The sequence below is a fragment of the Channa argus genome, chromosome 10 (assembly GCF_033026475.1).
Source record: "Channa argus isolate prfri chromosome 10, Channa argus male v1.0, whole genome shotgun sequence".
Lineage (NCBI taxonomy): Eukaryota > Metazoa > Chordata > Actinopteri > Anabantiformes > Channidae > Channa > Channa argus.
Window position 1 is genome coordinate 26,861,386 of NC_090206.1, and position 64,554 is coordinate 26,925,939.

At 40.4% G+C, this 64,554-nt stretch overlaps 4 protein-coding genes across 7 annotated transcripts; 2 read left to right on the top strand and 2 right to left on the bottom strand.

Moving 5' to 3' along the window:
- Nucleotides 1-14,453: 14,453 nt before the first annotated feature.
- On the bottom strand, nucleotides 14,454-22,412 carry b4galt7 (xylosylprotein beta 1,4-galactosyltransferase, polypeptide 7 (galactosyltransferase I)). Its single transcript, XM_067519165.1, has 6 exons — nucleotides 21,851-22,412; nucleotides 19,649-19,987; nucleotides 18,210-18,435; nucleotides 17,638-17,721; nucleotides 16,905-17,009; nucleotides 14,454-16,299 (listed from the first exon to the last, which is right to left on the bottom strand). Exons 1-6 carry the CDS (start codon nucleotides 21,946-21,948, stop codon nucleotides 16,144-16,146), a joined length of 1,008 nt encoding a protein of 335 aa, XP_067375266.1. The 5' UTR covers nucleotides 21,949-22,412; the 3' UTR covers nucleotides 14,454-16,143.
- Nucleotides 22,413-23,087: 675 nt separating this feature from the next.
- On the bottom strand, nucleotides 23,088-28,406 carry tmed9 (transmembrane p24 trafficking protein 9). Its single transcript, XM_067518941.1, has 5 exons — nucleotides 28,221-28,406; nucleotides 26,603-26,703; nucleotides 26,383-26,508; nucleotides 25,947-26,093; nucleotides 23,088-25,715 (listed from the first exon to the last, which is right to left on the bottom strand). Exons 1-5 carry the CDS (start codon nucleotides 28,366-28,368, stop codon nucleotides 25,566-25,568), a joined length of 672 nt encoding a protein of 223 aa, XP_067375042.1. The 5' UTR covers nucleotides 28,369-28,406; the 3' UTR covers nucleotides 23,088-25,565.
- Nucleotides 28,407-28,942: 536 nt separating this feature from the next.
- tmem216 (transmembrane protein 216) lies at nucleotides 28,943-31,736 on the top strand. 2 transcript variants are annotated; one of them, XM_067518138.1, is made up of 5 exons: nucleotides 28,943-28,964; nucleotides 29,571-30,048; nucleotides 30,329-30,421; nucleotides 31,162-31,363; nucleotides 31,468-31,736. In XM_067518138.1, exons 2-5 carry the CDS (start codon nucleotides 30,033-30,035, stop codon nucleotides 31,481-31,483), a joined length of 327 nt encoding a protein of 108 aa, XP_067374239.1. In that variant the 5' UTR covers nucleotides 28,943-28,964; nucleotides 29,571-30,032; the 3' UTR covers nucleotides 31,484-31,736. The 2 variants fall into 2 exon arrangements, with proteins under 2 accessions (XP_067374239.1, XP_067374240.1); XM_067518139.1 differs by lacking the exon at nucleotides 28,943-28,964 and having other exon boundaries at nucleotides 29,576-29,584; nucleotides 29,955-30,048.
- Nucleotides 31,737-33,263: 1,527 nt separating this feature from the next.
- On the top strand, nucleotides 33,264-60,677 carry LOC137133951 (diacylglycerol kinase theta). 3 transcript variants are annotated; one of them, XM_067518137.1, is made up of 24 exons: nucleotides 33,264-33,893; nucleotides 33,969-34,410; nucleotides 38,204-38,283; nucleotides 39,249-39,348; nucleotides 40,863-40,948; nucleotides 43,110-43,235; nucleotides 43,348-43,501; nucleotides 44,092-44,160; nucleotides 45,349-45,449; nucleotides 45,911-46,125; nucleotides 46,507-46,597; nucleotides 47,022-47,076; nucleotides 47,259-47,320; nucleotides 47,533-47,683; nucleotides 48,350-48,388; nucleotides 49,028-49,143; nucleotides 50,791-50,942; nucleotides 51,092-51,240; nucleotides 51,383-51,561; nucleotides 51,775-51,875; nucleotides 52,249-52,395; nucleotides 52,477-52,588; nucleotides 54,168-54,320; nucleotides 54,827-60,677. In XM_067518137.1, the coding sequence occupies exons 2-24, from the start codon at nucleotides 34,185-34,187 to the stop codon at nucleotides 54,926-54,928; spliced, it is 2,766 nt and encodes a 921-aa protein (XP_067374238.1). In that variant the 5' UTR covers nucleotides 33,264-33,893; nucleotides 33,969-34,184; the 3' UTR covers nucleotides 54,929-60,677. The 3 variants fall into 3 exon arrangements, with proteins under 3 accessions (XP_067374238.1, XP_067374237.1, XP_067374235.1); XM_067518136.1 differs by having other exon boundaries at nucleotides 33,264-33,871; XM_067518134.1 differs by having other exon boundaries at nucleotides 33,264-34,410.
- The last annotated feature ends 3,877 nt before the right edge of the window (nucleotides 60,678-64,554 follow it).

The window sequence follows — 64,554 nt, forward strand, 5'->3', positions numbered from 1 at the left end:
TGAGTAAGACTTTGCACTAGGACAGTTTCGTTGTGTCCATTTGTCCTTTATGCACATTTTTGTTTTTATTTGCTGGCGAAAAATGTAAAAATATAGTTTTTTTCATAGTTTTCTTTTTCAGCCTCGTTTTTGTCATGAAAAATTAGTTGTCAGTGAATATTTGTGCCGTAATTCTGTTAACAAACTTCACGCTGCACCTCATGTGTTGCATCCATTAGACTGGGACAGATGGACAAACATAATGCGAGTTAAAATGCAACTGACTGCATGAAATAGGTTTAAAATATTGTTTCATATCAATTGATTTCGAGCCTCCTATCTATCCATCCATCTCTCCACCCGTATCTTTCTGTCCATAGTATCTAATAACCCATCTGTCATGGCAGCTTTACAGGCCATTTTGTAATTGCTGCGTCATTTACAACATTTATTTCTGACTCAATCATTGGCTCACATGTTCCTCTGACTTCTTCGCATTGTGTCGCATCCAAAAGCCTCACATCCATCACAGCAGTCGTCACTGTCACTCCGGTATGTTGATGGATGGCATCAGTGACTATTTGTGTCAGATGAGATTTAATGGATGTTTTTAAGAGTAATTTATGGCCACTTGTCACGACCGGTTTACACTTCCAAATGCCAAAGCCTTCCTCCCTCAGAAAAAGAAAATGCCTTCTGACTCATCTGGCAGCTTAAATAGCTGTTATTATCCCCAACAGGTATGAAGACCTACAACCCGTTTACCTCCGCTCACTCATGTCAGGTAATTTCCACGCTTCCATTTTTCAAAAGAGAGGAGAAAAAAGCAAACATGCCACCGTGCTGTACTCGTTCGAGGGACACTGCCCGTCTGTCTCAACATTTATACCAGATATCTCATTACTTTCCCATCTTCCTCCTGCAGGGGTCTGAATGACGGTTTAACCAGTGTGTTACATGACAACGCACACGCTGTAACATCAGTCAAATCATACGTGCACATGCTTATGTGTTTAACGCATGTAGTGAAAATGGTCACAAATTAGATTCGCTTCAAATTCTGATCTAGAAATGAATGATTTTTCTTCAGAGAAAGAAAGATGATTAAAAAAATCAAATCAAATGTACATTTGTCTGTATAGTTGTTATCTAGCGCTGACTGTTGGCTGAGCTGCATCCAACACCATGTGAAAACCAAGACACGGAGATTCAGTGATGGAGGGGGGGGGTCTGTGCCAACACCTCATCCTCTGGCATCTCTATTGGACGATCCAGGAGCGTCACCATTTCACGCCACTCAGCACACACAGAACTCTATTGGCGTTAAGTAACTTCAGGTTAAAGTTACGTTAAAGCCAAATTACATAAAAACAAAACGCTACAAACAATGACAACACAACACTAGTACTTTCTTACTAAAATACCCACGTGAATCATTTTTGTGTTAAGAAAATCTCACACTAGGGTCGAACCCTGGTCTCCTGTGGAAAAGTCTTGTGCCTTTTTGTATTGTCCACCGCTATGAGACTTTATGTTCCATGTCACTGCTTTAGGTGTCAATAATTGAAGCACTGAGCTTTTCATTGTGCTGCAGTAAAAGCTCTGAACATTGATCACTAGTGCAAACAGGTGTCTTAAGTGTCCAGGGTGAATCCAGGGGGACGGTGTCCTGTAATGTGACGTAACAAACTTTTGGCAAAAAGGAAAAAAAAAAGAACAGACTTTTTTCACCTGTGTATTTATTTAGTAAATATATCTCCAACACTTTTCACTTTTAAATGTGTTTTGGAGACGCTCCTCCTGCTGACCAATCAGAGAAGAGAAAAGATTTATACTTATTAGTAAGGGGGGGTGGGGGGGTAGTAGGAAACAGGGGGAGGGTCTGTTCTTATCTGATCCAGACCACTTTAGGAAGACACCTGGGGGATCCAGGTTCATATATTACCACCTAAGTAGCCCCTCCACCTCAGGTGTAGTGTTTGAGGTGGGCAGAACTGTGACACAGCTGCAGGCAGGAAGTAAAGAGGACAGACAGGAACTCCTTTATTTATGGGGTGGTGAAACGAGGAGGAGCAGCAGACAGTGAAGGCGGCTTCACGCTGAGGAAACAAAAACTCTGCTTCATTACGTTTACTGCAGCTACTTCTTCCTGCGTATTCCCATCACTCAACTCAAGAAGTATTTTACTAGTATTTCACACAGTTATCCATCAATAAGTCTGACTTGTTCACTTTAACAAGACGCGGATTATTACAAGATGAGGATTATGTTTCAGTGTAGCTGCAGCCATGTTGTTCTGTTCTCTGAAAACCAGATAGTGTAAAAATATGTGTAACTGTGTCCAGTATCAGCCAGCGATGCATGAACTGAGTATCTAGGTCACTTGTTGTCTGCTGCTCCTGCAGAGTGGACACTGCTACACTTCTTTGGCTTGAGTAGGTAATAAAAGGTCAGCAGACACATGGATGTCGAAAGGATGAACTGGCCTTGAAGTGCATGTTCATAAAGGCCCTCGAGGTATATTGGTGATTTGTTAGACTGGGTTGTGCAAACAGAATCTGATTTGACCCCCACAAATGTAGGTCCCTGATCAGCTCAGGGTCCTGCACTGACATCACACACTGTGACTGGCTGAACATCGGGATGTGTACGATGATGGACTGAATGGTTTCTGTGTGACAGCGTGTGCTTCTGTTAAAAGCTGCAGGTGAGGTGCGTTCAAAGACACTAGGTCATCTCATCAGAAGGTGAATTTTCTCTCCTAGTAATTTCTATTGAATATTCAGGTGCTAAGGCTTGTAAGTGTGGAAACAGAGGCTGGTGAAGCCCTGCTGATAAACAGCTGTGGGACCAGTATAGATCCGGTCAGACATGTTAGTCTATGTCTGAGTTTAAGAGGCCTCAGCAGAAAAGCTGGATCATGGAAACACAATTCCATTCGAGTACACGTCAGGTGCAAACTGTGTTTGTTCTTTGTCAGTAGCTCTACAGACCTAATAAAGTCTCGTAATTAAAATAATGATGTTAGGACGAAGTTTTCATTATTATCACAGCATAGTGACTCGTCCTGTTAGTACATTTAAAAACTGTTTTGTGTAAGCTGCATTGTGTCTTTAGATTTTAACACCTCAAATAAAACTTTGAATGCAACTTTTTGGTCTATACCAGTCAAACCCACACGGCCACTGCTGAGCCAGTGATCACATCCGTAGTTCTGCCAATCGCAACGAGGGACGTCAGTTGTAAGAGCAGGACTCTGAGCCGGTGTGGTACCTGCACCAGGTTTTCGGTCTGTGTTTCAGACGGGTTTAATGTAGAAGTGGTCTTCCGGCTGATCTGAGAGCTGTGGTTCTCTTTGATGTGCTGCTCTACCTGCCAGGCGAGCTCGGGGGCTGTTTATTCCACATTTCCAGTGTTGACAGGTGTGTTAAAGGGAGGGGGGGCTGCTCAGGTGAGTGTGTGTGTTGGTGACAGACACTCCCTTTATCTCCAGGTGTGTGTTTGTGTTGCTGAGGGACACTCCTGCATTTCTTCCTCATTTCTACATCACTGTGTGTGTGTGTAGCTGCTCCCCCCCAAAGATGGCCCAAGAGTATGAGTTGGGGCTCTGAATCCTCCTCTGTGCCCCTGGGCTCTTCCTGTAGCAGCGTATGTTTCCACCCCCCCAGGCCTGGGGACTTTTCAGGCTTTAACTGAGGCCGTCACAGCTCCCCAGAGAAGACAATTAGCTGCTAAACGCCTCCCTGCTCGCTGCTGTTTGTTTACCCCCCGTTTGCTTTTTGTCCTTTTAAGCATTGAAGCAGCCGCAGGTACGTCCGGAGAGCCGAAGGTGGAGACAAAGAAAAACAGGTTTGTTGGTGTGAGGGGACAAAACTGAGGAGACTCTGGCACCACAGACGTCCCCTGACAGCGTTGCCAAACACATCTTTACTATTTAGAAGATAAATCTTTAACATCAGCTTGAGAAGAAATGTGGGCTGCTGATACGAGAATCAGCAGAACTATGTTGAAATAATAAACTAAATATTACAAGAGACGTGTTAAATGTCAAAGTCGGGGGAGAACATTTGAACGTTGAGGTGTCCTCTAACCTGATGATGTCATGTGAAAAGCCTCTGTTTGCAGAACTGATACCTGCTTGTTTAGTGATGACGTATTAGTCCAGTGATTAAACAACTTCTGGCTCCAAACTTCTTGAATTCTCCTCAGTTGAATAAGCTGCACTGTTGTGATCCTGTGGTTTGAGTCTGAAACTAAAACCCCATCAGAGTTAGCTGACAGGTTTCTGCTTTTCATTGGCAGTAGTTTTAAAGCAGGGTCACATTTCACAGATGTGAAGACTTTGACCTAGACTGGACCTCCAGGACGTGCAGTCGGTATTTTCCCAAATACTCAGTCAGATAACGGCACAAGCTTTAGTCCCGTTGCTCAACCTCACAAATACTCATGACACCACATATTTTGGACAACCAAGTATTTCAGAGACATTTACATTTCCGCCTGCTCTGTATATAACTACATTCTGTCTTTGTTAGTTTTAATTTGACTCACATTATAAGTTCCACTCTTTAGAGCCAATGGTCTGCAGTCGATCTAAAGCCGGACTTTGATCAGCAGCAGCTTCTGTTCTTCTTCTTCTGAACAAAACATCACTGACATGTTTGAAATAGACTCGGAGCAGAGGAGGCTCTTTAAGTCTAAATACAACTCAACTCTGAAACACACACACACCTGCTTCTTTGTTAATGAAGAAACATCAGATAAAATCGATGTCCAGCGTTTCAGCCTGAGCCTTCGACAGGGGTCAAATAATGTCAACAAACAGCAAATCCAGATGAAAACACTCCAAGCTCTCGCTCAGAACATCAGATTGAATCAGTGTCTACAAATCCAGCATCAGCCAGGAGAAGTTCAGCCCCAGTAAAGTTTGAATAGTTTTCATTTGCCTTCTAATACATGAAACTAAAACCTATCAAACACCAAGTGAGTGAAAAATGTGGATTCTCTCTGTTGGACAAAAGAGAAGACAGTGAAACGTGCTCTCAGACTATTTCACCGCTTTTCGCTTGGACTTCGCCAAACACGGAGGTTCAGGCGTCCGTGGACATGTCTGACGATGCCAGTGACATATTGAAACGATCATTTTTAGTGCCGAGACGCGGGGGTCATTTACACAGAGATCAGGGTGACGGCCAAGGTTGTGCTGAGACACATCGTCCTTCGGCGTCCCCGTAAACACCCCGCTGAGCCTCCTGCTTGCTTCACATGAATATATGAGGTGTTACTTTGTAATCGAGTCGTGTTTTTGATTTGACAGTCCAGAGGAGGAGATGAAACCTGTCTTCACACGCTGGACATGTGGAGCAGCTGGAGAACTTCCCTGCACCCACACAACAAAAGCCTTTTCCGTTTCCTCCATATCTGTTTAGGAGTCACCAAAAAGCTCCCACTCGGTCTCATCTGGCCAGAGGACCAAAGACTTTCGACTCGTTCAGGTGTTTTGGTGAATTCCAGGTTTTATCAATGTGAAACAACAGAAGAGAAAAAGTGTGTTCTTTCAAGTCCCTTAGTGAGTCTGTTCAGTTCATACTTATAATTAAATCTAATTTCAACACTTAAGGACTAAAGCAGACAGAGAGAAACCTGGATATAAAGCCCTGATGGTTTTTCTGCTCCTTGCCCTGAAGGTCACCTGAAGGTCACGGTGTGGGCTCAGAGGGATTGTGGCTCCTTCCCTTTGAGGTTCATCTGAATGAATGAACTCTCTAACTGCACTAACTCAGCACTGTTCTACCATCTCAGAGCACTTTACAGTTTCTCTTCATCCACACTCTCATTCTTCCCTAAACATCAAATTTTCCTATTAACTGATCCAGTTCTCTGCCCAAATACACAAGCAGCCGTTTGATTCAGATCCAGTGAGGTGCAGCTAAAAGCTGCATTTAGGAGACGTTTGGAGTTTTGTGTTCACCTCGTAAAGTCCAGAGCCTCATTGATGCTGATGCATCAAAAGACAAAGTTTAACTAGAGCTGAAAACATCTAAATGAAACTTCAGACAAATGAAGAACGAAACAAAATGATGAATCATCAGATCAGGTTTTGCCATGTTTCCATTTACACTTAATTATGGAATCCTGAGTGGGCCGACGGGCCACAGGGGCCCGAGACATGAGGGGTCCTCTGGGAAAGAGTCTCTGCATGAAGTGACTCCTCATCTTTGTTGTCTGAAGGTCACACGGACACAAAACGAGCAGGAACTATGTGCTACACTCGCAGTCATTTCGTGTTGCACATAGGATGGTTGGGGGCCTCGTTCCTGTCTCTGCCCAGGGGCCCAGTTTGTCACAATCTATCCGTGACGACAGCAGGCTTTAAAACATCTCCTTCCTCGCATTGAGACATTGAGAGAAACACGAAGACGCTGCACTCAGCTTCTTTTATCTCACAGCATTTTTTGTACAAACCTCACTGTACTTCCTGTGAATTAACCCGTCACTCAGCACAGTCGTCACGTGGGACGAGCCGCTGACGTCTCTGTGACACTAACGTCCAGTTTGTGATTCCTCACTGTAAAGAAACAAAGGAGACAGGAGCCAAGTGATGATGACGCAGAACCATTTGAAGCTTCACGCTGCTGGAAGAGCTAAACGTATTAGTACTACAGTATCATACTACTCTCCTACCTAATTAAAGTATCACAACTATTATCACCAAATGTCCTCAGAGTAAGGACTGGGTTTGCAGTGAATTGTTGGCTGATGATCAGCGTGTAAATGTGGAGCTACAAGTTCTTTATGTACACTGTAAAATCCAGTTGTCCTTATTAACATTATTTAGTTAACTTTACTCCGTTTTTAACAATATGCGCTTTAATTAAGTTGAGTTAACAAACCCAGTTACTGATGGTTTTTGAGTGAAGTTAACTTAAAACTACCAATTTCTGGAGCTTATCTTAGTAATATAGTAAAATAGTATTGTGGTAAAGCATAGTGCTGTTCAGAAATGTGGGGTGATGTGGATAGTTACCGGTTTGCTTGGTTTTAAACAATTAAATCTGTTTGCTCTTCAAGTAAATATAATTTAGACATAATAAGTTGCAGAATATGTCACATTAATTGGCCTAACTTAAACAAATGTGTTTTTGTAACACATTTAAATGGGTTTTTTTGAAATAGCAATTTCAAGTACTTTATACTGATACTGATTGAGTACAACAAAGTACTGTACAGTTTTATTGTTTTATGTGTGTAAACTAAATTGTAAGCATTTGTAAGAACAAATACAAATCATATTCCAGCTTTGCTTGACTTTTCTTATTGTTCTACCCAACAATAACTATATGAATAATCCTCCAATAGTGCTGTGATGTCATTAAGTGAGGTAACGTTAAGGAAGCAGCGATTTTAACTCTCATCTTTGAGAGATTTACCAGAAAGCCATTTCATTTCAGCATTTATTGAAGAAATGGAGTTATGTATCAGGGAGCCAGTGTTCTCTGCCACGACTAAAACTTTGAGGTATTTAGGGAGCATGGAAGGAGTTTAGTGAAAAACAGACCAGTTATTTTTTACCAAATATTGTTCTGTAGAAGGATGAGAATGTAATGAAATAGTTATTTGTTGTTGTAACAAGAAGTTGCATAAATCTGAATAAATACTGAATAAATGACTTATAATATGATTGTATAATATAAATACTGTCATAAGCTGAAAAATATATTACACCAAAACGTAAAGAATTTTGTAAAAGAAATCTTTTCATATCAAAAGCTTTTTCAAGGCGGCAGCAAAGTACTGCAGTGTAGTACGTTTTTTAAAATTATCACAAATGTCACAAACTATTTCACAAAGGAAAATGAAGCCTGTAGTTTTCTTATAAAAAATATTTTGTAAAATTACTAGTTTCTGTATGAAGTGACTTATCTATAAAAACTTTTGTTTTTTCAAATTAGAAATTTCTTATAACATTGCACTTTTATTCCTTAAATTTAACCTTGAGAATTCTGTGACTTCTTGTGAAGCCCCCCACCCCTGTTTTTTCCCCCCAGCTCCCACAGAGTAAAGTTACTACACTGAGTGAAGTATTTGTGTGTTGGCACCTTGTGGTCACATTATAAATTACATGTTTGAAATATTTGTGCATCTTCTCTGCTTTGTTCCTTTTTTAATTGTAGCCTGTTGTGACTCACTGAGGTCTTGGGTTTATCTTGTGCAGGTGAATCGTCACACAGTGAAAACTTTTACACCATTAACCAACTGACAGATTTGTGAGTGACATCTAAAGCCTCTCTTCTGTCTGTAATTGGGGGGAATCTTGTAAATCAAAGGTGAAATTTAAACGAGGACCCCCAGGGGTCTGCAGAGCACTGTTCCCGCCCAAACTGTCAGTCAGCGTTTCAGGACCTCCGGGGCCTCCACTCGTCTCCTAAACGGTAATTTATGTGTTGTCATGGAGGACAAATTGCTGCAGGAGCTGCTTCATTAACTAAACTGCATTTCACAGCGACGTGTTTTCACCTGCAGCACAGCTATGCCAAAAATGTCCTAACTCAGCGCCGGGCCGGCGGCGGCGGCGGCGGCCAGAGACTCAGGTTTTTGTAAAGAAGCACAGACAGACAGCTCACCTGGACTTTGATTTAGGACTTCATCCATCACATGCATCAGAGATTAGTACGTTATACGTCAGATTTATCTGTCGATAAGGTTCTGGTTCTAGTACCAGTGATAATCAACGGTCCTATTGCTGTCGTTGGACAGTGTGTTCGTGTGTATTTCAAAAGTCCATCTGTTACTGTTGATGATTGATTTGGTGAATGATTTTACTAAACTAAAGTTTGAATGGTTTGACATCAGGGTTAGAGTTACGGGGTGGAAGTAGCATTAGTGTAGAAAGACAAGTTACAAGTAAAGGTCCTGCATTCAACAGAGTACTTCAAAGTACAAACACTGTACCATCAAAATAACTGTATAAAGTACCAAAAGTAAAATTACACAACATATGGAATGTTGAATTTCAAAGTAGTAGTATTTGTTATAGTACTGTAACACAAATACTGAAGCATTTATTTGCGCTCACCACTAGAATAAAGCAGCGAGTAATGAAGCTGATTTGTACGACTGTACACACTACTGGGTACAAACTACTTCATCATTTCTTCACCGATTCGATGTTGTGTTACTCTGGATTTGAAAAGGAAATAAGGAAGTAAAATGTACCATAACGTATTCAGTGATTGAGTAAATGTACTTGTTCATTCTTCAAAACCTTTGATGTGAATTTACTGGAAGAACTGCAGGAGCTGTGTTCACGCAGGACATTGACAGTATTTCCCACAACAGACATAAAAACATCTGTTTCCGCAGTTATGATGATTTAGAGCTGCTATAAAAACTCTTTGCATAGTAAAAATCTTTTTACAAATAAAAATACATTCATATGTACTTACACATCATAATGAGAAACAAATCATATCAATGTTTTCCAGGAAATGATTATGAAATGAGAAAACATTACATGAGCATTTTTCCCCCTTGTCATTTTTAATAAAGTACTGATTTTTTTAAATAGAATTTCATATTCTTTACCTTAAAGTCTTTTTTTATCTTTATCTTTTTAAAAGTTTATTTTGAATTTTATGATTAAATAATAATATAAATATACAGTTTCTGATTTATTGTGAACTGCTCAGTATGTTGCTGCTGATGGTTTCATTGGTTTGAAATAATTAAGATTATTGTTCAACCCTAAATTAATTTACCTTTGAGGTAAAATGCATTAACATTTGAGTTTCCTGTGTGTTTGTATTCTGCTAAAATCCTGATGCCTGTTGTTTATATTTTATTTAATGTCATGTTTGTCTTTATTCATATTCCCAACCACATGATGAACATCTTTAAAGCTGTGGCTCCAGAAAAAACAGAGCTCATGTGCTGAACAGCGTGTGAAGCCGAGGCCTCTGGTTGTCAGCCGCTAACAAACTACACAGCGCCCCCCAGTGGTGACACACTCATACAGCAAAGTGGATCAGAAAACGCCGCTTGTGGAAGAACAGTGCATTAAATGTGTGTGTTCACAGTTTAACAGAGAAAAATGCCCTTTAAAGTAAAAGTTCTAGTAATAAGAACTTTTTAGTTCTAAATAAAAGGTCAGGCACAAATTACATATAGTATAATCAGGAACATGTACCATTAATGTAGTAGCTATGAATGATTGGACAAATGTCCTAAGATGTGTGGAAAAATGACCCAATTTAAAAATCACAGTTTTGTCTTTATAAATCATGATTGTTATGTAAAACCTTCTGTGAATTTTACCAGCTAAGCCTGTCAGTTACTGTAAATGTAAAAAGTCCAGTAGTTTCTAAAATGTAGTGGAGCAGTAGTATAATACAGTAACTTTCCACCACAGCCTGTTTATGCTCTGCAGCCTCTGTGTGTTTTTCCCTGTGAAATGTCTGTCAGGTTCGGTTCAGCAGCTTCCAGCAGCAGCGGCGAAGCAGCCAATCAGAGTGTGACAGACGAGTGAGAGTCTGACCATCTGTAGGTGGACGGATGCCGACACACACACGGTCATATGCTGTATATTATAAAAAAGAAACTGATCATATTTGGTCGTTACTGTGCACATTCATGATACTGTAATTAATATTAACACAGGAGATTCTGTTGCAAAAAGTGCAATTTAAGACTTTTTCAGGTTGGTGTTACACTTTGGATTCTATATCTATATCGATCTACAGAATCTATATATTGTAGTTATAATTAGGACTTTATTCATGATGCTGAGCTGTCGCTCAATTTCTAAAAACACCTGTAGAATGAGAAGAGTCAACACTGCAGTTACGTGCTAAGAGTGAGATGCGACTGAACTTCAATAATCCTCAAAGTTATTATTGTTGCTGTGTGGTTTTCACTTTGTAACAGGTTTGAGCTCCTTGAGAAGAACCATGACTTCCTCACATCGTTTAAGCCTTTGCATAACCAACATTATATTATCAGGTCGTCGATACATCAACTTGCTGTGTCAGTCACTGACACAGCAAGTTGATCTGATTGATTCACTGAATAAAATCTTTATTTAGGAGATTCTGAAACTGATATGATCAGCTGATGGTTTTCTTAAAGAAGTTTTTTTGTGATGCACAAGAAGCTTCAGCACAGACCACTTCGATCTCAGATTGCAGACCTTGTGGTTCCCCGAGTTTCCAAAGGTAAACTGAGAGTCAGAGCCTTATGACAGACGGCTTTCACATTCAGCCATCTTACTGTGTGATGCAATGTTTGGACTGAAACTAACAATGAGCTTCTGCTCTCATAGAATTTAAAGACTAATACAATACAGTTGGGTGAAAAAGTTTGTATCTCCTCATTTTGAAATGACAAAAACAATGAATGCACAATTACAATTGTTAATTTATCAGAAATTAATTTATGTTAATTTTTTAAGAAACATTTGCACCATAAACTACAACTTTTTCCCCTTGACCCTTGAGGTTACTTCAGATGACAAAAGAACATTTGTACTAAACGAGAGTGCAGCGGTTACCTTTGCATCCCCTTCCAGTTAAATTGCACCCAACTGCAGTCAGACAGAAAAGTGTAATAAAGACCAAACGAGCAAGAAAACATTTGTTGACAAGGTGCAAACATCTGTCAGATGACGGATTCTACTCAAAACCATAAAATAAATTCTACAAAGCAAGAACCAAACACTGAAGCAGCTGCCTGTGCAGATAGTTAAGATGTGCATCTGTTTCGACAGGAGAAACCAAGAGAGGAGACATTTGCCTGTGTTGTGACTCGGTCTGGTCCCTCAGTGTTTTATTAGTCATGTGGTGAATGTGACTGCATGCTCTCATCTCTCCAGTTTGTCTTTGATTTTTTGCTAATTGCTCCATAATAGAAGCATAATCCTCCACATTCATTAACAAAGGCTGAAAATTAAGTGTTGGCATCACATCTGTTCCCGAGCCCTCAGCGACTATACATACACGTGACCCTGCTCTGTGGCTTATTACTATACAATTTCCATTATTTATATTAGCGGCAAGATAAAAAAAAATTGTCATCACCATGTGGGGAATTAAAAAATTAGCACAAAGCTGCAGTGCAGGCTTACTGCTGCTGTCTATTTGTGGCAGCAGAGAGGTGTTTTTTCCCCATCGAAATCACCTCCAACAAAAAGGTGAAAATTGCACCCGGGGGGGGGGTGGGGGGTGGGGGGGGAACAGCTCTGAGGGGGGGGAAAGGTGTAGATTCAGCCCATCCTCTCTTTGTCTCTGACATTGTCTTTTGGCTCATCCCCCAACACCCAAACCGCACCATCAGAGCTGCTTTGTATCTGCCGGAAACGAGACACCATCAGGATGCAGGGAAACACAAGCTGCTGCTGATCGGAGGCAGAAAACAGCTGGTAAACAGGAAAACAATGTTAGATTAAGGGTGAGAAAGGAGCAAACGTGTGTGAAAATGGCCTCACTCATGTGGAAATGTTTGTCACGCCAGGTCCAACCAGTCATCGCAGAGCAGAGCATCTGAAAACGGGTCAGATAGTGAAGAAAATGCTGCACAACAGCAAGACACGGACCTACTTCTCAGATATACACACACACACACACACACACACACACACACACATATATATAAATATACACACACACACACACACACTCACAATTTGCACACAACTGCTTGAGTTGTTGCTGTTAATTTATGAGGGATGAGGGCTTAGCCTCAGTGTCCACATCACTGTGTGACCCACAGCAAAGGAAGAACCTCTTCACCTCAAGTTGTCAACCATTTTAGAGGAAATCATTCCAAAAAAGTGGAATATGGGCCCACAGACACAATCTGTGAACAACGTGCTGTGGTACAGAGCTGGCTTCTGTCTTCAGTGAAAACATTCTCATATTGCAATGTTCCGATGAGATGCTTCTCTTCTCGTGGACCAATCCATTAAGCTGAACAGCTGATCTCATCCATGCAGATTTAACATGCTGTACCTGACAGGTGCTCAGCTGGTGTTTCCTGCTCCGTCGGCACAACGCGGACCCTCTGTCAGGGCCGACACGGTTGAATCTGAGAAAAATCCCCTGCCAGCGAAAGAGCCTGATGAAAAGCCTCTGATTCACTTTAGTGCTTAAAGGGTAGAGCAGCAGCATTGGATGCAGAAGATGCGGGTTCAAATCCCACTAGTTGTGTCCCTGAGTGAGGCTCTCAGCACTAGCTCCCTGGGCCCCCCAGTGGCTGCCCACTGCTCCCCTCAGAGACATGGGTTAAAGGCAGAGAAAGAATTTCATGGTAATATTTGTGCGCTCAATGACAATTAAGACTGTTCTTCTTCATCGCTGCCAGTATGAAAACTCTCCAATGGAAAGTTTGACCACCATGTTCTGGGAGACAGCTGCATGAAAACATTCACTAAAGCCTTAGTACAGAATATACGTTTATACGTTTACTGTTTACCTCCAAATCCTTTGTAATTGGTATCAGAAAGTGGCCGTTTCAGATTTTATTAGAGATCTTTCATTAGCAGACCCACAGTGGCTCATTAGGAGAAGCAGGGTGACAGGCTGTAAAAACCTGCTGCTTCAAACTGTTTGTGGTTCCACTAACCGCTGATCCATCACTTATCTCCACCCCTTATGTTCAAGCCTCCTTTAATAGCATTTGTTGCATATGGGATATTTTTCTCTCCTGTGAAGGTGTAAAACTATGAAAGTATTCTTGCTTTTATAGTTTAAAGCAGTGAAACACTTGTAGGATTTATAGTCTCTTACCACTAGTTCAAAAAAAAGGGGGGGGGGACCTTAAGAGTTCTCCCTATGCGAACATGAACATACACACATCCCAATGATGACCGATGTAAAAGAAGAAACAAGCCACAAAGACATTTTCATAGACTCAGATTTATATAAATACTGAATATTGTACACACACATCGTACCATGTCTTTGTAAATTGAAAGCAGCTCACAACAGCAAAGACAGTGTCAGCAGGCCTCTGCATACAAAAGAAAAAGGCTGTAACAGAAAACCATTAGCCACAAATTCAATGGACACATTTATACTGACAGTTAAAAAACAAAAAATGGATTTAGCATCTCTTGGTGATTTTCAAGTCAAAATGCTGCAGATCTATAGCAAAAAGTAAAGTAAAACCTCAACAAACAACAAAGATATTTGTGTTTGTTGTTTCATAGAAACCTGACTTTTAATCATTGAAATTAAAAACAAATCTATTTACAAATCTAGGCTCTTAATGTGGGAAAAGGTTGCCCTGAATACTGTCTGCAGGTGTAACAAATGAGCAGCTTTTATGACGAGGTCAATAACAAATTTAAAGCTGAGGGGCACTGAAATATGTTGGATTTTCAAAGTAGAAGCTCACCAATGTTTTTAAATAAGGCGGACTTTCAGAATAAAAGCCTGTTTTATGCCAGTTATGGGACAGTGAATTATGCGGGGTTTTCAACATTAAAGCATATGCATTAAAAAAATAAAAATAAAAATAAAAACGTACCTTAACTATAAATTGTGGCTTAGGTTTTCACCCTAAAGAACTTGGTAAAATGTTGAAAAGAAAAGCCATCATTGTATAAAGAGCTCGTTGTCTGCTCCAGTTTCTAGCTCCCTGCTTCAGGTCCCTCACATCTACTTGCAGTTAACATTTGTGCTCAGCTCTTTGCATTTTACCGAAGTTAGATACTATGGCATTAATATAAGGAATTAATTTTCATGTCAAACAGTGAGGACGCTGCTGCTACAATCACATGTGAGAGTCATGATGTGGTACAGTTCAGTTCAGACCAGTGTGGCTCAGTTTACTCTGAAGAAATTTAAAAAATGAAGTATTCCCCAAAAACAAAACTAGGCGAAGTTTTATGCTTTAGGACGTCATTTCCAATTTACAAATCCACATCTTCCAACAGTTGTTACCAAGCATGAGAAATAGATCTGGTAACTGTTACATTAGGAGATGCAGCCATAAAAACTAAACAAAAAAACAACACAATTCCAAATGAATCTACCATTGTATTTGGTGATGAATTCATTCATTCATCCATCCATAAAGGAAGGATGACCCTAATAAAATGTAACACCTTCCCCATCAAATAAGCGTTTTAAGCCAAGGTTAGACTTCACCCCATTTTTAATAGCACCAGCTGGAAAATAAATCCATAACAAGATGCTTTTGACCTTAGTTGTCATAAAATTGCCTAATTGTGTATTGAGGGATCCTTCAGATTTTTCTCCAACATGGATAAAAAGGTAAAATAAACTCTCTGACATTAGAGCATGATGCATATTTAGCAGATGTACTTGATAGATGATGAAACATGTTTCATTGGCTGCCTCCTCCCTTTCATCTCCGCTCCATTTGCACAAGCCCAGAGTAAAACAAATTAAAAAAAAGATAGAGGCCACGTTTGCATTCACACCATGTCAGCGAGTACCAGAAAACAAAGAATCGACTGAGAACAGCTCAGGTTTGGCCACACGTATCTGTTTCAGTTTGGTTTGGTTCAGGGGAAAAGCCATGTAATAGGTCGTCCTGATCCACTGCAATGAGGTTTGAAGTCTGACAGTTTTCAGGCGAGTTCAGTCAAAGAGGAAAACACCAGTCACCATGTAAGTGAGAAAATGAAAGTTCTGTTTCTGACATTATCAGGTTTAAATCCACTGTAAAATTATAAACTTTACGTTGGATTTTTGAGATGTACCTGGGAGAAGAAGGAAATGTAGTTTTTCCCTACACAACGTAAACTCCAGCTTAAATGGCCACTTTAACAGCACTTCTATCCAAAGCGCTTTACAATGTTGCTTCTCATTCACACTACTGATGGCAGACACTGCCATGCAAGCAACAAGGAATCGAATCCTTGACCCTGTGGTCCGTGGAAGGCTGTCTTCCCAACTGAGCTACACTGCCCCGGTTCGTTGCGTTGTGTTCAATAAATGCGTTTGCTCTAGCGAGTGCAGCCACATTTAGTTTCAGATCCATCGGTGCCATCAATCAAACACCAGCTTTCAGAAAAATTAAGTCCCTGGGCAAAAACTAGAACCACGACCAGCACTTTTCCCTGGAATCTGTGTGGGTAAATGTTACTGAAGCCTCTTGGAGGACAAACAGGACCCCCATCAGAATTGACCCGGATCCCGTCCTCTATGCCAGAACACACCAGGGCGTCTGGTTCTGGTCGCAATCCAATTTGGTGTTGATGACGGTGCAGGGAGCACCACTGATTTTCATTTCCTGTCTGGACTCCACCTGGTAATGAAGGTTATTGAGACCCCCCTCTGGGTCCACCTTAAACTGTTCCTACAGGGGGGAGGAATCAAGAGGGAGGAGGGGAGGAATTTCTCACTTTAGTACACATATTAATTAAAAGGATACTGGAGATTGCTGACCCACATTTTTACCATTAAGTGTTTCAAAATAAAAATTCACAACATTTTATCAACATCCTAACTTAGGAATCTCTCCTTTCTCTACTGAACTGCAGAGGAGCTCCAGGTTCCCCAAGCGGCTGGGAGCTGTCAGGAGCAGACCGGTATGTGAGGGTAGCTGTGGACAAGCTTGATATGTTCTTTTTTTTTTTTTTTTTAATTTCCTCTATCGTTGCTGGAGTGATTGAGTGAGTCGTTCAGTGCTGCCCCACTGGTCTTAAACAGGGTTTAACAACATCCAAATAAACCTCGGGTACTTCAGCTCGTCATGATGCACACACAGTTTCATAAGGGAGTGTTGAAAAAACACTGATATCACTGATTTTAGTCTGAACCCAGCATAAAAAAACGATTGACTTAAACAGCCAATTCCACTATGACATAAAAAAACCCTAGAACTCCAGTTTGATGAGAGGCCAAACACTTTGGCTACTTTAAACCAAGTGTAAAAACCCTGTAACAGATGAATCCTCGTACCTGTTTCTGAGCAGCCACCCTCTTCTGGTCCCTTTTCCTCCAGGCTGGGTCATGGATGTGGTGAAAGGTTTTATATCCTGTAGTAATTCCACTTGGTCTGAACAGCTGCAAAGAAAACAAAACCCAAATACTGATCTTAATTTCCTTCCATAAGCAGCCAGTAGAAACTGATTGAGGACTTACAGTATGAACCAGTCCCTTCAACATTCTGCAGGGGCTAAAATACACGACTTATCAAAAAATGGGATGCATGTTGCGATGTTTTGCAAAAAACAGTGCAGACTAAACATTTGTTTAAAAGTTGTGCAGAAGTGACAGAAATTTGCAGTTTATGAAGACGGTTACTCGTTTTCTTTAGACTCATCCATTTATTCCATGTCTTCTTAGAAACCTTCAGTTCAGCCATTGTGTGACTGACAAAGCCCCTCATTGCCCAGATTAACCCTCTGACCCCTGACACTATCATCTGAATGTTAGCTTCAGCAGAGGAAACTCAAGAAGATCCGAGCTTTGTACTAAGGAGTCAACATCGTCAATGATACTGAATAGCTTCAGTTTAGTTTCTGACCTAGAAATATTGCTGACTTTTAATATGCTCTCAGAACCTGTTCAAGATAAAAACATGAATGATAATTAAACTATCTGCTAAATTAACATATTTCATAAACTGGTAGAAACAAGTTCATTGATGTCAGTTTTTGTTGGATAATGAATGAATGAATGACAGTTTTACCTGTAACTCAGCTTTTCTCAATCTTCTGTAGAACTCATCATCTTCTCGGCCCCAACCCCAGAATCGGTTTGACATGCCATTACACTAAGAAAGACACACAAAAGAAATAAGACACGACAGATATGAAGCACTTTCTACACCATGTTTAACCAGGTGTACAGCTTCATCTGGTGGACAATTTAAATCATTACATCAGTGTCTCTGGAAGAGACAATGGTCCTCTGCAGGAACCACTGGTACCACCACACAGATTCTTTGGTGACACATACAAGACACATTTGCCAATTTTCCACAAATTTTCTCAAAGTTAGGAACAAACTTTATGACTTGTCCTAAAGCCCGAGTTTTCTTCAGCATCATAATATTCCAGCGATGAGCGTCTGTATATCCATGGGTTCACAGCAAACAGGAAGCTATTTCTTTACAAACTTTGGTATCACTTGAAATCTATTTGCATGAGTTGGCTGTCTGGTCAATAAAAATGCCATAGTGACGTACAATATAATCAATTTGTCAATTATCCAAACCCTCAGACCCCAAACCAGTTAACCCAGTGTTAAGCAGCTTCGTACCATGTGGTAATGTCTCTTGGTGAGCAGCAGGATTCCTCCTACATAGGTCTTGTAGTGGTAGAGGGGGTGCAGCTCAGGTGAGGCCACATGGAAAGGTCCTTCCTCTGGGAAACCATAGTCCAGAGCCTCATTCAGGGGCAGCAGATCCACATCATGCATGGCCAGGTAGTCTGTGTCATTACCACTCTCCACATAACCCACATTGATCAGAGATGCTCGATTAAATCTGATGGAGGAAATGGAGGAAAAGCTGACTATTGTAGTCTAAATTTACTACAACAGATTCACCAGAGGCCAGAAACTACCAGTTAATTTGTATCTGTATGTCAGAATGCACCGAGAAGCAGCCAACCGTCTGGACTTGTGAACCGGGTCTTTGGCAGTCAGTCACACATACAGTTAGCATATGTCTGCTTTTTCTGCAAAGAAACTGTTTTTTTTAGGCACAAATGCAACAAATGCTGAGATCTTAGACACCAAGAAGTCCCCAGCTTCTAAATCTCTACAAGTACATATCACTACAAGGAGACTAGCTGTGTTCCCTTTTCGCGGTCTGGCAGCTCAGCGAGTAGAGCATCAAGCCGGGATGCAGAAGTCTATTGGATCAAATCCCAGCCTACTTGTATGTATGAAACTTGTATGTGAAATAATTGTCTCCTCAGTGACTACAAAAAAGATTCTAAATGAGGCAGGACAGACACGCTGTTCATCCAACACTTCCTAGGTTTCCCTGCAAAATAAAAATTTAATTGAAAAAAATCCACCAATCCCCCAGTTGCTGATCTGTTCCCCACCTCCTCCGGTCACATGTCGAAGTGTCCTTGAGCAAGACACTGAACCCAACTTAGTTGCTCCCAGTGAGTGTTGGCCAGCTGCATAGCAGCTCCCCCATCAGTGTGTGAGTGTGTGTGAGTGTGAGTGTGAATCAGTGAATCAATGAAGCAGTGTAAAACACTTTGAGTGCCAATAGGTAGAAAAGTGCTATATAACTGCAGACCATTCACCGTTTGAAGACTTGCAAGTCCAGACATTTGGGTCCAAATAATGTGACTAAAATGTTTAAGCCTTCCTGTAAACAGACAACAGGATATGACAGGACATGTAATATAAACATTTTGGAACATTTAATTTCTCCTGGAATGAAAAACTGTTGCAACATCTGGAAATAAACTCCACAATGCAGATAACAAGGTTAATAGGTTATTTAAAAATGTACCACTTTGAATGAGTTTTAACAGATGAACAAATAATTAACTTATCTCTGTGAAGTGAAATGTAATTCAACTACTCTTTTTTAAATAGTAATTCATTTTATTTTGAAAATATGGCTCCTCTGCAGATTCATTTGATTTGCATCATTAAGGATCTCAGGGCATGTTTTTATTAAACAGAAAGCCGAGGTTACATAAATCTCTCCTTCTGTGGCTGAAAGTATTCACCTGTAGTGATCCACCTGGTTGATGATGAGAATCTTGTGGCGGATCTTCTTCTTGTTGAGAAATGTGTGCATGAAAGGAACAAACACCAGCAGCTCCTCAAAGCGCTCTCTAAAGGGGACAACGAGAGCCAGTTTGTGAGGACCCCAGGACGGGTCGTCCACTGCTGACGCCTGACTGTCGGGGCAGGGCGGCTGCTGCTGCTTGTTGACACGTCTGTCATCATGCACAGCAGAGGACATTTCAACTGAACAGCTGAGTTGCAGCCAGAGCAGAGAGACCAGCACCAGCACCATGCAGAGGCCGAACAGCTTGTAGATCGTACATTTACCAGACAGAAACCTGCAAACACATGCAACAGGAAGAGAGGACAGGGTTTGTCTTTAGCCGAAACAATTCTACTAAACAACTCGACAAAGCTAGTTTCCTAGTTTTATTTCTCTGGTTTAGTTTATTAGGTAACAAATTCACAAAACAAAACACCAACATGCAGCATTGTAGCAGGAAAATCATTTTGACCTATGAGAGCGTGTCCATTTTATCATCACATCTAAAATGAGATATGCACTGTCTCACACTGTGCTTAAAAAAGTTAGTTCTGTAAAACATGTCTGAACTCAATAAGTAACAATTACAAATCCACAACTTTTAATGGTAACAAAGGGCCTTAAACTCTTTACATCCTCTTTGTCTACTTTGTTATAAAACAGCCGTGTTATTGGATTATGGTTTTGAAGCGGTTTAATGCATCAAAAATGCAATAAGAACATGTCAATCTTCGAAATGCCTCCTATGAAAAAGGGTGTTGTGTATCCTCATCCTCCAAGACAAACAGAGCAACAACTGAGGAACAATCAAATAGGATGAATCCACTGTTAATGCTGCTCCTTAAGCCTGATGAAGCCTACGCCCAAAAGGCGTCAGACATCATCTCCTAATCAAACACGCCACTGTCACTTATTTTTTAACAGGTTGCAAAACAAGTTTCAAGCTTCATCACATGACCCTCTTCGTCTTTAACTAACATTTTTCCAGCTTCTGTGGAACAGGTGTGAAATATCACGTTTGGCCGATGGTCATTTGAATAAAGGCGTTGACGGTCAAACACTCTACGCTAACATAAAGACAAATCCAGCAGAATCATGCAGACTGCCATGCATCAAAACAAAAGTGCTTTGTGTTACTCTGCACTCCAGTCCTTCATGGAACACAGCTGGTCATTAGGTCATTAAACAAAGCCACCAACAGTCTACACCAGAGGTTCCCAAACTTCCGTTCTTTCGCTAGCAAGTGACTTGTATCTGTAGAACCAAGCAATCAGATTCTCATTAAAAGTAAGCTTGTGTCTCCTGGCAGCTTGACAAACCTCAACAACGCTGACGTCTCATTATTTTTCACACTATATCAAGCCCTTCTTATTCTTACTCAGTGTTTGTGACACCAAGCTTAATGTTTCACTTTTTATGTTTAACTTCCTTCAGCAGATGAAAATGAACCCAAAGTATGTACAATATAATGCATTTTCTTGTTGCAGCTCTTCAGTGAACCCACATGATTCTTCAAAATCCAAAACCTAAATAAATGTTTCAAGAGGAAATTGGAATCACTGTATACACAGATATGTACACTTTGGGATTTCTGTAAGCATTATAAAACTATACATCATGTAGGGCCCCGCAGGAACAAACTGTTGTGTAATGACCTGCCAATGTCCCTGGACCACAGTTTGGGAACCACTGATCGAAACATGAAGCCACTACTCACTTCTCTTCTGGATGAGGAACTGTAGAAGTCGCATTTCTTTAAGAGGCCAAAAACAAAGTGTTACCTCAAAAACTTCACATTTTTACTGTGTAGCCTGTGTGTTGCCTATGTGACAATTACAGAGAGACACAAATCAACCATAAAGAGACGCAAAATGTCAAAAACGAGCAAAACAGGCAGCAATACTACAAATGACACTAATGGACCTGAGACTGAGACAAAGAGACAAAACGATAATGAGGACAAGTCCCAAAACACTCAAAACAAAAACAACAACAAAAAAAAATGCAGAACATTCACAAAAACCTACAAATATATCACAAAGAAGCACATAACTAACGTTCCCACAAAAAAGCACTAACGCTCAGTGTTCGTTTGTGGGAACTGGAACTGGAATCAGTGCGTTTAAATCCCCGCCAAACCTGCAAATCGGCGTCTTACCTTCTCTCCTCTTTGAAGTAAAGAACAGGCTTTCTCCTGGATGAATACATCATCTTCACAGTCCAGTTATGGAGGTTCAAACACCGACAAACACACATAAAAGCTGCAGCAACAGGAGTTCTGATGTTGTGCAGTTTGTCTCACTGGTCCATCCTTTCGTCCACACTGTCCTCCATGCTAACTCTGTGCTAACACCACACAAACCCCCGATGGGTTCGTTTTACAGCCTGTAACCATTTGCTCAGTGGAGTAAAAAGTTAAAATCCATATTTATAACCGCTTTATTCTGGATTTCTGAGTGTACGCCGTTAGCTTCCTCGAGTTACTCGTTACTGTACACGTAGCATGTAGCGGTTCGAACACTCCGCTGCTCCGGGTTCACACTACAACATTTTAGTGTTTATTCCATTTGTCTACCCCGACACGGTCCAACACAGAGTCTCCATTAAAGCTTCGAATCAGCCGAAAAGTAAAAATAATAGCACGAGTGACTAATTAAATATTTCGCTAAAATTTCACGCCGGAAAATATCAAGCAGACGCTGATTGTAGTGCGGTCCAACCTAAATATAAGTCCGAAAGGGAACAGAGTAAGTCGATATTAAAGGTTCCTAGTGTCTTTTTTTAGGATAGAGATATAGTTCAGTATAAATCTCTTCAAGTTTCTCATCCCCCACTCCTCTTTCGTTTCATCCTTTCTTCCATTCTTGCCTCCTAGTCCTTCTTTCCCTTTTCATTCTTACCTCAATCATATTTTCTTCCATACTGTCCTGTCATCGACTGAGCAAACCAGGGTTTCCTTTATTTTTGGTATTGTAAGGTTAGTTAGATTAAGAAGCATACGTTCTTTTACTATTGCTACTTCCATCCTCTTTTCCTTGCTTCTGTTCATCCCTTCCATTTAATCCTTTAGTTTTCCTCTGTTCTTCCATTTTCACTATCATGCCGACTTTCCACCATAACTTCACTCCCCTTTCCTCCATTTTTTAGTGTCATATTTATAAATCATATGAACAAAAGTACTTTTGAGCACCTAAAACTGTTTACACATAAAATTCCATCTGTTGCTATATTAAAGCTGAGGATGCGCACTTGACACTTTTTCATTTTAGTTTCACTGTAAATTCATACAAAGACAAATGATGGTAAATGTGTCACTGAATCAGAAATTTCAAATTGTGGATTTGGTATTTTACTTTTGAACATAAAGAAGAAACAAACCAAACCAAACACGAGACTCTCCACTCTCCAGATCATTTTTATTACTTTTTTGCAGTCACAGTTCTCTCCAACTTATTTCCCTATTTTCCCTCAAAATAAAAATATTACAGCCCAAATTTAAATGCTTTTTACATGGCAGTGGAGACCAGAATAATAAGCTAAATTAAATGTGACAAATCTCTATTTAGAGTGCAATTTTAGACAGATTTCACAAAATCTCTCTAAAAAATTTAAATAAATTCAAGTCCCTCTTCCAACTTAAAACATCAAATAAATGATTACAATTTAAAGCCAAGAAAGAGAAACTATTTAACACAAACCACCAGAAAATAAAAAAGCAGAACAAGATCACATCAATGCAAGATAGAAGTTAAAACAAAAACAAAAACAAAAAAACGGCATGAATGATGGTCTTTTCACTGCTCAGATTCTGATTTGAAACCAACCATTACTTTTTGTAATTTAATAAACAATGTGGCAGGTAAATACTTAGCATCAGAATACTATTGAGCTTTTCAAGACTTTTTTGTATTTTTGGTGTTCTGCATCAATCAACTGAAAAATCTTTGAGTGAAGCACATTTTCTACTCATCAATTTAGCTTTTAAAACATTGAAATTAATATCACAATTGTCAGCAGAAACTTTTTTCAAGGACTGAGTTTGGAAAATGAAAAGCTTTTAGTTCGAATTTACACAAAAATCAGTGAGGAGGCTGTCTGGCAGTATCAAACTTAACAAAGTAAAAGCTATTAAGATAAGTTTAACAGAAACTCTGTATTACCAAGCCAGAGTCAGATGAACAGAAAAACACATTCGGTTCGGACACTATAAAAACTTACATTCACTCAAATGTGAACAGTAACAAACTGTTTAGTTGGATTTGACTGAGCCAGGCTGAAAAAAATAAAACAAAGGCTCAATTCAAACTGCATCTGACAGCTGAAAACATTTCTTTCGACTAAAATTTCCACAAATACAGAAAATTCTGCACCAAAAAACTCAAACATAAGAAGGCTATGCATTATTTATGATGCATCTGATTTCAAGTTTCGCTTGGAAAAGACTGTATGTTAAATGGTCAATTGTATCCAATCTCTCTGAGTAACAGCACATTTAAAGAGCATTTAATTCTCCTTCTAATAAACCATGAGGTTTGTTTGCTATAGAACCCCCACAGTTACATCCAGGAGGGTGAGACACTGTCTGGAAGCTGCAGAATTCAAGACAGTGGCATATGGTTAACAGACAGACTTGAGGTCTGGCAGAGTAGGATTTGGATGTGCAGAGTGGGCTGTGCCTATTTTCACAGACTTCATGTACTGTGAAAGGCGCCTCTCCAAACAGAGCATCAGTCCACCTTGGTGCTCTTGAAATACCTGCCCCATCCCTTCCCTGCGTGACATCCTGTTGTGTTCATACAGAGTGCACTGAAACACAGCCTCAAACTGACTTTACTGCAGTGAAAACACAAGCATCCTACCTTATTTAGAACACGAATCATCTAATTCCCACACTTTACAACATAGGATGTCATATCCATAGAATATTTTTTTTGTTCTCCAGGAATTTCACATATCTACTTTTTGATATGATGGTTAGGTCTCAGTCTCTGGTGATTGTGGCATTTTACTGATATATTTTAGGGCAAGAATGTAAGGAAATTGTCACAGTGAAAAAATAAAAATATTATATTGTCAATATAAAGTCAGAAATTTTCAGAAATTATGATAAAAATTCAAATATCCTGCCACAAAAGTAGCAATAACATGAATAAAGTTGCTGTTGCAGACTGATTACTGTTATCCTCCATTCACACAAACACTTACCTAATTGTGTAAAGAATGTGCCACTTTTCTGAAAGTATCAATTAATAAAATTGAACTTTGCAAAATAACTGTTGCTGCCAAAATCTCAGTAATTTATTACAGGTGAAATTTAACTGTTTTATTGACTTCAGATGGAAATCAGCAGATCTCATGATGAATGATGCACAAACTTGTTTACACATCAACCCTAGATTATTTTTCACCACATTTCAGATGGAAAGATAAAACTTAACAGCTTCAAATTCATATTTTATGTAAACCTGACATCAAATCTGTTGTGTAAGACTGAACAACATCTATTCTAGCCAGTTATGAAAAAAGGGGGGAACTGATTAAAAACAACTGTAATAAACAACTAACTGCCTGCTGGATGCAGACTGGCTTAGTTGATGTATTATGATGTTGCAGATCTGAATGCAAGAGTTTTCACATGTTCTGTGACAATCTGCTGCAATGTGAGGGCCTCATTAGAAACAGGGCTAGTGAGGAAAAACAATAAGAAGATTAATAATAAAGATGTTGTTTTCAAGCTGAATCTGCATCCTGTCTCAAGACCGCAGCAACGTCTGCCAACACTCAGTACGGCAACAAACGAACATGTTCACACACTCCAAAAAAAAAAAAAAAAAGAAAAAAAAAAAGAAGAAGAAGAAAGAAATTCTCCAAAGTTACACCAGTTTCTTGGCCTCAAAGAAGCTCTTTAGATGTCTCATCTGCCAGATGCCAATGGCCACCAGTATGAGGGTCTGGACAATAGACCACCAAAGGACTCGCTGGTTGGTGCTCTCGCTGGTCTGACGGAAACGCTCCTCACGGTACTGAGGGAGGAAAGGGTGCACAGTAACTTTTAGTGACAACCTAAACATCCTCTTTACTTGGATACAGCAGTGACAACAGTATAGAGTGTATTCATAGTGATGTGCCGACAGAAAGAAAACAGCTACTGTGCTCATCACAACAATCGCTGCTTTTAACTGTAGTTCCATGAAACGGTTATGTAAATAAAATAATAAAAAACTATAGGACCTAAAACACAGGCACTAACTGACCCTCTGGTAGTTTTGCTCCTTCTGGATCTGGTCCACCTGCTCCACCAGCTGCCTTACTCTCAGCTGCAGCTCTGTCAGTTTGTCTTTTGCAGCAATCTCAGCATAGTTGTTGGCGTGTTCCCCCACCTGGATGTCCAAGTGAACTCTCTGCAACATATCAGAAGCAACTGATGAAGTGCACCAACGTATTTATCAGACATTTAGACATCACTGTTTAAAAAAGTAAACTGGCTTCGGGCAAGCTGAGATCCTGTTACAGAGACAGGAACAAACAAAATAATCAAAGTGCTAACTTTTAAAGCCCAGGTATCTTACCATACCGTGTGAAATGTCTAAAGATGTGAATGATATACAATTGGACGCAGCTGTAATGTCTGTGGATCTAAATATTCAGAAATAAAGCAGTGCAAAGGGCTGCTTGAATGCTCCTCCTCACCAGCATGCCTCCAGCAAAAAGGGCAAACTTGGAGGAGTTGGAGTGCAGACAGATCTGATGTTCTCCAGGCGTGTGCGATGTGAAGGTGAACCTTCCCTCTGAGCCATACTGACGCGACAGAATCACCTGCAGGAAACACACACGGAACACAAAAACTGGTTAAATCTCGTTGGCAATGATAAATTCTTATACCTCTGCTGATGCTCATGTTTGGGTTTACCTTGTCATCAGGGTCTTTGACTTCCACAAACATGCCCAGGCCCTGAGTGGCTGGCAGATACTCTTCTGTCTGTTTGTCGTACAGCTGAGTCCGATAGTTTCCTGCAGAGAGGGATGTACTTAAGTCAATTTTACAAAGCAGTATAAAGATGGCTCACCTTAGGCGGATGGAATCTTATTGTTAAGATTGAAAACTATATCACAGGAGCCAGTAGTTGGATTAAGAGTGAGATTCATCACTTCAAAGCAAGTGTTCCCCTTTTCTGTCCAAGCTCTGTCAAAAATAGACCGGTTAGTATTAATACATTAGTTATCCTATAATCTATGTGCTTTTGATGGAGGTGGAAAGGGAAATGGTTGGGTCAAGTGCAGAGTTTTGTAAATGTGCAGGTTTTTGTTCCCTCTCTGGTATAATGTTTCATTATAATACTAATAATCATATTAGTGACATATTCAGATAATGGACTTAAAGCTCCAACATATTATCTTGTCTAAAAGCTCCTTTTTCCTCTGCCATTTAAAGGTGGGATTATTATCCTAAAATGGCACCAATCTATCTAGTATAAAAAGAACAATACCAGCTATGTGTGGTCATGGATCATGCTCCTTTATGCTGCCGCAAGAGGCAGTGACAAAAGGATGACTTTTCAACTCAGTGACAGCACACAAGGGGAAAGGTAGTTCAGGAGGCTGTGGGTGAACAGGTTTAAAGTTTTGATCAGGCTTCCATCTGAGAAGGGCCACAGGCATTTTTACAGTGTGTTCTGACTATAATCTTGGTCCAAACCTAACTTGTTACCACTGCCTACTATCGAGCTGCATAGTGGAGTAGTCCTTGACATTCTCCTGGTTTCTCCTACTTTTCACATAAACACATTGCTTTCAAGAAACTAAATCTGTGACCATAATAATTCATGGTCGTAAAAACAACTGTGTTTGATTCAAAAATCAGGTTGTAAATGTGCAAATATAGCAAAAGTTTTACAATGCTCTGTTTATCTGCAATATTGTGGGGAAAGAAGTATACAGGGTGTTTCTGACATCTAATATTGGCTTGCTTGGAGTTGAATAAAAAAAGCTGCTGTGTTTACAAAGGACAAACTTACTGGTAAAATAATGTAAAATAATTATTACTCTGTCTAAAATGGCTTAAACAGGATGATCAGATTCCAGAAAAGTGTGAGATTCCAGTCGTTAACAAGACGAGAAACTCAACATGATTTATAAGGAACCCAAAGATCTGAGATCATTTCCAAACACGTATTTAACGTACAAGTGCCACAAAACTACAGTAATTATCATTACAGTAAAATGTTTGAGTAAATGTACGTTGCAAGTTTCCTGCACAGCTGTTTCGTTATACTCCTTAAATAAACGTGAAGGTTTTAAAGCTATGGTATTTAGCATTTTTGATTGAGACTTATAAGACTATAGTAGACAGTGATACTTCTGATAATTAGGCAGAAATAAAATAAAATAAAATGCGTTTATTGGATTCTAACGAGAAAACAAAACTATAACTTTAGCTCATTTAGCAGATTAGCTAACTAGCTAAAGTTAAACTTAAGGAGCTAGCAGTTAGCATTAGCCGGAAGCTTACTTTCACTGCTGACACTCACCAATAATCATTGTTTCGTCCGGGATTTCCTCTATGAAACATTTCTTCTCGGTCTCTCCGATGTGAAAGTACAAAGAGGAGACGAAACTATAGAAAACATTCAGAAATAAAAGTGACCACACACACGACTGCATTTTGACAGACACCATGATCCTACCGGGACAGCACTCGACTGAGCCTGCGCGGCCAAAGCAATGCCACGTAAACTCTCGTTTTTTGGTGTCCAATCAGAGCTCCGCAGGAGCATTCTGGGTAAAGAAGTTCTTAAATCGTAGTACTGACGTCACGTCGTTTTATCACCGCTCAGCCGTCCGCGGTGGATGCTTAGCATAAGTGTGATATTAGTGATGGTTACTGTGAAACTATGTGTGTTAAAACAGTTCGTTTCCAGCTGTTATATACTTTGTTGGGAAATATTGTACATCTTACTCTACTACATTGATTCAAGAAGTGCAGTTAGTAGTGAACTAAGGTTCTTGACAATACTGGCAGATACCCACTACTGTGCGAGCTAAACATATATACATAATAAATTCAGGGACTCAAAGCATTGAGAATATTTTACTTCAAAAGATTACTTGAATAAATTTACTTTTTTGCATCCACCAGTATCAAGAAGAGGTGTATGTATTTTCATATACAACCTGAAGGGGGCAGAAAGTCAGCACCGTTGCTGTTTAATATGAACGAGGAGGAAGAAGTACTTCCTCCAAGCTGTTTCCATGGCAATCAAATATGGCGCCTGGTGAGTAACGTTTGTGCTAAATAATTCTATCGGTTTATATCGTTGGTATTAACATATATTCATGTTTATTTATTTAGGCACGAAACATAAGTACTAAGCAAAGAAGATGACAATTACATCTTGTCAGTATTTTGTTAAGTTTCCTATTAGCTTATAATTGACCTCGCTCTTAGTTGTTTAGGTAGTTAGCTAACGTTAACTAAGTTAAACTGCTAAATGTTGCTGAACATTAATAAAAGTTAATACACCTGGTTATCACAGAAGAAAGCATCTTACAGTGCATTTTTTCAGGTTATTAAAGCTTTTAGAACAATATCTATATTCGATAACAAGGATCCTTATTACTACTATTGTGGCAGCTTCTGCTGCTAGAATCACTGAATGCCGTCGTTGTTAGTGCTACTGTTCCAACTGCCCACAGTTCTGGATGTTATGGAGCACTGGGGCTGTTTTATCGTGGCCTTTTTCACTTCTAGTCAATCAGTGTTTAAGTCATCACTAAATGTATCCCATATAATAACGTATAAGCCTCACATTTAAAACCACATCTACCAATTCTGACTTTAACTCTAACAGCTGTATTTTCTCTTTTGTGTTTCTCTGCAGGGAGTCAACACATTGTATCCTTCACATGAAAACTAGAGTCAGAATCAGCTTAGATTTATTTATTGCCAAAGTGGTTTACTGCATATAAGGAATCTTAACCGGGTTTGCTGTTGCTCTCATTGTACTCACACATTGTACCAATAAGTACTATGCGTTCATGAAAACAGAAGTTTAGAGCCAGTTCAGCAAAAACAGGATTAAAGTTAAATCAAGACAGTAAACATACAAAAAATGATGTAAAAATGATAACTAAAGGAAATATGCAAGCAGAAATAGATACATATAGAAACAAACAATAGCTAGTGTGCAGGGTAGGCTGGAATAAATGTTGAATTGTGATGAAATATATTTGTCAGGCTGTTTCCTCAACCATGTTGTCCTCAGCTTTCTTCCACTCCTCTGCAGGTCCTCTTCTACTTGAACATCTGGTACTTTGCAGCTTTCTACCTGGCAGAGGTTCTCATGTTCATCTATAAAGGTATGTAACTAGACGTATTACCACCGAATTGCATGATTATTAGTCATTTGAAGCTGTGTTAGGCACTAAACTACAGCGGCAAAAAAATTATTTGATCAGTTATTACAAGATCTTATTGTATTATTATTATTATGAGAAACTTCTGACTACTGGCGCATCACTAAATAATGTGACTGTTTTTGGGTCAACAAACAGAATATCACTGCTGTCACTGTAAACAAGTTTCACCTCATATTATTTTAAAATAATTTGTGGTTCAATGTTTCTTACATTTGTGCAGGAATTGCACTCCCTTACCCATCTGATAATCTGGTTTTGGATTTGGTGCTGCTGATCATCTTCCTTGGTCTGGAGATCCTTAGGATCTTTTATGGTAAGTGAGACACCAAATGTACATTTAGACAGGTAATAAACAGAATCACGCACCTGTCACCTCACCAGTCTCCTGTTCAGTTAGTAACTGAACACTGCTGAATGGAGATGAAGGTTAGAAGTCCGCCACCCTGTGTAAATAATATTAGCTGCTGTTTTTTAAATATTTTTAAAATGTATTTTAATGTCCACGACAACAACCTCTGTTTTTTTACTTACCAATGACAGTTTTTGAACTTTTTATCATTTATATTAACAATATTCCTGCCAATGATGTTTCCCAGTTAATTGTTTAAGTCTCATATATGTAAGATTTCAAAAGAAATGCAAAAATTCACGCAAAGATTTCATGTAAAAATGTAAAATTAAGATACTCACTTTCCCATCATATGATAAAAAAAGCTTCACAGTTAAGCAACTGAAATCATTTGGTTGTTGATTAGCTTGATGTTGATCAGCCACAGGTGGCAGATGTAAAGAAATGCAGTACTTAAGTTAAAGTGTAGGACTTTGCTTAAAAATATTCCACTAAAAGTAAAAGTATCAACTCAGAGGCTGTTGATATCAATGTACAAGTCTATTGCAGATTTGTTCCATGTGTGTCTCACACAAGTTTAGTCAGTTAGGACTCATTTCCTACTTTGAGACCTTTGATAAGTTTTAGCCCTGAGAAACAAGGCAGGAACACCATCACCTGAAAGAGAACAGAAACTTATCTGTGTGCTGTGTATGTGGATTCAGGTTGGAAGGGGAACCTGTGTGAGCGCTCTCTGGCCTTGTGTGTGTCGCTCTTCATCCTGTTTCCCTGTGCAGCACTGGCTGTTTACTACCTACTGCTGCAGACCTTTGTCCTGCGGCTGGAGTTCCTACTCAGTGCCATCCTGCTCTGCTTCTACAGCCTTGAGTTCCTGCTCGGAATCCTCGCGATATCGGCCTTCTCCAGGTGACGCAGTCCTCCGGGTTTAGTCTGCATCATCTGTTTTAATCTTTAATTTTTCTTCTGTTTGGAAATTCAGATGTTTTTTACCTTTTTGTTTTCTTCTTTAGGTCCAAAGTTTACTGAAGAGGAAACACAGGGACAGATCAACAATGAACTGTAAATTGTACAAAGCTTCCTTTGGATACCACACTGTACTGTAAATATACGATGTGTAAACTATTATACTATAACAATTATACAAATTATGCACATTTTTAAACAGTTTTCGTAAAACTGAGCTGAAGACATTTTTGTAAATGAATATACATAATATTGCAATGGGCCAAACTGTGTAAATAAGACCGAAGGCAAAATAAATGTCAAATTTTTATTAGTGGATCAGAGTTGGCTGTATGATACAGTATATGTGCAGTGTAACAGCTTTTCATATGTGATAAATTCCCACAAAATCAGAGCATTCACTTGTTTTAAGATGTTTCCCAATCTGTGTCCATATGAGCATATGATTTTGAAACAACTCAAACATTTTATTTAAAATACCCCAAACTCTAGAACAATTAAATTGATAAATGCTTAATATTAGTCAATATCAAGGGTCTCAGTCTTTAAAAGGGCAGAAATGTTAGTTATTAAACAGGATTTTGTAGGTGATTTTTAGAAAAACCTGGGTAAAACATTCCCATAGCTATATATCCACATCTTTGATCTTAGTTTGTGTTTTATCCATTTATCCATTTACTGCAGCTGCTTAATCTCATTCAGGCCATGTTTAATGAATCACCAGCCATTATTAGAAAAACCCCTGGAAGCAATGACAAAAATAAACTCTTTTCATGTTGCACCTAAAGGTTAGTGTAAAATTAACTAGGTACAGGTCTTTCAGAGGGTTTGACAAAGTTTGGATGTCCCCAAACTGTACCACAAACAAAACCAGCTGGAGGACACGTGAAGAGCAACACTGGACTTAAAGGAATCACTCGAAAGATGAAGCGAACCATTTAGAATATTTGTATTTAACAATGTATGAAATAGTCGTATTAGTTCTGAAACTGCCCCCACAGCAGATTTGATGTGAAATAATCGAGGGGTGCTAAAATCGAAGGGTTTGGTCAAAAATGGTGTGTAAATCATGTAGGAGGAGCATTTTTAGATGCTCAGAAGTATCTGGACAAACAAATGCAGTAATATATTTGGCCCAATCCCATTTGTCATTCTCTGACCTCACTAATGTTCTTTGTGTTGTACATGGAAACTTCAAATGTCACAGTGTGATTTCTGCAGTACTTCTTCAGTGTAGGAAAGGAGTAGAGCTCCTTCAGAAAACATTAAACTAAGGAAATGGTTGAATGGTCGAAACACGTAACAGGCTGCCTAGAGTTGGGACTGGAATCGTTGTCTTTTGCAGGTGGAACCCATTGACCTGTCCTTGTCCTCTGGTGATGCTCTGCCAGGTCTCGAGCTTCGATTTTGCCTTCTGCTCAAACTGAGCTGAATGTTTCAAAACTAATTGGACCATGTTTCACAGAAGAACTGTGATGTAAAAACAGCCTAGAGAACCAGCTACAGCTTCATATAGGCCACTGCTGCTGCCACAGGAAAACTACCACCTCTACCAACGCAGCGAGCAGCACAGCTTCCACTACAGTATAAGTACGTTTACTGTTAGTGAGAATCTGCTTTTTGGCCACATTTCAGTGCATAAGTGTTAAAAACTGCAGAAGAAGGTGAGTGAAGAAAAGAGGAAGGAAATGAAACGAGGAACGAAGGATGACAACAAAACATTTGTTTAATGAGCTCCAGCACATGCTGAGTGCTGAGTGGAAGTGGAGGAAGGTAAGGAGACAAGCAAAGGGGATGAAGGAGATGAAGGAGAGGGAGGAGGAGTAAAAATCTGTGTCGGAGACTCGGACGCGGAAGAAGCCTCGGTCTCGGAGAGGGAAGAAAACCCCCGATATGAAAGCAGCCCTTCAGCCTGGTTTCACACTTGTTGATTAACATTTGCCTACAGGCCCGCGGCGGGGGACGAAGCGTCTTCCCATCCGGTTTTTCGTGTTTTTCTCCCGGCTCTGGATGTGCTGGATCCAGGCTGCATGGCTGACAGACAGGCTGTGATTGTTGAGTGAAAACCAGCCATCCGTTTCATAGACTTCCTTCAGCCGCATCCAGCTCTCCTGGATCGATATTTCATCTTTTATTCATCCAGCTCCCGTTCGGCGGGTTCCGGGAAACCTACCGAGCTCAGCGCAGCGCCGCTGGGTGGCACCGCTGTCTCCGGGCGGAGAGACAGCGCGGCATGCTGGACCCGCTCTCCGCCTTCGAAGAAACCCAAAAACCAAACATTACTGAGTCCCCGGGACACCGGGGACGTGTTCGACGAGGTCGGGTTTTGCATTAATGTTCGGAAGTTGCACGTTTTGATCGCCAGCTGGACGGGAAGCTCGGGTAGACACACCGACCGCGGCGCCCTCTCCGCCGGGCTGCACCGCTGGGTGGCACCGCTGGCTCCAGCGGGTACGATGACTTCTCTCTGGAGGTTTGCGACGTCACATTTAACACAAAACTAATCTCGTTTGGAAGTCGTGACCTCGTAGAGTGCTCTGTGTTTCAGGACCCGGATAATTAGCTTCTGAAGCGGGGACAGCTGTAGGAGACACACCGAGCTCGGCGTCCTTTCGCCGGACTACGCCGCTGTGTCCGACCCGGGGGGATGTCTCAGCACCGGTGGCGGAATATTTCCTAGAAACCCGGGGTTTCCTCCAGCAGGGGTGAAGGCGCTCATACACGGTGCTGTCGCGGTCCTGTGGGTTACTTCGTGCGGGAGGACATGGCGGACTCCGGCCGGGCCAGAGCGGCGGAGCTTGACGGCGCGGACAGCCGAACAGCGAGTCCTCTGACCGTGAAGAGGAGGGCGCAGCAGTCGCCCGGGATCCGGCCCAAGTACCAGAGCTCCGCACCGGGCCACTGCTTCAAGAAAGTCACGCTGACCAAACCGACCTTCTGCCACAGCTGCAGCGACTTCATCTGGGGCATCATCGGCTTCCTGTGTGAAGGTACGATTAAGCCATTATTTAGAGGAGACTCATATACTACGCTGCTCCGAGCGGGAATTGAACTACCAACCTCTGCAATGCTGCTGCCTTTCTCTGCACAGAGCTGAGAATAGGCTTTAAGCAGGTGGCTTTGGGTGTCAGATGGTTCTACCTGCGTAAAACAAACTAGTGTTTACATCCTCTGAAAGATGCATCATCTGCAGTCTGCAAGGACGCTACACCTGGAAGCGTCCTTACTTAGTCTTTAGACTTTGTCCTCTTCCCTTCTTGGCCTTCTAGTTCTGTTCTTCTTTCATTTTCCTGTTCCTTCTTTTGCTCTTTCCCTCTTCCTTCACTTGTTTCTTTCCACTTCTGTCCCTTTTCCAAAATTACTCATGGCTCAGTTCCTTTACTTATGTTTGGTTTCCTCTCCTTTTCCGTTTCTGTCACTCTCCTTTGCTTCCTTTACTTTTCATTCCTTTACCTTTCTACCCCCTTTTTTTCTTTTGCATCTCACTGAGCCATAAACCAATCATGAATTCAGCAGCTGAAGAGCAGCACACGTCACATGTCCAGTAATACACTGGTTGTCTATTATGTCCAGTGTGTGTGTGTGTGTGTGTGTGTGTCTGAGGAGGTGTAAAGTGTCTTTTGCACAAGTCATGTTTTACTTCCTTCTGTTGGCATGGCAACAGGAGCAAGGATGCTCCAGCTAGAAGAATCTGTGGGTGTGTGTTTGTGTGACAGGGAGCAGACGCCTGATCATCATCGTCATCCTCACCAGTACAAATAGCAGCAGAAGCCGAAGCATCTAAAGCTGCAGCAGCAGCGCTGCATCCTGTAAAGGCTCAGCTGGATTACATAATGTTTCTTCTTTAAGCCGTCAGTTGGATTAACACAAACCAAACTGCTGCGAACATCTACCACCACGATAAAGGCAAACACAATCTTTTTATTGTTATGGACGGTTATGGTGCATTGCTAGAAGCTACAGCTGCACATTTTACTGAGCAGAGCAGCTCGTGAAGGATAATTCTGGTTTGTTCCTGCTTGTTTTGTCCATCATCTCTGTCGGCAGTAGTTAACTGCATGAAATTAGTTGAGAAAGTAGAAGTACACAAATGCAGCATCAGGTAAAAGTGCAAGTACATGCGTAAAACTAAAAAAAAACACTTCAAATTCTTTACTCTAGTTGAAGTAAAAAGTACAGGCTGCAAAATGTAGTTTATGTCCAAAAGCAGCAGTACTGCAGTAACAAAGTGATTTCTCTCAATTACTCCTGAAAACACCACTGAACTGGATGCTGTTAAGTCCAGACCACATTTGTTACACGTGTCCCTCAAAAGTTAAGGTTACTGCAAAAATCTTTAGTGAGAGGTTTTAGAAACGGGTCCCCTCCCACTTCAAACCTCCATAGATGTGGAAACACAATAGAAGCTTCCTCTGTTGTAATGTGATTTCCTACTTAATGAGACCAGTACTGATGGTAGTGTGGCACCAAAGCAGGGAAATGGATCGGTGCCGTCTTTGAATGAACGTCACAGGCTTTATTTTATCTCATTGTTGATTTTTTTTTTTTTTTTAGCATTCTATAACAAGCACGTTTTTTTTAAATAGCCAAGTCCTCTTGTTTTTTTCAGTGTCTCTCTGAGGTTAAAATGTGATGTTAATCTGCAGGAAACTGTGACTTCTGATAAGAAATAAAACTCTTTAGGTTCAAAGTGCAGCCAGAGCAGAGGACTGCAGAGGGTCTACAGTTGTTTTTCAATTAATTTATTATGTCAGAAAATAGTGAAGAAATGGTCTAAAAGCCCCAGATAATCAACTTAAACTAATATAAATCCCAACAGAAACAAAGGTTTTTTTCACACTGGAGAATCTGGACCCACTGAGTTGTTGGTGGTTAGTTTTTTGTTGATTATTAAACACATTAATTTAGTTGAAAGAAATCCTTGAACGGGTCATTTTCTAAAGGGAGTTCTGATGTCTTTGAGCGCCTGGACCAGAAAAAAGCCACTCGGTCTTATCTTGCCACGGTAGGTTTCGTGTTGAGGGTCTGAAACAGGCAGTAGTGTTTAAATGCAGAGCTGTTGTTGACGAGCTCAGTGTGTGAAACTGGCCAGAGCGAATGTGAGGTTTACCACAGTGTGACAGAACAGACAAAAAAACACCACAAACTAAATGTCAGTTGAACAACACACAGAGGCAGAGCGGTCGGGGCGAACACACATTCATGCTTGGCTTTTTATTTAGCTGACAACCTCCTCAAAAGCAGCCCCCTGAGGACGCCTTTGTGCCCAAAGTGGCTGCGTTTAAAAAGCCACTTTCATTATTAGGTTTGAGGAGAACAGAGCACTTTATGCTTTATTAAAAATGGTTCAAGAAAGACCCTGAACCCTGCGGTTTCCTGCTTTTGTCCAAATGAGACTAAAGACATTCTTTGAATAACAGCAATAAGAGGAGATCATTTCTTCCTGTCCAGCCCTTTTTGAATTAGTGTTGTTTGATCATTAAATCATCTGACTACACTCATGTAAAAGCAAAATCACTTAGAAATGGCTCAATTAGTTCATTATTCAGTGTTTATGAGGAGAAAATGATTTGGACAAATTAATTTAACAAGGTGACGCCAACATGTAACCAGCATTTAAACACTGTTTCCTGTTTTGAGGGGGCTCATTACACAGTGCAGCAAAACACAGCTCCACTGGTAAAACATGAAGCGTCAGGGTTGCATGTTGTTCCTATGGCTGTGAAATGTTTCTCTTACTTTACCTTTGTGTTGTAACAACCTGAACACCAGCCCTGTCACACACTGTGGGAGCTGGCTAGTTAATGACTCACGAGCTGACAGAAGCTTCTAAATATTCCCTGGAATCAATCAATCAAAGCGCTTTACAGATGATTGGAAAGTTTGTTAACGAGAAAATCATTGCTGCCAAACAGTTACTGAACCATTTAACCGACTTGTTAGCCAAAGAAAAACCAGAACAGAAGTCACTGTTCACAGATTTCACCATTGTGCTTTGCTAATCTGCAAAATATTTCGCTAAACATTGTAGTTTAGCGAAATATTGGGGAATCTGTAGACACATAGTGTATATGAGTGTATATGTAGATATTCCACATCTACTAGTTTTACTGTTTTTTTTTTATTTATTGTTGATAAATGTTTTGAATGAAGTCACAATTAACTTGAAAACGTGTTTAGTCTCAATAAAGATCAGTTAAAGGAACAAAAGTAAAAATGCATAAATGCCATAATCGAAAATTGTTTGTTTTTTGATTTTTATGTAAATTATTCTGTACAGTGTTGCAATATGTGTCATTACTTTGTCATTTATAGACATAATAAATGTAAAAAAACAAAGAATGTAAAACCAAATGCCAGCGCAGTCGTCCATTCTGAATCTCTGGTTGATAGTTAATCTTCAAGACAAAGAAATTTTTTTTATATATATACATATACATATATATCATTTTTTTCTTTGTCTTGAAGATTAACTATCAACCAGAGATTCAGAATGGACGACTGCGCTGGCATTTGGTTTTACAGTTGTTTGTCAGTGAACTAGAAGTGTCTCTAAACCACATACAGCTCAGAAAAAACCCTGCACAGGCATCTGATGATGTGGATTCAAAAACCAGAGCAAAATCATCTGTGGTCTATTTCTAGCCAAGTCTAAGATAAAATAAAACCATGTTCTCGTAAAGCCACTGCTGCTGAAGGTTGTTAGTATATTGGACCTGTACGTAGTTGAACCTCCAGCCTGTGTCTCTCAGTGGGCGCTGACTGTCCTCTGTCTCCTCACAGTATGTAACTTCATGTGTCATGAGAAATGTCTGAAGACGCTGCGATCAGTCTGTTCCTGTATGACTCCATCTACAGTTCGGGTGAGTAATAAGCAGCTGCTCCTGGTTGAAACACTACACACCCCTGACATGATGTTTATTGATCAGCGCAGCACTGGTCAATGAGCCTGACTAACTGCTGCACTGATCAATAAACCAGTGATAAACATGTTGGACTGGTTCTGTTTTTCATGACACAGTGATTAATCACTGTCACCTTCCAAGATAAACCAGAAGATTCAGACACAACTGGGTCTCAAATCTCAAAACTGTGCCTGTGCAGTGGCCTCCAGGATCAGTGCTGGGCAGTGTCCAGTGGTGGATGTTTGATCACATGAAACACACCTTCCCAAAAAGGATTTTTCTCACTGAGAATCGCTAAAAACGGTGAACAAATGTCTCACAAACCCCCTGAAAGGACCTTTTCTTATTTTTGGAATGTAATTAATTTAATCCAATAACATTTAGAAGTTCGAGCCAAGTGTTATTTGATTTTATTTATTTTTTGCACCACCTTTCATAGGAGTTGAATGGGCACCATGTTCACCTCGGTTCTAAGAATACGATATCCGTGTCAGACTGTCTTAATCAGGTTTTCCAATTCAGTCCTTCCTCATTTCTTTCTCATCTAACAGTTCCTGATTTAGTATTTTATAATGTTGCACATTCAAACCGGGGACCTGGCAGAGCTAACCACTCCATCACCGTGCTGCTCTGTACCCTGCAGATTTTTAACATTTGAAAGATTTGGTTTACTTTGTCAAGTGTCAAGCCTCCTATTTGCTGGTGTGTATATGAACGTTTTCTTTACAGAAACATACAGGAACTGTTTTCAGCAGCGTAATTATCAACAATCTGTGGACCACTGAGCATTTGTAACAGTATGAAGAGCAACATGCCACAGTTTTAGGAATCTAATCAGCTCATGCTGTGTCTTTACTGTGTGATCATTGCGTTGTGCTAACATGGTGTCACTTGCTTTAACACACTGGATGTTTCTGCTGCAGGTGCCGGTGGCTCACTGCTTCGGTCCGGCAGGTCAGAAGAAACGTTTCTGCTGTGTCTGCAGGAAGCAAACCGAAGGAAACACTGCTTTGCGCTGTGAAGGTCAGACCAGTCCCATCTCCAGTTAGACCAGTTTCACCAGCATTGCATGTTTACATCTCAACTGTGTGATATTGTTAAATTTAGTGAAGCGTCCAGACTGATACTGAAAAAGTCACAGAACAAAAACTAAAACCTAGGGCCACTGTACATATATCAAAACCAGAACAAATAAAACTGTGCCTAAATACCATCGTAGAGGAGATGCTGGGTTGTAATTAGGCTGAACTCAGCTTTTACATCAAGCAGTAAAATCTGGATGCAGTAGCTGTGTTTTTGTAGACTGTATGTAATTTTGTTGCTGCCTTCCCAGAATATTCAAATGTTACCAGCTGGTAGATGTAGACATTTGAGTTTATTTTGTATTTTATTTGCATTTGAACATGTTCTGTGACTGTGTTCACTACTGAAGACCAGTTTACATTTACGTGTGGTCCTTTGGCAGATACTTTTACGCAAATCTGCAAAAAGTCAAAGAGAAAACATAAGGGAACATAGGGTTTTGTGAGACACAAGTGCAAAATGGGATTTAGGAATATTTTTCAAATAGTTTAAGTAAATAGGCGCCTGCAGAAGAGTTCTACGCTTTGAGTGTTGGCAGTGACGCCAGAGTGTGCAGAGTTCCGCTGCTCAGTGCAGCATCATGGGACCACTGAGCTGAGGAGCTTCGCTTTGGATCTTTTGCTGTGTGGTGAAGGGACAGCAGCAGCTCAGACGCAGAGAGGGACTGCAGAGCTGAATGAGGGAGCTCAGGTAGGACGGTGCTGTCGAGTCGACCGCTCTGTAGGGGAGAGTCAGAGCTTTGACCCTAATGAAGCCATGGCAGAGACCTGAACAGCAGAGTAGAGTTTTCCTGAAGTTCAGGTGTCCTTCAGCGTGTCAGAGATTGTGACTTAGTGTACATCCTATTTCCCTTAATTACATCCTCATTTCCCTCAATTGTGTCTTTTCCCAGCATTTTCCTTTCAGCCCAGTTGGATCAGACTTCAGAGTCCTGTAATGACTTTGTTAGTTTGGAGTTTAAATGTGGCCAAATAATTAAATAACAAATGATAAAGTATAAAACTGTTCATTATAATCTAGATAACTCTGTTGTCCAGGTATGAAGAAGAGGCTCAGGAGAGAACATGTTTAATCCCATACGTGTACTCGAATTTCTAATTTAGAGGTTTATACACATACATACAGAACTATGATGTACAGTAAATGTTTATTACTGTAGGAAGTGAAACAGTGAAAAATGTCTTAATTATTAAAGCAGTAAAACATTTTATGAATAATGATCACTAGAGGTTGTGTGCTGCATAAGGTTCCTGCTACAATCCCTATCTATCTGCAAAAATACTAGCAAGAAATGAGATAAAGGAACATTCAGTCTTTGTGAGCTGATTGTTATCTGTTCATAAATACAGAAATGTTTAAACTGGTGAAGTACAGACTAAACTTGTGACCTTTGACCTCACAGTCTTAATACACATCAGGAAAATTGTGTGTGTGTGTGTGTGTGTGTGTTTCAGTGTGTGAGCTGCACGTCCATGTGGACTGTGCTGTCTTCAGCACGGCTGACTGTCGCAGTTGTCACCTGGACGGGACGTTGGAGCAGGTGAGTTACACCAAATAAAGGCTGCAGGTGTGTTCACATTACAGCTGTACAATCATCCAGTGTCCTGTATGAAGGAGCGAAGCGGGTGTGAAGGACATTGTCAGCTCCATCTTTAACACTGGACCTTGTCATTGGCCTGGTACCTCAAATTGAACAGTAGCTCAGTGGCTGACGTCACTTCTACAGCACTGACAGCATCTTGTCTTTGCTGCATCACTTTGTGCTATGGGACCACTGCTGCAGTGGACCACAAGCACCTGCAGAGAAGACTGTTAAGACACCACCAGGACATCTACTGCCTCAGAGTCCACAGAGGAGGCTGCTGCGGTAGAGATCGTTCACACTTGTTCCCTCTGACAGGAAGTATAGAATGTGAAATGCAGAACGCCCAGACTGAGCAGCAGCTTCAGTCCAGCTGCTGTCAGACTGCTAAATGGGTCAGTGGCTCAGTGGCACCGACACCATCCTATAATACCTCAATACCCAGATCCTCCACTCTGATCCATTACTGTACATTCACTGCTATGCAGTCTTGTACCTATCTTTGAATCTATTTTAGCAGCATTCACAATGGAAGGCAAAGGAAGAATTTCATTGTGCATTGTCCTAAAGGCAAAGAATAATCAGTCACCGCAGTGACAGTGTAAACAAAAGTAAACAAATCATTGCCGTCACCGGTGAAGCAAACGTCAGTGGAGAGAAGCAGGACAAAACAAGCAGCAACGTCAAATGGCTTCAAGAGCAGTAAAGTGTCATATTTTCATACTCTGAGCCTCTGTAGTCACAACATCTACAGAGCTGTTTGTGTTCCATTGTTGGAGGTTTGTGTGACAGGTCGACACACTCAACATTCAAATTTCACCTAACTACAGTGTCACACACTTAATGTAGTACACAATAGAAATGAGTTGGCATTTGGACTCTTTGGTTCCATTGTCCCAGTCTGTGGTTAATATGGTGATTTTAACCAAAGGGATTTTGGTTAAAATTTCATTAATCCGCCTTTACAGCCGTGTCATGTTTATTCTCATGCACTGTTCTAATTCAGTATTTCCCGTTTGATTCTGGCTAGATGAGGATCAGGCTACTACGAAGGCCTTTGTGTACGTGTAAGAGGTTAACATGCCAAATCAAATTACAAGTTGGATGTTTAGTGGTGGTGATGCTGAAGTCATGTGACTGTGGTGTAGTTAGTTTATAGCTTCTGGTGCTTGTATTTAAGCTTCAGAAATCATAAATGTGGTGTTTATCTGTGAAGATTATCATGCTGAACAAAACCTGAAAGAATTGTGATGGTGAAATCCCAGCACGTTAACTGACACATCGCTGAGGGCTGTGTGAGCTTCTGTGAAGCTAAATGCTACTTGTGTTTGGTAACAGAGACATTATCGTTTAATTCATAACCTACTGCAAAATGTGCCTGTAGCTCAGGAGGTAAAGCAGTTGTCAACCAATCCTAGGGTTGTTGGTTCGATTCCCTACTCCTCCTGTCAACATGTTCAAGTGTCCTTGAGCAAGACATTAAATCCCAACTTATTCGCTCCATGTGAGTGAGTGTGTGAATAAGTAAATGTGAAGCAGTGTAAAGAGCAAGTTCATTAATTTCCAGCTTGCGTCCTATGATTCAAGTTTGTATATTATGAATAGTTGTAAACTTTCCTCTGCCTTCGCTATAACTAAATACGAACCTGTGTGTGTGTGTAAGTGATTGGTGTCAGATTAATGACTGTGACTTAGCGAAATCGATCAGGCTGACTGATCACCTGCTCTTTGATTAAAGAGTCAATTCGGACAATGTGCTGTCTGCTCAGTGTGCGTGTTTCCATTAGAGCTGATCGATCGGTCACAGTTGTTGATTAAAATCCACAATAGATGTCAGACTGGTCCTCAGTTCATCACTAGAAGCAGTCATTCAAATTCAGTCAGTGCATATTATATTTTTTCCGTGACTTTATTAATCTATGGTGTGAGTCTTTTTCATCAACCACCAAATGCGTATTAATACAAACTGAAACTGTTGAAAATGGACTTGACGTCGCCCTCTGATGTTAACAATTAATGAATCTGTGAGGGCAGAACAACTGAAACGCCCGTCACCCAATACACATCATTTAACACCTTAGGTGTGTTTCACGCCGCACCTTTGTTTTTTTCTCCTCAGGACACATTTCACCACCACTGGAGGGAGGGGAACCTGGCCTCAGCGGCGAGGTGTGAAGTCTGCCGGAGGTCCTGTGGTTCCTCTGACGTCCTTGCGGGGATGAGGTGTGAGTGGTGTGGCATAACGGTGAGAAGCAGCTGAACCCCGTCAGTCTCACAGTCAGGGGTCCCCAGACCTCCAAGATCCCAGCGTTCAATACATGTCTATAAGTCAGCGAGTTGTTTCTGTGTCTCTGCAGAGCCACGCAGCGTGTTACCTCAGCGTGCCAGCAGAGTGCACCCTGGGGCGTCTGCGCTGCATGCTGCTACATCCGGCCTGCGTTCGCCTCGACTCCAGAAACTTCAGCAAGATGCACTGCTACCGTATCACAGAGAGCTGCAGCCAAGAACTGGGTACACACTCCAAACCACATCCTCTATGATGCTGCCGACTCTAAGTGTGAACCAGAACCACTCAGCTCGTTTCCTGACAGCTTCTCTCTGCTGATCAGAGCTGTGAAAGTCAAAATGAGGTTTTTCAGAAATCATGTTAATAATGTGACTTAGGCTGTGTGATATCACTCAGGGAGCCCCCTGGGGTGTCAGGCGTGACAGAAAAATCACGATATTCACACAAACAAGTTAAAGCAAAGCAAAAGTGCATCGTGAGATTGAAGTTGGAAAACTGTCAACTGGCCCTTTAAGAGCTTTTTCATTATTGGAGAGTGAAATTGTTAAGTCATCAGAAGGAGGCTTCATGTCCCAGTTACAGTAGAATGTACACAGTCCATCTGTGCATCACTAACTAATGTAATGAAGGTTGTAGTATTTTAGAGTCGTGTGTTAATGATTGAGCCGCTGGGACACATTGACCAGCTGCCTAGTTAACAGCTCCGCAGTGTGAATGTGTCTTAATTTCACAGCATATTTACGAACTGTGATATGTAGTTTTCTTTCTTTGCAAAAACTTTTTTACTGAGCTTTTCTCTCCATGTTTCTATCAGAAAACTCCGATGACATTGATCCTTCTGCTGCAGCGTCTAAAGACAGTCAGACACCTGCTCCAGATTCAGGTCAGTCCACATCCTAAATCCCTCCCTGGACCAAACACCATAAAGATTCAATAAAGAGCTGGAACAAACAGACGGAGCACGGTTTTGTTTAACTCTTGTGTAAGCAGGTACCTACTGTATCTCAGCTGTGTCCTGTCCAAGATGGCAGCGTCACAAGTTTCTTTTTTATCCAACTTAAACCAGTTGTTGATCTTAAGACAATGGTTCAATTAATCTATAGATTATTTTCAATATAATTTTTATTTTTCAATCAAAATTAATTTACTCATCATTTGAATTTCAATATTCATATTTTATTCATCATCTTCTCTTTAAACAAATATGACAAAGTTTGCACTGCAGGACTTTATTTCCCTGACAAAAACTAGTCCAGGCTGAACTGCTGATCTGTGTTTTACTGACTGGCTCCATTCAGCTTAAAGAAATGTGACTCAATCTACATTCAGCAATCAAACAGCTAAATAAGTCAAACAATTTGCACCATTTGTTTGGTCTCTGCTTCAAATACTCCCATACTTTACATGATCGCGGTCGCTCGCTCATCAGTGGACTCATCTTACTTCCTACGTGCTGGAACGCATTAATGGTTCAGCTAACGTAGGGGCACTAAATTTATTTAACCACGTGTATACGCACAAATTACGTTGACACATCCTCTCACTCACACATAAATACTCTTTCTATACTTTGTTGTGCAAAAGAAATGTGAAAAACAAAATGCTCAAGCGATGAACACATGACGGTGGATGAGGAACTGTGGGCACAGCTCAAATGATCGATCTCCTGTGTTTTGATCACTTCTTCCTATTGATCGCTAATCTGCTGAGCTTTTTTACTCCAGTACCCGAACGAGCACTGATGTTGTCCGGTGGAGTTAAGGAGGAACTTTGACTTTACCTGAGCTGTGTCCCTCCCTGCTGCAGAAAGGGGATTGTCTGTATTGCCCCAGATCCCGAATCTTTGTGTCCCTGGGAGAACAGACACTGTTAATTTGGAGCCCTTCGTGCGACGGATCGACGCACAATATTTAAATCGACGTATTTTCGTAATCGATTAAAGTCGATTCGTCGCCCCACCCCTAGGTAAAACATGCTGGAATGGACGAGCAGAAATGAGATCACTGAGTTTACATTGGCCTTGTTCATTAGTTACTCAGACTTTTCTCCATGTGTCTTCTGTGATCCACAGGTAAACAGTTTCTCAAGGTGTTTGATGGTGAAGATGGCGTCAAGCGCGGCTTTTTCAGACTGGTCTCTATTTTTCGAGCGACAAGGAATGAAGAAGTGGTGGTGAGAGCCCCGCACTACACATCAAATTACTGAGACCCCATATGGGTTATGTGATTTTTATGAATCTACACACAAATTGATGACAAGAAGAACTGTTAGAACTGGTCAGCCCTGGGTTTTCCTCTCAGGTAACACAGGCTCGCCCAACCTTTGCCCCTCCAGACTTAGACTTACCTGCATGTTTTTTGGGGAAAGATTTAAACGTGATAATGTGTAATTTAATTATTCAGTTTATTACATTCTGCAGAACATCAATTAATCCAAAGACATTTGTTTGCTGTACTTGATTGCAGGGTTGAATGTTACAGCTCATTACAGTAAAATGAGGTTTCAGCATCTCGATTCTTACTTCACACAAACAACACAACAAATACACAAAAACACAACTATCTTAAGTTGGACATAAAGGGTTTAAACAAATCCTCAGTCCAATCCTGCGGGGCCTGTGTTGTCTCCTACAGGAGGCGGCACTGAGGGCCTTCTACCTCCCTGATGAACCTCAGGACTACGAGCTGCATGAGATGGGCAGCCTGCAGCGGCTCCACAGTGATGACATTGTGAACCGGAATGGCAGTCCGGACAACAGGAGCTCTCTGAAAGATGGAGGAGAAGCCTGGGTGCTGAGGGCCAAACCCAGAGACACTGAGGTCATCAAGGTGTACTTGGGCTGGCCCAGGTGAGGCATGATGGGAAACGGGGTTCAGTAGAGTAGAGGGTAGAGTATGTTGAGACAACAAAACCTTTGAACATAGTAATAATACAGATCCTGTTTTGCTTGGAGACATTAGATTTGGGCTTTACTGTTAGTGGTTTTCAAACTAAATTCTATTTGACTCTGCTAACTATTAATATTGAGTCTTTATTACTGGCTTGGATGAAAACTTCATTCTTTTTTCTTCCTTCTCAACCCACATTTTACTTTAATAAGATTCTGTTTTACATAAAAACATCAGTTTCTGTACAGATAAGTGGAACTACAGGATAAAAAAAAATCCATGTTTTAAGACTTTAATTACCAGAGAATATTGACATACATGCATATGTGTATGTATTTCAGGTTGGGTGCAGCTTTCGTCACCGTCTCTGTCTCAAAAAACACCACGGCAGCTTCAGTCCTCACCGAGGTCCTCAGTCAGCTGGACACACAGGTAGAAACCACGTTCTGGAAAACCCTGTGGAAGTTGTGGAAATAGTTGTCACATGGTTGACATACATATTCTCTCTGCTGGAAACGATTTTAAAGGCAAATTTATTATCAGGACATGATTGAAACACTGAGTGAAGTTTGAATAAATGATTAAATGCCAATATGTTTCCCAAGCCCAGATGGGAAGTAGCAGCAGGAAGGGCATCCGGCGTAAAAACTCCAAACCCGCGGAACAATTTCCACTGTGGCGCCCCCTGAAGGGACAAGCCAACAGCCCTTTATCTAGTGGGATTATAATCAGGTTTAATGAGGGGAAGATTTGCAGGTCACAGGATGAAAATGAGGTTATTGCAGTTTATAAACAGGAGCACAGAATATGTGCACAGTCTGAAACAGTGTCAAGAGTTCATCTGTGTCTATTTCAGGAAGAGGATGTGTCCAGATTCAGTCTGCTGGAGATCTGCATGGGCAGCAAGCAGGGTGAGCTGCAACACATGGAATGTACAGTGTGAAGACCAGGGACTAAATATGTCGGAAAGTGTAAAGGGATTAATAGATGTAACAGTTCTGTGAACTCGTGCTCATCTGAAGAAGATTTTCACGCTTTGTGTCATGGTTGCAGTTGTACAGAAGGTCACAGCCTTTGTGTTTGTGTCCTCTAGTGCAGAGACAGATGCTGACTCCTCAAGAGAAGATTCTGGACAAACTGCAGGAGATCAGGAAGGTACGAGGGCCTGACTGTCCACATACTTTGAGCCATACGGTGTAGTGCACTTCAGGTGTTAAATACATCATTATGTCCTCAGAAGCAAGTTGCTGCTCTGCATGAGAGCAGGAAGGGACCAATGACGCCTGAAGAAATTTATAATGATTTAGCAAATGAACTAAATGATTTGGGTTTTTTTGGGTGTTTAAACAGTCCGTTTCATTTCCCAGGTGTCTTTGCATCAGAAGAACCAGACCCGGTTCTACGTGGTGGAGAACCGGAACCGAGCGGTGCAGGTCAACCTGCTGATTGGAGGACTACCCCCCATGCTGAGCAAGGAGGAGTATGACCAGCTGATCCAGGAACACCTGACCACCAAGAGTGAGTCTCTTTACCTGAGCGGGTCTGAACTTGTTCAGCAGATCCCGGCCTGTGTCTTTGTTAGACAACATGACGGCCTGACAGAACCTCTTTGTGGTCTTTCTGCATCTAAATGTAGCACTTTGTAATACAGCTTTTACTTTTTTGTGTCTAACTAGTGTCTCTTAATGGATATTCTGCATCTTATTTTGTGTTTTAACATTCAGTGTCTAGATTTAGTTTTTGTGTTTATGATCTTTTTAGCTTTGCATCTCTTCGGCGTGTAGAGTCATTTCGTCTTATCTTGGTCATTTCTTTCTGTCTTCTTGTGGTAATTTTGGTTTATTGTTGCTTGTTTTTGTCCTTGAGGTAGTTTGTGTGTCTGTGCAGTCACTGTGTGTGTACTCAGTTTGTTTTGTGTTTCATTTTAGTTGTTCAATGAACTTTCCAATAGAAAATAGCAAAGTCAGTCTTCATCCAGGGTCCTTGTGGCCCAGCTGTGATTGTGAAAGTCAAACCATCCAGATGTTTCTCTTGTTGCTGCTCTGTGTGTTGAGCTGCAGACGTTAAACTGAGTCTCTGCATCCATCACTTTGCTTCCTGCCTGCTGCTTCTTATTGAGGTCAGGTCACAGCAGAACCTCTGCTCACTCACATGTCGTTCTCTGTGTCTGTCATGACTCTGCAGGTCACCTGGTCACCGCCAGCCATGTCTATGCCAGTCAAGGTGAGGAGGTCGGCTCTGCTCAATATTTAAATCATGGGTGTCTTCTCCTCTGTGCTCAGTTGGTCCAATGTTCCACAAATAGATCATCATCAAAAGTTAAAGCATGATCAGAAACTCTGAAGTGATGCTCAAAAAGCTGTGTAGATTCATCACTCAAACTGTGTTGACAGACTTTGTTTGGTTTTTAAGCTGTGTATGAGTCAGTCTTCATAAATCTCAGTCAGTGTGGAAATTAGTGCACAGTCCCATGTAGAAACTCCCTGAATGACTTTTTGCAAAGTGATACTCTGGGCTGACGTGCCTTTGAATTAATGCACGTTTTATTTCAGTGTTTTTTGTGTAAGCGGATAGGAAAGGGGACTTGGTTGCTCAGTGGTAGAGCATTGGGTTGGGATGCAGAAGGCCACATGTTCAAATCCCACCCCACCAGGCGTGGCCCCACCCAGCCACCACGGGCCACCTCGGTACCGGTCCCAAGCCCAGGAAAAAAAAAAGGGGGAAGGACGTTTCCACTGTTGCGACCCCTGAAGGGACAAGCCGAAACCTGTTGACTTTTGTGTCAGCGTCTAGGAACACGATTGCTGATTCGAGCTGTTGGTTTTTGAATCTGTGTGTGTGTGTGTGTGTGTTCGTGTTTAGGTGCTGTGTCGCTGGACATCTCATGTTTCTCTGAAGCAGAGAGGATCTACATGTTGGCTAAAGACACGTTTGTCAGCACCAAGGCGCTGACATCACTCGTCATACCAGACATCATGGTAAGGTTCATATAACCAGCACTGTGTTCACACACTGTGTGCAAACTAAAATCTTGGAGAACTGTGGACAGTATTGTGCCACAAAGCAATGCAGAGGAAATGGAGAAGCCGCTCTCAGCTGTAAAACGATGATTTCTGTTGTTTAATTGTGGTGTTTTTTTAAAGCTTCAGTTTGATTCATATTTAGTTGCTATAAAACAGTCCAAGTTTTTGTGTATAGGTACAACATGCATTTGCATGTACTGTTATATGTATTGAGCGCCCTCTTCTACGCGGCGGTATGCTTTGCGGGGGAGCATCAAGAAGAAGGAAGCCTCACGTCTGGATAAGCTGGTGAGGAAGGCGGGCTCTGTAGTGGGCACAGAGCTGGACAGCATGTCATCTGTGGCAGAGCGTCGGGCGCTGAGCAGGCTCCTGTCAATCATTGACAAACCATTGCATCCACTGCATCATCTGCAGGCAGAGGAGCTGCTCCACTGACAGACTGAGGAGGTTGTTCCTCCCCCGTGCCATGCGGCTCTTCACCTCTACTCGGGCCGATAAGACAATGCTGTCATTCCTCACTGTACTGAACTGTACTAGAAACTGTACACAATGCATCATTTAATACTCTAAATAGTCTGATTGAACAGGACATTTAAATGCACTTACATTTTAATCAGACCTTACATTTTTAATTTATAGCTTTTTTGCCTTATGCCTTAAGTTGTGGATATGCTGGAATTTGTCAGTTTCCCATTGGGATGAATAAAGTATCTATCTAATACATATTTAGAAACTATAGCGGAAAACCTGTTACAAAGAAGCTGATTTAAAACTCAAGGCAGACAGAACCAGACTGAAGTCAGAGGAGGCAAAGCCACGAACAAGGCAATAATCAAGAATTGCTGGACAGTCCAAGTCCAGAGGAGCAGAAAAGAATATCTTGTAAAGACCACAAAACAAAGGAGAAGTAGTAGGAATGACAGCTGGGAGATCAGCTACCAGCAGACAAAACCAAAAGGACTGGACGGTTCTAGCAAGTTATACATAGAGTATAACAGACTTAATATTTGGGTAAATGTCCCTTAAGATACTTTGGACATCAACATGTTCCTGGCAGAACTCTGGATATTTGACCTCTAATTTCACAATTGGTGGGCTCAGTTAAACGTTTTGGTTTTTGGGCACAGGGTTGAGTTCAGGACTAAGTGAAGGTCATTTCAAAAGCCTAATATTAGCCTGTTGAATCCAGTCCATAACCAGCTCTGTTGTGTGTTTGGGGTCATTATCCTGTTAGAATCCAAGTGCGGGAACAGCTTCTTCTCTCTGAGTCTGAGTGAGGACGGCGCTCAGCCAAGTGTCTCTGTCTGCAGAGACGGAGCACAAAGCTCAGGGAAAGTTCCTCCTTAACACGACTGGACAATATCATTGCACAGATCAGCAGTTCAGACTGGACTAGTTTTTGTTTGGGGAGTAAAGTTCTGTTCTTAATACTGGATAGATAATGGAAAAAAAATATTAAAATTTTCAAAATCAATTGTTATATTAATTGAAATATAAATAACCCAGTGTTATTTGAATCATCCACCATATTGTTCTGTGCTCTGATGACTTTATTGATTTGGATGTAGTTTCTGTTTGTTGGTAATTGTTGGTGTCTTTCAGCACAACAAACTGGGACATGACATCTGTCCCCTGCTGGTGTTTGTCAACCCAAAGAGTGGAGGCATGAAAGGAAGAGAGCTGCTCTACAGCTTCAGGAAACTCCTCAACCCTCACCAGGTTTTCGACATGTCTAACGGAGGACCGCTGGTTGGGTGAGGACGACGGACACAATCTGAATTGTCACTTTATTAGTATTTGTAACAGTGGAGAAACCATGGAGATGTTGTTTGTGCATGTATTTTGACCTGTAGGGAGGTTTAATCTAATATTTCTAATGTTCCCTGATCCTCATCGGTTCCAGCCTACACACTTTCAGGAGCGTGCCCAGGTTTCGGGTGCTGGTCTGTGGGGGCGATGGGACAGTGGGCTGGGTGCTGGGAGTACTGGAGACTATCCGGCACAAACTCGTCTGTCGAGAGCCACCGATCGGCATCGTGCCCCTGGGAACAGGTCAGGCGAACGCTGCTCAGTGTTTTTTAATAACTGTTTCTGTTGATTCCTGTTTTCTTTGTGAATTTACTGTACATCACGTCCGGTTTGGGCCTCTGAGCAGATGACATAACAGGTACTGAACTCTGTCCTGTACCTTCAGGTAATGACTTGGCCCGTATTTTGCGCTGGGGCACGGGTTACAGTGGCGAGGACCCCTACCACATCCTGGTCTGTGTTGACGAAGCAGACGAGGTTCAGATGGACCGATGGACCATCCTGCTGGATGCCCAGGACATGTCTGAAGACAGCAAGGACAATGGCTTCCTGGAGCCGCCCAAGGTCTGGTCTGTTTCTGTCAGGACAAATAACCTGTGGTTTGGTCTGTTTAAAGCATAATGCTGGTTATTCTGTCTTTATTTATTAGTAGAGTAAAATTAGTAAAAAGAGTAAATTGTATCTACTCACTTTAACGCTGGTGAATTCAGGATCTTACTGTACTGTACTGTTCCTGTAAATATATATTGTTTAGACTAGTTGGTTTCTCTCCCACAGATTGTGCAGATGAACAACTACTTCGGTCTCGGCATCGACGCAGAGCTCAGCCTCGATTTCCACTTGGCCCGAGAGGACGACCCTGATAAATTCACTAGCAGGTAACTGTATATGCTTCACACAGTAGTTTCAATGTAACTTATTTATACAATGCCAAAACTTTAGATATAAAAAATAACTAAAAAGCAGGATACAAAAGTCAGATGAATTATTCTTGTATTCTTGCACAAGGTGAAATTCACACAATCCCGTGCAGGCATGTGGAGAAGCAAAGAAATGTTTACATTTACATTTTGCAGTTTTGAAGGATGAGTACCTCACCAAAGCCGTACTGCAGTAACTTGTTTAAGAGCACATAAGTACTATAAACACAGTGTATTGTTGAAATTAAGCATGTTTTTTATTCTTCTAGAGGTAAGAAATATTTCTGCAGGTAAAGACTCAATTTCCCATCAGTCACTTTGCTTCCCACAGGTTCCACAACAAAGGTGTGTATGTAAAGGTGGGTCTGCAGAAGATCAGTCACACCAGGAGTCTCCACAAAGAGCTGCAGCTTCAGGTGGACGCTCAGAATGTCCCATTACCCAACATAGAGGGACTGATCTTCCTCAACATACCCAGGTAACATACACCCTCACACAGACCTCACAGGAGGAGAAACCTCTTGTTGACCTTACAGTTACAAACTATTTATGTGTTTAGTTGGGGTTCTGGTGCTGATCTGTGGGGCTCCGAGGTCGACGGTCGCTTTGGGAAACCGAGCATTGACGACGGTTTGCTGGAGGTGGTCGGAGTTACTGGGGTCGTCCACATGGTGAGATAAGTCCTAATTTTTACTGTTTATTTTTGTTTTTTTTGCATAGGGGAGGCAGAGCAGAGTGGCCACCAACTGACTGTATGTCTTACCCGAAGTGTCATGCAGTGCCAAGTACTGGTCCCAAACCTGGTAGAAATTGGGGAGGGTTACGTCAGGAGGGCTTATTTCCACCACCAATATCTGAGCTTATTAACATGAAGATGCACAGAAGAAGCACCCTTTTATTATGCATTTAGTTTGAGACATCTAGGACATTTCTCCTGTCTTAAGAACATGCTCCTGCTTAGTTTTTACCTGGAAATACCTTCTTTTACCTTCTACAACCAGTCGATTAACTAACTTAACTTAACTACACAAATGACATCAGAGGGAAAGTCACTCCAAGTAATATCAGACACCCCAGATACTTAAGACAGCTAAGGTAGTTAGCTGTGTGCACAATTATTAGGCAAGTGATTATTTTGACCATATCATCATTTTATCCATAATTTCCAAGTCCAAGCTGTTTAATCTTGAATGTTTATTGGATTTAATGCCAATATCAGGTGATGTGTATTTGTGTAACGAGGGAGGATGTGGCCTAAGGAGATCAACAGCCTATATCAACGTGTACAATTATTAGGCTGATTGTTGTCCTCAGGAAAAATGGGCCAAAAAATAGATTTAACTGACTCTGAAAAGTCAAAAACTGTAGAAAGTCTTTCACAAGGATGCAGCACTCTTGAAATATCTAAGATATTGGGGCATGATCACAGAACCATCAAAAGTTTTGTAGCAAATAGTCAACAGTGTCGCAAGAAACGTGTCGAGAAGAAAAGACGCAAATTAACCGCCAGCGATTTGAGAAGAATCAAACATGAAGCTACCAGGAACCCATAATCCTGCCATATTCCACAACTGCAACCTACCTGGAGTGTCAAGAAGTACGAGGTGTTCAGTTCTCAGAGACATGGCCAAGGTAAGAAAGGCCGAAACCCGACCACCTCTGAACAAGGCACATAAGTTGAAATGTCAAGAATGGGCCAAGAAATGTCTGGAGACAGATTTTTCAAAGGTTTTGTGGACTGATGAGATGAGTGACTCTTGATGGACCAGATGGATGAGCCTGGGTTGGATCAGTAACGGACACAGAGCTCCACTTCGACTCAGACGCCAGCAAGGTGGAGGTGGGGTACTGGAATGGGCAGGTATTATTAAAGATGAGCTAGTTGGACTCAAAATCAACTCTCAGACCTACGGCCAATTTTTACGGACACTTTCTTCAAGCAGTGGTACAGGAAAAGTCTGCATCTTTCAAGAAGACTTTGATTTTTACTGTATAATCCTTACGTCCAATTTCAGTGCTTGGGGACGTGAACAGAAATTATCAATGTACAAAGCACAAAAAATATATTTATTATACAAAATATCTAATATTATTGTAATTTATTTGTAGTTGGGTAAATCAATTTTATTCATGGTGTTTAGTTGTAGTTTAGTTTTTTCTGTATATTTTTTATATACTATGTTGTTTACATGTAGTCTGTGTGTGTGTCTGTGTGTCTGTGTGTCTGTGTGTCTGTGTGCTCGTGCACAGGGCCAGGTGCAGAGCGGCCTACGGTCTGGTATTCGTATTGCTCAAGGGAACTACATCAGACTGACCCTAAGTAAACCCATACCTGTCCAGGTGGATGGGGAACCGTGGATTCAGCCGCCAGGACACATTATCATCTCTGCTGCTGGACCAAAGGTAAATCTACTTTATCTGTGGTTTGTTAGATATTGTTTCTACCTTAGTTTAGCTGTAGTCAGGTCTGTAGCTTGGTTTGTAATATGTGCTTCAAACACATCTTGTATTTAGCCTTGTTGTTGTTTGCTACATTTGGTTTGCTCTGGTAGTTAACTTGTATTACTCACTGTACACTTCTGATAATTTCTTTCTGAACTCATGTACAGGTTTAGCATCTCAATATAGTCTCTGTAAAGCTGTCATTTATTGCAAAGTTTGTTTTATTGTTTACCACTGGATTTATTAGTATTTTATTTGCTAAATTGATTTCATTCCAGGCTTTTGGCTGTTTTATCCGTAGTGAGCCTCTAGTATCTACTGTATAGTTTGGCATCTCCAGTTCACACCTGCAGATAACCTGTAGTTTGGTTTGGTTTTTTTTTGCTCATGCAGATTGTGGATAGTATAACGTATTCTGTACATACCCACTGGTAGTTATTGGTTTGTGTTTGTTCCTGTGTCTGTAGGTCCGGATGCTAAGGAAATCGAAGCAGAAGCAGAAAAAGTCTTCAGCTGGTGGGAAGGATGGATGTTCAGAGAGTCCTTCCACTAGAGACAGACCCACCTGAATATCAGTGTCCTGCTGTACCTGGTGTCAGCAGTCAGCTTCACTCATGTAGCTTTGTAGCGACACTGACAGGCCGCATTAGACCCGCACACTGAAGGCCATTCAACTTTTACAGCCTGAAGGAGGTGGGAGGAAAGTCTGGGATCACCTCATGTACGGCTGAGTTGGGATCGCATTTCCATCCTGCTCACCAAGTACTTACCAATAATATTCAGCACCTAACGTGTATTTGTTAACTTCAAACACAGTTAGAATCTAATACTTTCACAAGAGAATTTCTGCATAGACTGGGAACGAGATGACACTGAATTTTGCCAATTTCCCAGTATGGACTAATCTCTGGAATTATTAGAAAGTATTTAATAGAATTTGTTACAGATGTGGTCTATATGTACAATTATTAGCAGTAGACTCAGTGTCAGTAACTGATATATTGTAATAACTTATGTTTTGACAAACAATGCAGCTGTAGCGGTTATGACCACAACATTAGTCATGTTGTTATTGAAAAATATGTAGAATCTGATAACTGAACCTGAAAAGCCGGACAGGTAGTTTAAGAAGCTGCTACCACATTATGTTAAATTATCTAAACCAGAATCTCCTGGGATGTAAAACTGGCTCATTCTCTCTTTTAGTTTAGACCAGTGTGAAACTTGTCAGTAACATTGTTTTTTCTGTCAGTAACAAATGTCGACGTGGAGGTTGCAGTAAAGCTGCCCAAAGCTAATGAGCGCACAAAATCATAGGATTCTCTAAAACCTCAGTGACCACTGTGCAGCATCAGTGTCTGTTTGGAAGTGAAGGACCTGATTCAAATTAAGTCAGATAAGTCTGAACTGGACAGTGTTAACTGAAGACCAAGTTAATGCAAAGCGTATACTTTAAATAACCTAAGAACAGTGTGAATTAGGTTAATAAAATGATGAAAAATATTCCTTGACAAATATTTTTTTCATGACCAAGAGGATAAAATTATCCTTTGAAAACAAAATATGACAATATGTTATACATCTACAGGCATAAATAAAAGCGAAATTAAAATGTGACTGTAAACATGAAAAAGCGTCTGTGGAATGACATTAAAACCACCTCTTCTTATAACGTGCTCCAGTAACAACTATGATTTCAATAAGAAACACATAGAAGTTTGACAGTTTTAACTTAAAAACTGAGAAATTATAACTTTGTAAAAGTAGAATTCATGGGAGAGCTGCTGTATTAGATGTCAATTTACATAAATATATGTATAGAATCGATATAAATATTTAAAGCACAAGATAAAAAAGGAGACTAAATTATATGACAGTCAAAAACTATATATCGACTGTTTGTGTGTTTACTTTGGCCATAACTGACTAAAATACCGTCAGTATTCACCACATTCTTTCGCCAGTTTATTTCCTATGATAATAATTGTTATAATACAAAACTAAAATTCTTATTATAGTAACTTGTGCAATGACTTATCTAAGATATATTTGTGTACACAAGGCAGAAAATATTTTCTGCTCTGTGCCATTTAAATAAATCATCTCATGACCTGTTAGAGCCACTTCATAAATCATGAATTTGTCATCTCTGCATAATGTGGCTAAACATAAGCACAAACTCTAATGTTGACTTTAAAACAATGAAAAACAAATCGTACGAATCGCGTAGTAATTGTACATTCTACAAAATATACATGTTGTTCTGTGAAAGATCAGCCTCGACCGACCTGTCCTGTTTGCTATGTGGGTATTCGTGAGTAAGAATATTAAGAATATTTAACAGCCAAGAATTATATAAAAAACCTTAAGATATTATATGAAGGCTGAGTACAGATTTAGCAAAAAAAGAAAAGAAAAAGACAAATTACTGTTAATAAGTGGGATTCTTTATGTCTTTATTTGACTAGTGTAAAGACATGAAGTCACTGTGCTACAGCTGGTGATGTTGGTATAGAGAAATTTAGTTGTGTTAGTGTCAAAACGTCCTTAGCAAAGAGACAAAGTGACAATGTGCCCTGCTCCAGTCAGATGTTGAGAAAGTCTTCACGTTCAACTCATTTTTAGTTTTAGAAACTATTTAACATGAAGTCGTACAGTTACAGACAGTACAACAGAAAACTGCAGTACCAGCTAAACTAACAGCATTTTGAGCTTGATCACAGGCTTGTTTGCCCCACACGTTACCAGTGTGTGAGGCAAAGCAAGATTAAAACAGTGTCTAACAATATTCACCAAATATCAGGGGAATAAACAGCAAACTGATGGGCCAAAAAAACTTGTTTGAGTAAAACAAGGGATTTTTATTACAAACCGGAGAGAAGAGCAAGAACAAATGTATTAAAGCAGCTGAAGTAATAACAAGAAATGATCCATTATTAATTGTTTGAAACAGCTATTTGCAAGTTAGGAATAAAACATTGTGCATTTAATACATTATTTGTAATTTTGAATCCACTGGCCATTGTTGACAATTTACAATAGAATATATTGAGAATACTTTTTTTAAAGGATCCAACCTGTAACTTAATTTGATTTTCTACATAAAAGCTCGTTTCAAGACAACAGCAGAAAATCACAGATGCCAGAGCTCTGCATAACTTTATTTTGGGGCCACAACAATATTCACAATGACATCATATTGTTAAAAGGGTGCGAGTTCTGCTCGTGCTCAAAGACCAGCGCTAGCTGCCAGTTCATACTCAAACAGCCTCGGACAGAAAGACGGAGACAGATTTAATAAAAGGACAGTCATGGTTTCAGCTCTGGTTGTAGCCACAAAAGTATTTGATTACTTTTGGTTTCAGATTTTTCAGATCCACCTTTTGCATGTACGGATTTATAGTGCGGCAGGTTTATTAACGTGAGGTTTGAGGATCCAGTTTTCATTCGAAGCCTCAAAGTTTTTATGAAAGGCATTTTATAGACCAATGCAAGAGCTGCGTTTTTAAGAGATGTGCGTTCATTCCAGAGGGCTGTAGTTGGTGAAGTTCATACATTTTCATGAAAGTTGGGCTTCTGGCCTTCTGAGAGCAGATGCTGACAAATCAGTGACATTAACTGTTAGTTTGAGCTTCTGCAGACTGAGGGGCCCAAAAGTTTTCTACAGTTGACTCGTGTGTGTGCTGACAGTAGAAGTGAGTAGTTTTCAAACTGTACAGGAAATACTGTCACAGTGTTTTATTGTTGTATGAAGTACTGTAGGTCTTTGTCAATGTGGAGCTGTGTTGCCATTTATCTCGTCTTCATTCATAAGTCAGTCTGCTGTCCAACCACACAACTACTGGTTTACAACCGTTAACTACGTCATTTACACTGCTGCACATTCACATTCCCATTCCTTCAGACAGCAGTTAATTTCACTTCATGTGTACAAAAACCAGCTCTCAGAGACTTGAATCCTTCTACCTACATGTAAACGGATTTCACACATGCGCTGGAACCCTGATCTTCTCCAGCTTTATCCCGAGCAGCTGCTTGTGAGAACGTTCACAGATGAACTCCGAACATTGACAGAGTTGATTTCTCTGGACACATGTTTCATGTAACACACGGCGAGCGATCGTCCGAGTCAGAAGTGAGGGGTCATCGTGCACAGGCGGCACAAAGGAAAAACAAAGACACCAACAAAACAAAACACTGTAGTAGTCGACTGACAGAACTGTCAACGCGGCCAATCACAATTTGGGACAGAGCTGCGTCCTCCATGCACGGGCTCATGGACATAATCTGGACTTTGTACTGGGGACTTGCAGGATAAATGCTGGACGATCTTGGGAGTGTGTCCCTCGGACATTTGCATTCTCACATACAACGCCTCCAGATAAAGTCTGGAGAATTTCAGTTTTCCAGTGCATGTGTGAAAGGAGCTTCAGACAATCCGGAGATTATCCAGATTTTATCCTGTAAGCCCCTTGCACAAAACTAGGTGATGTGAGCCTGTGCTTGCAGCAAGCTGTTTGGTCCTGAACCCATCAGGTGACCGTCACAGATGCCATGTGCTGTAACCAACAGTTTCCTGCAGCAGACCCACCAGCATGACGTGGAGTTTCTCCTGTGAGGAGGTTCTGACTCAGACAATCTGCCGCTTTGTGTTACACGAGTGAAACAATTTCATATGTAAAAAAGGCTTCAGAGATAATCTGTCTCTGCTTCTGAAACCAGCAAAAAATGTATTATTAGATTTACTGGAATTGCAGGTGCGTGTATGTGTATCAAACACGCACCTGCACACTCAAACACTCAAGCCACTACATTGTGCACATTTCTAACAGCATATTCTTTAATGCACAGAATATTACAAATAATATATGTATGATTATATGTAAAGTAAAATGTGTTCAGGATATTGGGAGCTCTTTGATTACATAACTTGTGTTCCGTTCAGCAGCGTGTTTCACTTCTCTGCAAGTTGATTTTCATAGACATTAAGTGCAGTCAGCCATGCAAACTAGTGCAGTTTGGACGATTAAAGAATTCACACTGTTTGTACTTAACAAGTTTAAATATGCAGAGAAGCAGCCCCCCCCCCTCAAAAACATGCTAATGTTCCACCACTGAGTGTAAAGTCTTTGTATGACTTTACGAATGAAAATACAAAAATCCAATGGTTTGTCATAACACAACTGTAGGAGACAAAGCTAAAAACTGCTCACAAAAATAAAAGGTGCTCGAATAGTGTACAAATAAAGGAAAATAAAAGAACTGAGTCCTATTCTGCAAAATCCTCTTCTTCACAGGACTAAAAATGGAATCTTGTTAAAAATTGTAATTAATTAATTACATTCTGTTTCATGGAAGTTTTTTTCACACACAAGAGCAAACTTCATTTGGGCTTTTAAGATTTGTTCTACATAAACTTCCTGTAGTTTGCACTGGAGCTGATTGTGTTCTGTTTGTGTTGCTGTGTACCAGTGAATCTTTTGCTCTCGATTGTTAGAAAGTAAGTAGCCAGTCATCTACATCTCAGCAATATTGGTTAGTTCCTGGTTGAATTTTGTATATGGGGGCTGAGTAGGGGCCCAATGATATATTTTACCCTTGGTCCCCTGAGGACCTAAATCTGGCCCTGGTTATATTTGAACACGCCTCACTTCCTGTAGACATTAAGACATGTATTCGTGCACTATTTGAGCTGGACGTTATTTTTCCTTTATTTTTGGTCCCAGATTTTATTTGTTGCTCTTCATGTTTCTCACACCACAACCCTTCACTGATGCCGAAAACTACATTTCTGTTGTGTTGAATGTTGCAGATGTGCTTTAACCTGACTTTTGTGCTTCTCTATGTCCACTGTGCCTGGTAGCGTACCACTTTTCTGTCCATCAGAAAGTCCTGGCTGTGGTTTAGTCTGCAGGTCTGCTTTGTGCCTCATCGAAACGCTTCGACATGTGTGTGTTAATGTGTTTCCTGCCGGTGCATTGGTGTGTTCACCTCCAACGTGCTGAGCTAATGTGCCTCCAGATGTTTTCTTTTTGCTGTGACTGTATATTAAGTTTCTACCTGATGCTTTATGGAATAGATTTGTATATTTTTGCAGACAGAAGCTGTTTTTGTTTTCGGTTTCAAATGTAAAGTTTGAACTGTAAATTGCACTAATTGTTTAACAGATGCTGTTAGATGTTCAGGTTATTACAAATGTTGTAACTAAAGCTAGATATATAATACACATAAATGTTTAAATAACTGATTCTTATGTGTTTAATCATAATAAACTAAAGAGCATCTAAGAATTAAAGTCAATGTTTTTTTAATCCTGAATCCAGTGACAGATTTTTTTTATAAGCCACAAACTCTATATGTGTGTTTTAGACATGTACAGCCATAACATCAATACCACCTGGTGGTTTTTTAATACACAAATGTGATGTGTGTGTGTGTGTGTGTGTGTGTGTGTGTGTATATATATATATATATATATATATATATATATATATATATATATATATATATATATATATATATATATATATATATATATATATATATATATATATATATATATGATGAAGTAATAACTGCTGAAGTATCATTCTGGGTTAACCACCTATCAGCACATGTGGTTAAAGTGGTTAGAATCAGCTCCAGCTTTACCAACTGTGACTTTTGACCATTAGTTTTCATTCATTACTGTACAAGTTTTATTAATTTTGTTTAAAATACATTGTTTTTTTAGTGGAGTACTTTTACTTTTGTACTTTAATTAAAATGTAGATAACCTGCTTAATACTTTTTTTTGTACTTTCGGTTTATCCCATGATTTCAGTGTCGCCACAGTGGATCATTGTCCGCATGTTAATTTAGCACAGTTTTTAGGCCGGATGCCCTTCATGACACAACCCTCCCCAATTTCTACCAGGCTTGGACCAGCACTGCACAGCTGGGGAGGGGAATGGGCTGTTAGGGGTTCAGTGTCTTGCCCAGAGACAGTTCGACATATAGCCAGGGCTGGGGATCGAACCACTGACCCTGTGGTCCGTGGACGACTGCCTTGACCATCTGACTGCTATAACCTGCTTAATACTTTTACTTGAGTGAAATATTTGAAGTGGCACTTTTACTTGAGTATAGAGCTTGTGTACTTGTACCACGTTTGTACACAGTGTATTACATGTGCTGTGGACGGGGCCGTGTAGCTGCAGACTGCTCAGGGTGGACATGTGAATCTCCGCATTACTTTAACCCAAGGCCCCAGGTTAGAGGAAAAGCTGTGTTTTTAGGTAGATATTTTATTCCAAGTAAAAATAAAACTTGATGTGCTGCTAAATTAATGGTTCAGTCAGTGTCACAATTTTTCTGGTTCGAAATCCTCAAACTTCCTCATTATTTTCAGGTGAAAAAGTCTGTTCTCAGACGTTTGGACCTGCCTGTGTCTATGATATGTGATTACAGTTTAGCTGAAGGAAATATTAATGTTATTAACTTTATGGAATAAGTACATTCCATGAAAAAAGAAAATAGTGCCATTTATCTGCTGTAACAATCTAAATTAGAAAAAAACATTTAGACTTAATAACCTCTGCCCACCTGTGACAATCAGGGACTGAAACTGACAATAATATTATTCTGCCATGTTATTCACAAAGCCATGTAATTTGCAACATTAATACTTATGTTTGCATCCCCTTATTTTAAAATGTCAAAAAGAGTAAAACAAATATAACCTAATATATTATAACACATACAGTATATTTAATGCAAAATCAGCTAGTACAAATATTCCTTCATTAGAAATGTTTTTTGCTGCCTTGTACCTCACTTGTAAGTCGCTTTGGATAAAAGCGTCTGCTAAATGACTAAATGTAAATGTAAATAACTTTTAATTTTGTATTAATATATTAAGAGATGAACTCTTAAGCACTAATTAAATTTGTCATTATTTGAATAGAATTTCCAACTTGTTCATGTTAATGATGACTCTTCTTTATGCACCAAAGTTAGCTATGGAGTTCCACAGGGCTCTGTGTTAGGACCAATACTTTTTAATCTGTACATGTCACCTTTAGGCAAAATTATTAGGAAACATTCCATAAACTTCCACTGCTATGCAGATGATACACAGCTCTATTTATCTGTGAAACCAGAAGATACTAACCAATTAGTCAAACTTGAAGCATGTCTAAAAGACATAAAGACCTGGATGTCCTACAATTTCCTACTTCTAAATTCAGACAAAACTGAAATCATCCTCTTTGGGCCTAAAAACATGAGAAATATGCTGTCTAACAATATAGTTACTTTAGATGACATAACTTTGGCCTCCAGTACTGCGGTGAGGAACCTTGGAGTTATTTTTGACCAGGATTTGGCATTTACGTCACATATAAGACAAATCTCTAGAACAGCCTTCTTCCACCTACGGAACATTGCTAAAATTAGAAGCATCCTGTCTCAAAGTGATGCCGAAAAACTGGTCCATGCATTTGTTACTTCTAGGTTGGACTACTGTAATTCCCTACTTCTGGGGTGTCCTAATAACTCCCTAAAAAGCCTTCAATTAATCCAAAATGCTGCAGCAAGAGTGCTGACTGGATTAGGAAAGAGAGATCATATTTCACCTTCACTAGCTTCTCTTCATTGGCTTCCCATAAAATCTAGAATAGAGTTCAAAACCCTCCTCCTTACATACAAAGCTCTTAATGGTCAAGCTCCATCATATTTAAAAGATCTCATAGTTCTGTATCGCCCGATTAGACCACTTCGATCCCAAAATACAGGCCTACTTGTGGTTCCCAGAGTTTGCAAAAGTAGAATGGGAGGCAGAGCCTTTAGCTATCAAGCTCCTCTCCTGTGGAACCAGCTTCCAATCCAAATTCGGGGAGCAGACACCCTCTCTACTTTTAAGACTAGGCTTAAAACCTTCCTTTTTGATAAAGCTTATAGTTAAACTGCTCACTCAACCTGAACTAGCTTTTCTCTATACATTTACTTGTCACCACTGTATACCATTAATTCTATATCCTACAACCTGTACGATGCTTTGTTGTTGCTTTTTTGTTGTTTTGTTGTTGCTTTTTTGTTGTTTTGTTGTTGCTTTTCTTGTTGTTTTGTTGTTGCTTTTCGTTGCTCTTTTCTTTTCTTTCTCCACTTTCCACTCACCCCAACCGGTCAAGGCAGATGGCCACCCACCCTGAGCCTGGTTCTGCTGGAGGTTTCTCCCATTAAAGGGAGTTTTTCCTCTCCACTGTTGCCTAGGGCTTGCTCAAGGGGGATTTGTTGGGTTGCTTCTACATACTTGTGTAGTCTGGACTTTATTCTGTAAAGTGCCTTGAGATGACTTTGTTGTAAATTGGCGCTATATAAATAAAGTTGAATTGAATTGAATTGAATTGAATTTTTAAGCACTCCTTGAGTATTTTTGTTACTTTTGATGAAAGACCATTTGTACTGGCTGAATGTGCGATGTTGTGATGTTGTGAGGTTTAGGTTGAAGTTCGCTTCCCTTTCTCCTGCAATGACATATAAGGAGATGCAAGCTATAAAGGTTATGGTAAAATACTAGATATTAAATTGGTGCAGAAATATTATAATACAAAATAATATATTAACATTATTTGTTATAAATACAAAATTTTAATGAGATTTTGAAAAATACAAATTTTAATGAGATTTTGAAAAATTTACTGCATACAAATGATGTTTTTATTATTATGGATTGACAAGAATAAATAATCATAATCATTTTGTAATGTAAATTTACACAGTGGATTGAGCTGTCTGAAATCTTTACGTTGTGAATATCAAAAATAAATTAGCCTTTTTATTTTTTGAGTGTATTTAGAAAATAACCATGTGCCATCATTTGGTCAAACTGGGAGCTTTCGCGTGGCTGTGTTCGAGCAGCAGGACCCATAAACTCAACAGCAGCCAAAGATAGTTTATATTGAAGAAGAAGCTTCACTCTGTGGTTTAGGTTTAAAAAACAGAATTTAAAGTTGTTAATTTCACTTTTGACTAGTAACAGACCTAATGCAGAAGTGTTATTTTAAAGTACGTTTCGTAGCTGCTCTGCCACTTTCACTCACATGACAGAGTCTTTACATGGAGTTTTTTTAGTTGTGGAATTTTCTATGCTTAAATTGTCATGTTTTACTCCTTTAGAGACTCTTTGTTGATGTAAACCCATGAATAGACCTGT

Excerpts from the sequence above, each read along its gene's own strand:
- b4galt7 (XM_067519165.1), bottom strand. The coding sequence starts at position 21,948 with ATGTGTGTTTGTCGGTGTTTGAACCTCCATAACTGGACTGTGAAGATG. Across the intron at positions 19,988-21,850 it reads TACTTCAAAGAGGAGAGAAG|GTTTCTGTCTGGTAAATGTA; the intron begins GTAAGACGCCGA and ends ATGTGTTTGCAG. Across the intron at positions 17,010-17,637 it reads TGAGAAAAGCTGAGTTACAG|CTGTTCAGACCAAGTGGAAT; the intron begins GTAAAACTGTCA and ends TTTTCTTTGCAG.
- tmed9 (XM_067518941.1), bottom strand. The coding sequence starts at position 28,368 with ATGGTGTCTGTCAAAATGCAGTCGTGTGTGTGGTCACTTTTATTTCTG. Across the intron at positions 26,704-28,220 it reads GGACGAAACAATGATTATTG|GAAACTATCGGACTCAGCTG; the intron begins GTGAGTGTCAGC and ends CCCTCTCTGCAG. Across the intron at positions 25,716-25,946 it reads AGGAGCAAAACTACCAGAGG|TACCGTGAGGAGCGTTTCCG; the intron begins GTCAGTTAGTGC and ends TTCCTCCCTCAG.
- tmem216 (XM_067518138.1), top strand. Across the intron at positions 30,422-31,161 it reads GATCCTTAGGATCTTTTATG|GTTGGAAGGGGAACCTGTGT; the intron begins GTAAGTGAGACA and ends ATGTGGATTCAG.
- LOC137133951 (XM_067518134.1), top strand. The coding sequence starts at position 34,185 with ATGGCGGACTCCGGCCGGGCCAGAGCGGCGGAGCTTGACGGCGCGGAC. Across the intron at positions 46,598-47,021 it reads TCAGTCAGCTGGACACACAG|GAAGAGGATGTGTCCAGATT; the intron begins GTAGAAACCACG and ends TGTCTATTTCAG. Across the intron at positions 52,396-52,476 it reads ATCTTCCTCAACATACCCAG|TTGGGGTTCTGGTGCTGATC; the intron begins GTAACATACACC and ends TTATGTGTTTAG.